General features: G+C 36.3%; 1 protein-coding gene and 1 long non-coding RNA gene across 19 annotated transcripts; both read right to left on the reverse strand.

Moving 5' to 3' along the window:
• Positions 1-1,130: 1,130 nt before the first annotated feature.
• LOC127503440 (zinc finger protein 239-like) lies at positions 1,131-37,250 on the reverse strand. Of its 18 annotated transcripts, none has more exons than XR_007927091.1 (6): positions 29,747-29,811; positions 10,999-12,622; positions 9,031-9,259; positions 4,395-4,416; positions 2,594-2,800; positions 1,131-2,012 (listed from the first exon to the last, which is right to left on the reverse strand). XR_007927091.1 is itself a non-coding variant. In XM_051877264.1 (6 exons), the coding sequence occupies exons 4-5, from the start codon at positions 33,079-33,081 to the stop codon at positions 22,291-22,293; spliced, it is 984 nt and encodes a 327-aa protein (XP_051733224.1). In that variant the 5' UTR covers positions 33,082-33,143; positions 34,323-34,449; positions 34,968-35,096; positions 35,234-35,250; the 3' UTR covers positions 18,873-19,029; positions 22,253-22,290. The 18 variants fall into 18 exon arrangements, 16 of the variants coding, with proteins under 16 accessions (XP_051733219.1, XP_051733212.1, XP_051733220.1 ...); XR_007927090.1 differs by lacking the exons at positions 1,131-2,012; positions 2,594-2,800; positions 4,395-4,416; ... (1 more) ...; positions 10,999-12,622; positions 29,747-29,811 and adding exons at positions 18,873-19,029; positions 19,531-23,216; positions 33,024-33,143; ... (1 more) ...; positions 34,968-35,096; positions 35,234-35,250; XM_051877264.1 differs by lacking the exons at positions 1,131-2,012; positions 2,594-2,800; positions 4,395-4,416; ... (1 more) ...; positions 10,999-12,622; positions 29,747-29,811 and adding exons at positions 18,873-19,029; positions 22,253-23,216; positions 33,024-33,143; ... (1 more) ...; positions 34,968-35,096; positions 35,234-35,250.
• A 4,051-nt stretch (positions 37,251-41,301) lies between these two features.
• LOC127503808 (uncharacterized) lies at positions 41,302-48,032 on the reverse strand. Its single transcript, XR_007927219.1, has 4 exons — positions 47,821-48,032; positions 44,606-44,771; positions 43,478-43,537; positions 41,302-43,191 (listed from the first exon to the last, which is right to left on the reverse strand). It is a non-coding gene; the product is annotated as an uncharacterized LOC127503808 (long non-coding RNA).
• Between the last annotated feature and the right edge of the window lie 5,768 nt (positions 48,033-53,800).

Genomic DNA, 53,800 nt, shown 5'->3' on the forward strand with positions numbered 1-53,800 from the left:
GGTTAATTTGTTATTTTTGTTGGCAAAGTTTAGTATACACAAATGTAAATATGGTGATTATAAACCATTATTTCTAATTTTGCTATCAGAAGTTAAACAAAACCTAAAATCTATTTATAATCTGATAAACAAGAAAGCTGTTAAATGTATTAATGTATGTAAGCATTTCCATGTTTTTATTTAATTTGTTAGCATTTAAAAGCCCTTTCCCAAATGGCACGCTTTGGCTGCGTCCCATGTTTAAGTCATTTTAAGGCATTACATCACGAAAGTGCAGGCTCAGAGGAAGACCATGGGTGGGGTGCATTTTTCTCTGCAAACCAGACAGCTGCACTATATCAATTGGCCTTTTTTTTTTTTTTTTCTTCCAGAAAAAAAAAATTAAATATACTAAATAACAAAATATTCTTGTAAACAATTCGTTTTTCTAATCAGATGAATACAGAAGAGCTGAGGATAAATCTCACCTCTGTGCAATTACAGTCCACTTATAAGGAATATCTAGACTCTAGAGCACTAATAGCGTGAAATATACAAACAGAAATAAGATGGTATATTTCTTAAAGAGCTGAGGCCTGTCCATTCACAGAGTGTCACGAGGGTGAATAAATGAGAGAATGTTCATTTTTGGCTTAAGCATCCCTTTCAATAATGACAACATCCTCCTGTTATACCTGTGGACTTTTGGTTATGTTTGCATTTAGTTCTGTCATGTCTTGTTCTGTTCATTTGCCCTCATTGTGTGTATCCTGATTAGTTAACTATCCTCACCTGTTTCTGTTCTCCCTGATTACGTTCTCCCTCATTAGCTCCCCTATATAATCTCCTTGTTCTGTTCTGTGTTTGTCGGATCTCGTTTAGATGTGAGTTGTGAACCTTCCTGTCGGTATTGGATTAAATATAACCTGTGATTCTGATCTTCTTCGTCTTGTTCTAGTATTTACACACAGCCACCGTAACACCTCCAGGAAATGACATAATGTTGGTGAAAGAACAGCAGCTCAAACTTCAGTATAGTATTAGCAGTGGACATGATGCAGTCTGTGATGTTTGTGCTATTATTTGGTTTGTGTCAAAGTACTAAAAAAAAAAATACACTTGACAATATTGATTTGAGCTGAAATAGTTTTATCTCACTGCTTTTGCTAAAAAATTAGAATACACATTAGAATCAATCAAGCACAATAGAACTGAGTATACAGACAACCAAAAAAGTCAACATTAAAAATCAGATCATAATACTGTTATAATAAAATACTGTTATGATATAAAACCTCTTTGCTCCAAAACATTATAATGAAACAGGAAATTCAGTGAAAGAAAGTTAGAGATGTGCTTCACCTTCAGTGTCTCTCTGTGTGATGTTAAATAATTTAATGAAATGTCCCTTATTTGAGGAATATAACTGATTTTGGCTAATAATGCAATCCTATAAAGCTTCACAGAAGCAAGTGTCAAACATGTTTCAGAAAACACAACTATATACATAACAAGACAAAGGGCACAGTAATCACACTAAAAGAGTGAAAAATGACTTAATGTTTTTTTTTTTGTTTTTTTTTGTCCAGCCAAATCTAATGCAGTACTATGTATTAATATGTATCTAAATCACTCTTTTGAGCATCAAGCTGTCCTAGAATGGAATAAGGCATATGAAAAATCAAAACTCCACTTACAAGAAATGTTTTTTTTGTTTGTTTGTTTTGTTTTTTGTAGTATCTTTTGTAAAACTTTGTATTTTGTTATGAGTTTGTAACTGCTGATCCATCTGGTAATAACTGTGAATGAAATGTCATGCTAGAAAAATTTCAGACTTATTGACAAAACTTATTGACATTGTCTGACAAAGTTATATAACATATCATATATCATATGATATATATTGATCAACTGATGAATCAAATGATCCGCTGTATTCAATCTTCACTGGAAACTTGGAAAATCCTTCAGTGCTTCAATGCAATCATGGTCCGTTCAGGTAGTAGCTGGAGGTTTGTCCCCACTTTTAGACACTGATGAAAAGACAGACAGACAGACAGATTGACTGACTATTTAGGTGCCATACTTTTTTTTCCCCAGAAACATTAGCTGTAAGCAGTGTTGGGGAACATTACGTTTTAAATGTTACATTATAGTGTTACTATTACTTTGCATTCAAATGTGAATATAGCACTGAAAATGTGTTTACACTGTTTTTTTTTTGTTTTTGTTTTTTGACATTATTAGACAGGACAGTGGAGAATTGAAAGCAAAGTGGATCAAGAGAGGGGAAAACCTTTAGATTTAGTAGCAAACAATGGATCTCACGCAGATATTTGCCCAACTCATGCACTGCATAGGGTCTATGTGACAACGCTGTGAGGAAGAGAAGGGTTTTCTATTGTTTATTGTAGGTGTACTTTAAATGTATCTTGGGTTTATTTTCATGAACTCCAGTGTACAGAGAAATTATTTGATAACACTATTCATTATTTTATCACTGGTGGAGGCCCAGTGTGTGTTCTAGCATCAAAACTGAAAGTTAGATTTTAATTATTTCATGATCCTCTGTCATCATGTTCACTGAAATGTGCATCAATAACATAATTCTTACTATTAGGAAGCTCTAAGTCTTTGCTGTCACATCGCACAGGTTTCTGTCCTCGAGTTGTCATCTCTTGTGTCTCTCCTCTATCCAGTTTTTCTCTCTTCTATCAAGTTCTTTCTTTCTTTTGTCCAGTTCCATCTCTCTTCTATCCAGTCCTGCCACCCTCTCCTCAGATGGAGAACTCCTCTCCTCAGATCTGGGTATTTCACGTGACTGTATGTTGCGACATACAATTGTATTATTATGTGCTTTTTTATGCATTGCCTCTCACAGACTGTTTTACATTTACATTCATTGATTCATTAGAAAAGTATTTTTATTTTTTTTTATCCAAGGTGACTTACAGTGAATTCAATACACTTTAATACAATTCAATACAATTCATAGCTTCGGAAACATACTGCTTCATTTTTATTTCTTCTGAATTCTGTGTGTTTTTTCTGTTTATTATTTTCCTCACATTCCTACACAATCTCATGGCAATTTGTAATTATTTTATAATTTGGCGACTTAGTGGCTAATTCGAATGAATTTGTATCTCATTCTTATACGATCTGCTCACGCCCCAGTGACAGTTATGTTTAGGGGTGGTCTTCATGTTTACTTCACGTTTAAATCGCCTCTACAGTTACATTTTCCTATGAGATCAGCATAAGATGCAACATTCCGAAACATGTTTTGTGAAAAAGTCTTGTAGTGTCTTTGCGTCAGATTGTTAAATGATTAGTTAATAGTACTGTCAGTGATCTCTGATACAAGATTTTACCACAAACTATTGCTGTTGTGGGATTACAAATTTAAGAATCTGTTTAAGATCTGCTGATCCTACATCCTGACATAACCTCACATGAAATATTAAGGTGAAGTATATTGTATTTAACATTTTGAGGTAAAGGTAATGACAATTTAAGGAGATCAAGGCAAGCAGCCCAGGTGTCTGTAACATTAACCTTTTGTCTTCATGCACTTCCTAACCATTTGGCAGGACAAGCTCAAGATACAGCGGTGCCTTTGTCTCTATGATAATGTAAAGGTATGGGCTATACTGTCAGACTGATTGGATTAGCACCTATGCATTTGAATGACACCGTTATGTTGATTAGATCATGGCTGGGAAATGTAGGGAATGGGCTGATTCCTGCACTGCATTTGCATGCTTTGTTTAGATTGTCTCCACCTCTACTCTATGTATCCCTCCCCCTTGAATGTATATGAACTACCAAGTACACTGCCTAAGTTAGACTTGGATGACTACAGCGACGCACAACGCGTTTCTCAATAAAGAGTAACTTCTGCTTGAAAGATATCCCAACGTCTCCTGGTCTCTGCTTTGACGAGGAAAAAGTTTCCTACACTGTCCACAAACATGAGCTTTTGTCTACACCGGATGTTTCAAACACTGATTAAAATGGGCTCTATTTGCTTTGTGACGCTGTTCGCATCTGATGTAGATATGGTGTTAGGCTCACATTTTCCATGTTTGAGTATGGCATAACCCAAATGTAACCATCCTTGAAGGATGAATTCAGGTAAATTGAGTTACATTTTGACATTGAAAAGACTGTAAAAAAGTGTCTCAATTTATGTGAATTCAAACTACATAAGTAACTTTAAAAGTTTAATAATATATTTACTCATTTGTAAGTCACATTGGATCAAAGCATCTGCTAAATGAACAAATATAAAAGTAAAGTATCATTTTATTGTTATAAACTGCATGAATGAGAATTTCTTAAGTTCATAAAGCTGATTATGGTAAACTGCATTAAATGTTTAAAATATATTTTTATATTAATAAATGACTCACCTCTGATCCCCCCAATTTTCACCTGCAAGTAAAAATACAGCCATGTCACAATGATTTTTGCCTGACATTACAAGAGTATGATAATTATAACAATAAAAGATTTTCTGCAAAACATTTATCAAAACTTGCATATTTTAGCAGTTCAATATATTCAAATGTTTCATTTGTTTTGCAGATCGCACCCAAATAATATATACATCACAAGTGAACACAAATATCAGAGGTTAAATATGACAACAGTTATATCGATGAGGCATTGTGCTGCTGTAGTTTTTTTTTTTTTTTGTAACTGTCCCTTCTCAATAACTCTTCATGATCTGGCATAATTTTCCTGTGAACAAACTCTGTGAACAAAAATGGTTATTTAGAAAAACTATCGAAACAATGGCCTATAACAAACCCGAAGCAAACGTCACACGTCTTCAAAAGTGACAGTAAAAAGAAAAGTTGATCTTGCCTGTTCTGACGTACACCTGCGGGATCCCGAGCAGCAGCCTGATTCTGTGTAATCTTTATACTATTTTAACTATATACAGTGTAAATGTGTGTGTGTGTGTGTGTGTGTATTGCCTAATAAACCCTCTCTCGGTGCACGACTATCGCCTGGTAGTGGATCCAGATTTCGACTGCCCTCCGCTTGCACGCGCATGACGTCAGTTCAGTGGCGTGCACGGGGGGGACAAAGGGACAAAAATTAAAAAGGCCAGAACAATTTTAAACAATTGGTTACAAAGATACCTTTCTATTTTTTGTAGAGTATTGTTGTCTAAAGCAGAATTTGTGTCAAGGATCATCTACCCTACAGTTGCTTTAACCTCTTCTTCGTATGTTTCTAAATTAATTAATCGTTCCTTGTATCATTTTATTTGGAAGAATAAGACTCATTTTACGAAGAAAAATGATATAATTAAATCCTATGACCTGGGTGATTTAAACATAATTGATTTTGAACAGATGAATAGCTTGTTGAAATTAAAATGGTTTTAATTTCATTGGAGACAATACTCAAAAACTTTGTCAAAAACGAACAAAAAAAAATAAAGCTGGAATTTTGTTAGATTTATTTGATAAATATAATTAAATATAATGTTTTTATTTTATCCCATGTGTTTTAATCTATATTTATTAATATTTGTATTATAAACTTGTAATTTTTTTGTTTATATAACTGAAACATTTACAATTACACACCCACCACAGGTCAGGTGTAGCATGTAAACACAAAATACCTCAGTTACATACATCAGTTTAAATCGATTTGTGTGTGTGTAGTATGGGTTTCTGGGATGTTTAGATAACTAAAATAGTTCACATGTTCACTTTTCTTGAAAATATTTAGCTATTAGATCTATTTATATGCTTCAGTTTGTTTTCATATTCTCCTGACAATGAGAATTTTTTGTGTGTATGACTTTATTTAGGTGTTTTTATGTCATTACATTGTTTGGAGCATAAGAAACAAATTGAATAAAGACATTTAAAAAAAAAAAAAAAAGATATTTTATTCCTATGTTATGCTACATCCTCTGTAGAGGACACCAGGAACCATTTATAAAGAAAATTAAAAGACATGAAAACAAGAATTTTTTTTTATTCACCAATCAATTTTTAGGTTTCAGGCTTTTTTTTATCCAAACTTTGTATAAAGATGATGAGAACGATTTGATATACCATTTTACTTCATACAATATGCACGTAAACATGGCCATCAATGCTATTCCTATTCTATGCAATGCATCTATACACTATCTAATTTGCATATTAATGTGTTCTTAAGGCATCATTTAAAAAAAAAAAAAAAAAAGTGTGCACATCTGACGGGCAACAAAAAGCTCAATGAGTGTGCAAACAGTAAAAAAGAAAAAGTTGGCACATGTTCACTTGTTTATTTCATGTTCACACAAATATGTGACGTTTCAAGCCGTTTGGCTCTTCATCAGACAATTTTCTTTCTTAGGGCAACATGTAATGAAAAAAATATATGATGTAGAAATAGACAGATAATTTCTTTCCCTGTTCACTTGTTGCGTCTCCAAAATGCCTGATACTTTTGTACTGAATAACTTTAGTAATTTTAACAAGAATACATTTCTTACTTGAATGCTGCTGTTAAATGCTCTGCCGAGGAGATGGCAGACTGTGTACGGCTCACTGAGGGCGGAGTCTATGCTAATAGGGCAGAGTCCATCAGCAGTTGTGGGTGGGGCCTAAACATGTGTGACGTCACACAAGCTAGAATCTGTAAACGGCTTGTTCTGAAACACTGCTTATTTATGGGGATTAAAAAAAAAAAAAAAAAAAGGAGTGGGTGGATATTTACCATAGGGTGGTTGTGTACACACTGCTGACACACATTTATGTTCATACACCATGTAAAAATGAATTCATGAATTCATGAATTCTACCTTTTGCCATATCTGAATATTAAACTATTTAATTGAAAGTGATTGATCTGAATGTGAACTTTGTTCACTTAGACAACATTGGGCAATGCAATTTCATATGAGTTCGTAGACCAGATAATTGGTTGAAACTCTTCCCACACGAAGAGCACTGAAAAGGCTTCTCTCCAGTATGGATTCTCTCATGATCTTTCAATGATGATGAATGAGAGAAAGTCTTTCCACAGTGTGAGCACATGTACGGTTTCTCTCCAGTATGAACTCTCTGGTGTGATTTTAAGTCACTGGATCTAGTAAAGTTCTTCCCACAGTCAAAGCACACATGAGGTTTCACACCAAGATGAATATTCTGGTGAATTTTTAAATATTGAAGGAGTGCAAAACTCTTTCCACAATCAGAACACACGTGAGGCTTCTCATCTCCATGACTTTTCATGTGTCTTTTCAGTTGCATTGCCAAAGTAAATTTCTTGTCACACTGATCACAGTTAAATGATCGTTCTCCTGAGTGAAACAGCAGATGAGTTTTGAGACTACATGCCCATGCAAAGCTCTTTCCACACTGATGGCATGTGAAGGGTTTCTCTTTAGTGTGGATTCTCATGTGAATCTTCAAGCCTGGTTTAGATGCGAGTCTCTTTCCACACTGAGAGCAGATATAAGAACATTCGGCTCCTCGTCTTCGAGTCTTTTGCTGTGTGGCGAGAAGATGTGTGCTGTGTTTCTCCTCCACTTCACTTTGTTCCATCAGGTCTAAAATGAACATATTACATTAGACAATTCAAGATTAAAATAAAAGAGTTTAATAGCAGAACTGCACTATTAAATTTTATTTATGTGTGCCCATAAATGCATCTTCCCAAACTCATCTTGTATTTTCATATCTGTTCCTATAGTTCATGTTATTTTACAGCTCCTATAATTTTGTAAACAAGGGTTTGTCAAATTCTTAATGTTCTTTAGCAGTTATTAAATGGGACATCGGATGCAAAATTCACTTTTAAATGGTGCTTGCATATAAATGTGTCTTAGCAGTGTGTGGACACAACCACCCTACAATGATAAAAATCCATTCATTCCTTTTTTTTTAATCCCCAAAAACCTAAACAGTCTGAATTATCAAGCTGTTTTGTTTTTCTGAGCAGTATGATCTCATACGTATTAGCATTGTTTTCACGCTCAGCTAGTTGTACGCTGTCCGCCATTTTCTCTGTGCTCGAGCAGCTGTAGCGACAGCGATGTCTCATAAGCAACTCAGGTGTTTTGTTGTTGGATGTAAGAGTGAACATAACAGTCTCCATGTACTCCTGACATCAGAGCCGCTGAAGATGCAGTGGATTAATTTTATTTCTGAAGGGAATGCACCCCCATATAGCCAAATTCGTTTATGTCTGCGCAAATCATTTTATATCAGACTGCTTTGTACAAAGGGACAAAGGTTTTTGCTAAAAAGTTGTTACTCAAGGATGGATCAGTACCAACTGTTCGTGATCCGGCTTACAGTCTCCAGAGCAATACTGGATACGGCAGAGCACGCACTTTATTACAGTTCATCAGAGTTGATTTACAAATATAAAGTTTACCATTTTATTAAGCCCCCCCTTTGAAAAGGCATAAGGTCCGTATTGTTTACTGTTAGTTGTAACGAGTGTTTTTGTGTAATTCGCTGTGTATGTTGATGATAATGCAAGGGAGAAAGAGAGTTTATGGAAAACTTTAATGCACACTTCTTGTACTGTGTATTATTCAGCTCTTACAGTAAATTTCTGGAGTGAAAACGGACGCTTAATCTTTTGTGTGATGTAAAATAAACTTCATAAAACTCATCAGTATAGTTTTGGCCACAGGGTCCACTACAACAGGCTTGTACTAATAATGGATAAAAGACAACTTAAGTTATTAAAAAACTAAACTATATCTGTTCTATCTCCATGCAGCATATATTCTCTGGCTTCTGGCATTTTAAGTGCGTGAGATTGTCCTGTTTTGTTGCCCGTATGAGCTCTTGAAGCGCCGCTCTCTTCTTAAAAGGAGGTCGGGAGCACCAGCTTATTCAGATTTAAAGGGACACACACAAAAACGGCACGTTTTTGCTCACCCAGAAAATGATCTGTGGGATATTTTGAGCTAAAACTTCACATACACACTCTGGGCACATCAGAGACTTATTTTACATCTCGTAAAAAGGGGCATCCGATGTCCCTTTTAATGAAGAATCAAGAATGGACACTGACCTATTTGTTGCTCTGTATCTTCATCTTTTATTCTGCAGGGTTCTTCCTTAAACTCCATCTTTACAATAGTATGTCAGTAGTTTCTCCTGGAGTAATTCCTCCTGCTTGCTTCTTATTCTCCTGTGGGAAGACGGGAATATTCCCCAGCATTTAAATTCTCATGAACGGCTGTGTGAGCGGCTTCACTGACTGAAGGTGTGAATTGTGGTTAGGTCAATAGCTGTGTGATCTGTGGGTGCAAGCATAACTGGTCATTTAACAGATGCTTAACCTTTTTAGCATACTATAGTGTGCTCATCATTCCTGGGATTCAGTGCCTTTTGTGTCCCTAGTAAATATCATGATCTTACTGCCTTAAAATGTTGAACCATATCCATTTTAAACCTGTCTTAATCATACATAACACCATTTGAGCTCTAAGTATATTGAAGTTGATTTTTAAAAAAGTAATCTGAGACATTTTACAGCATTTTGAACCACCACATATCACTATTTTTCACCATATATCACTAAATGTCCCCAGCCTTGTGTATCCCACTTTCATGATTAATACAACACTTACCATACATGATTTTTCCCTATTTTTTACATTGTTTAGTATATCAGTAATGATTCTATCTAATGTATACATTTATATATTTATTTTAACAATTATAATCAAGGTTTTTAGCTTGTCCCTCAATGTATTGTCCACCCTGTTATTACTGACTATCCTTTTAAATGAAAGTTGGAAAAATTAAAATAAATGACATCATATCATTAAGCAGTCATCACTTCTTTGGAGGGAAAACAACTTGGGAAAGTGAGTGAGATCCTTTATTATCTTAATTGTCTATTTTTACCTTTCAAATTTGATGTGGTAAACTTTAGTATGTCCACCCTGTTAAGGAAAATATTAATTAAGTTAGTAGAAAAATATCATTAAAATTACAGTTTTTTGCTATTCCTTATTTGATAAACATTCCCCCAGATTCACAGAAAAGACTTAAAGTGATAGTTCATCCAAAAATTAAAATTCTGTCATCATTTACTACTCTCCCTCAAGTTGTCCCAAACCTGTATAAATTTCTTTGTTCTGCTGTACACAAAGGAAGATATTTGGAAGAATATATTATTCTCTCTATAGTAGGAAAAAAAAAATACTATGGTAGTCAATGGGGGGCGAGATCTCCCTAAAAGGCATGTTTGAGCTGTTTTAACTGAAAGCAATTTGCACTGTTATATCTTAAAATATATCAGTGCCATTGTTTTGTCTAAAGATGCACACCAATGTTTTTACAATAATTTCGTAAAATCAACAAAAAACAAAACATACTAATAATTCAGTGACAATGAGAATTTACTGGAGTATCAATAATGTAGTACTTTAAAAAGTAAACAAAATGCCTTTTAGGCATTCGTATCTGTCCCTAACAGGGTGGACATTTTTATTCTTCCATTTCATTTATTTTGTTTAATAAGTGGTTAAATGCATCTACCAAAACTCCAGAATCATTTTCAAATGTTTTACATCACCCTATCATGACTACACAAACATTTATTTTAAAAACTGAGTTTGATTTTCTACATTTTATGATGGCCAAAGACGGCACCGAATACCAGGAATGATGACCCTAGTGACTCTGCGCCCTCTAGTGATGGGAACACAAATTTTAGCTACATATACTTCTTATTTAATGATTTGTAGATTAAATAGATAATACTTTAATGAAAACAATCGAATAATTGTCTAGTAAACGGTGTTATTACACATGTTCGGGCTGTTCTCGTTGCATTTACACCGTTCTGACCAGCAGGTATCGCCCGCGTACGGCGTTTTAAGCGCTTTGAAAGAGTGAATCATTTCGCGACGCAAATGGTTCAGTTGATTCGGAGTACAAAAAGCTCCGTTTCTCCCCACCCATCATCACCTCTCTCCAGGTTAATTATAAATGAGTATTAATTGTTAAAACATAAAATATAACTCACGTTAAAGACTCCAGCTGAAGATTTCACCAAGATGTTTTACTTGTTGTGTCTGAGGGAACCGCCATTCGTCTTCATCTATTGTAGGATCACTGCTGGCGGGTTGTGAACTAACCACACAGTCTGCCATCTACTGTGCTGGAGTGAGAAGAGAATTAAGTCTAAAGCCGAGTTCCTTTCTCCCACATTCTAACATTGTTTTAGCACTAACTAAGCAACCATTCTCTCATCATTTCCTCTATTTACATTCAGTTGTTCTACTGACCATGTATAATAAGACTGATTTCACACCTTTATCACTCTGTAATCTCCATCACCCCTCAGAAAGGTTTCACACCCTCCTCCACCATCCTTTTTTATCCTTCCTCATATTTAACTGTATTGTACATCAAGTCTAAAATCAATTACAGTCGTTACTGCTTGTACATTTGCACAAAGATTTTTACTTTTTAACAATAAAACTGAGCATACCTATCAAAAATGCATTTATTGTATTTATAAAAATGTAATGGAAAGATATGTGAGTGTTAGTTAATAGAAATGGGAAGCAGTTGTTTTAAAATATGTGATAAATTATGCTGACTTCTAAATAAATGCTGACACGAATATTTAAATGGACTCACAGCCTGATAAATAAATCATAGCAGATTTAGAGCTTGATTTCTTGATCCATGAAACATTTAAATGATTTAAAATGACAATAAATGTCGCCATCTAGAATCAAATATGTGGGACTGCGAATGTTCACTTCATTAACTTAAACGGAGAGAATTATTCTGATGGCGAAACTACACAATCTGCTTCAAAAGAAGCCAGGCAAAAAGATAATTCATTATTATTTAATTGTTTAGCAACATTTCATTTACCTTATCATTGACCAAAATCCATGTAAAGTAAAAGTTAGTTCATCTCTATACACTTGATAGCAGCTGTAAAACAGGTATTTGCCATGCACAGACATTGAGCATATGGATTTAAATTTGATCTTATATTCTAAATGCTTGTTGATATATGAATTTAAAAACAGGTTTTAATTAAAAAAAATATCACTTGATCAATGCTATGATGTTTAACCCCTTGACTTCAGGTAAACAGGGTAATAATTTATTCATTAAGTCACAGAAGTTTTGTGCCTTTTTATTTCTTATTTTTATTTATCTCCATACAGTGTTGAAATTCCAGCTTCTGCAAAATCGGAATATCAACTTATTTTTTTCTTCTAAGTGACGAATTTGAATGTGAACTTTGCTCACTTAGGCAACTTTGGGCAATGATTTTTCTCATGAGTCCGTAGACTAGATGATCGGCTGAAACATGAAGAGCACTGGTACAGTTTCTCTCCAGTATGAATTCTCTGGTGGGTTTTTTTAAGGCACTGGATTTAGTGAAGGTCTTTTCACAGTCAAAGCACATATAAGGTCTCACACCAGTATGAATACGCTCATGCTCTTTTAAACTCTGCACTATTGGAAAACTCTTTCCACAAAAAGAACAAAAGTGAGGCTTCACATCAGTATGAACTTTAAGGTGTGATCTTAAGCTTGATGGAAAAACAAATGTTTTATCACACTGATCACAGCTGAACGATCTCACTCCAGAGTGAATGTGCAGATGCTCTTTGAGAAACCTTTTGGATGAGAAACTCTTTCCGAGTGTATGTGAACGGTCTTTCTCCAGTGTGACTTCTACTGTGCTCATTTAAGTTTTCTTTCTGAACGAAACACTTTCCACACTGGATGCACGTATAAGGCTTTTCAGTCTGTGAAATAACTGTTTTCATCTTCATCTGTGAAGTGATGAGGTTTTTATAACGTATGCTGTTTGTCTTCATTCACTTCCATCGGGCCTAAAATCAACATAAATTTTAAATTCTCAAAATTCAGATAAAGAAAAATAAGAAAAGAAATATAAGTGAGAATCAATTTAGCAAAAATCAAGTTTTCTACTGAGTCTACTAGTATCTAGTGTAAATGTTATTGTTATTTGTCAGTTTTTATCTTAATGTTCCTCATCAGTCATTAAAGAGAATGAAGGAAAGCGTCTTAAAACAACAAACTAAATGCAAGAAATGCATCTACAATACTTTTTTGTGACCATAAATGCATTTCCCCAAACTCATCTTGTATTTTCATATCTATTCTTATAGTTAATGCTATTTTACAGCTCCTATGATTATGTAAATGAGGGTTTGTAGTCTTAATGTTCAGCAGATCTTAAAGAAGAATCAAGAATAGGCACCAACCTATTTGTTCCTCTGTATCTTCATGTTTTATTCTGCAGGGTTCTTCCTTAAACTCCATCTTTACAATAGTATGTCAGTAGTTTCTCCTGGAGTAATTCCTCCTGCTGGCTTCTTCTTCTCCTGTGGGAAGATGGGAATATTCCCCAGCATTTAAACTCTCATGAACGGCTGTGGGAGCGGCTTCACTGACTGAAGGTGTGAATTGATGTCCGAGAGGTGTTTCAAAGATGGCCGCCGAAGTAAATGACTTGTTATTAATATTATAAAGCGACGAGAATATTTTTGGTGCGCCAAAAAAATAAAAAAAATAATAACGAATTATTTAGTGATGGCCGATTTCAAAACACTGCTTCAGGAAGCTTCGGAGCGTTATGAATCAGCGTATCGAATCAGCGGTTCAGAGCGCCAAAGTCACGTGATTTCAGCAGTTTGGCGGTTCGATACGCGATCCGAATCATGATTCGACACGCTGATTCATAACGCTCCGAATCTTCCTGAAGCAGTGTTTTGAAATCGGCCATCACTAAATAAATCGTTATTTTGCTTTTTTTTGGCACACCAAAAATATTCTCGTCGCTTTATAATATTAATATTGAACCACTGTACTCACATGAACTGATTTAAATATGTTTTTAGTACCTTTATGGATCTTGAGAGAGGAAATGTCATTGCTCCCTATGTAGGCCTCACAGAGCCATCGGATTTAAACAAAAAATATCTTAATTTGTGTTCCGAAGATCAACGAAGGTCTTACGGGTGTAAAACGACACGAGGGTGAGTAATTAATGACAGAATTTTCATTTTTGGGTGAACTAACCCTTTAAATCTACTATGTCATAACTTCTGCCCTTCTGAATGATGAGGTTGTGTTCATTTAATAAGATAATTCATTAAGTTAATTGTTTAGCAAGATTTCATGTTTATCTTATCATTGACCAAAATCCATGTACAGTAAAAGTTAGTTCATCTCTTTACCACTTGATAGCAGCTGTAAAACAGGTATTTGTCACAGACATTGAGCATATGCATTTAAATTTTATCTTATATTGTAAATACAGTGGGGATCGAAAGTTTGGGCACCCCAGGTAAACATTTGTATTAATGTGCATAAAGAAGACAAGAAAAGATGGGATCTCCAAAAGGCATCAAATTACAGATTCGACATTCTTATAATAAGTCAAAAAAAGTTAGATTTTATTTCCATCATTTACACTTTCAAAATAACAGAAAACAAAAAAATGGCGTCTGCAAAAGTTTGGGCACCCTGCAGAGTTTATAGCATGCACCGCCCCCTTTGGAAAGCTGAGACCTGACAGTGTCATGGATTGTTCTCAATCATCGTCTGGAAAGACCAGGTGATGTCAATCTCAAAGGTTTTAAATGCCCAGACTCATCTGACCTTGCCCCAACAATCAGCACCATGTGTTCTTCTAAGCAGTTGTCTAGAAAACTGAAACTGAAAATAGTTGACGCTCACAAAGCAGGAGAAGGCTATAAGAAGATAGCAAAGCGTTTTCAGATGCCAATATCCTCTGTTCGGAATGTAATTAAGAAATGGCAGTCATCAGGAACAGTGGAAGTTAAAGCAAGATCTGGAAGACCGAGAAAAATATCAGACAGAACAGCTCGCAGGATTGTGAGAAAAGCAAGTCAAAACCCACGTTTGACTGCACGATCCCTCCAGAAAGATCTGGCAGACACTGGAGTTGTGGTACACTATTCCACTATAAAGAGATACTTGTACAAATATGGTCTTCATGGAAGAGTCATCAGAAGAAAACCTCTTCTACGTCCTCACCACAAAAATCAGCGTTTGAAGTTTGCAAATGAACATATAGACAAGCCTGATGCATTTTGGAAACAAGTTCTGTGGACCGATGAGGTTAAAATAGAACTTTTTGGCCGGAATGAGCAAAGGTACGTTTGGAGAAGAAAGGGCACAGAATTCAATGAAAAGAACCTCTGTCCAACTGTTAAGCATGGGGGTGGATCAATCATGCTTTGGGGTTGTATTGCAGCCAGTGGCACAGAAGAAAAAAATGGATTCAATAAAATTTCAGCAAATTTTGGACGCTAACTTGACGCCATCTGGCTTCTACAAATGGACAATGATCCTAAACACACCTCAAAATCCACAGTGGATTACATCAAGAGGCGTAAACTGAAGGTTTTGCCATGGCCTTCACAATCTCCTGACCTCAACATAATTGAAAATCTATGGATAGACCTTAAAAGAGCAGTGCGTGACAGACAGCCCAGAAATCTCAAAGAACTGGAAGACTTTTGTAAGGAAGAACGGGCGAAGATACCTCAAACAAGAATTGAAAGGCTCTTGGCTGGCTACAAAAAGCGTTTACAAGCTGTGATACTTGCCAAAGGGGGCAGTACAAGGTATTAACTCCGCAGGGTGCCCAAACTTTTGCAGACGCCATTTTTTTGTTTTCTGTTATTTTGAAAGTGTAAATGATGGAAATAAAATCTAACTTTTTTTGACATATTATAAAAATGTCTAATCTGTAATTTGATGCCTTTTGGAGATTTTTCCATCTTTTCTTGGCTTCTTTATGCACATTAATACAAATTTTTACCTGGGGTGCCCAAACTTTCGATCCCCACTGTACCTGTTAATACATGAATTTAAAAACCTCTGGTGCAGTTTTAGTTTAAAAAATGCTATGATTTTTAACCCCTTGATTTCAGGTAAATTCATTCATTAAGTCACAGAAGTTTTGTTCCTTTTTATTTCTTATTTTTATTTCTCTCTGTACAGATAAATTCGGAGTGATTCACTCTGTTGAAATTCCAAATCAGAATATCAAATTGTTTACTTGAAAGTGACGGATCTGAATGTGAACTTTGCTCACTTAGACACCTTTGGACAATGCTTTTTCTCATGAATCCGTAGATTAAATGATCGTCTGAAACTCTTCCCACATGAAGAGCACATGTACGGTTTCTCTCCAGTATGAACTCTCTCATGATATTTCAATGTTCCTAACCGAGTAAAACTCTTTCCACAGTGTGAGCACTGGTGCGGTTTCTCTCCAGTATGAATTCTCTCATGAGCTTTCATGTCTCCCGACTGAGAGAAACTCTTTTCACAGTGTGAGCACTTGTACGGTTTCTCTCCAGTATGAATTTTCTCATGATCTTTCAAGGTTCTTGACCGAGTGAAACTCTTTCCACAGTGTGAGCACTTATACGGTTTCTCTCCAGTATGAATTCTCTCGTGAGCTTTCATGTCTCCTGACTGAGTGAAACTCTTTCCACAGTGTGAGCACTTGTACGGTTTCTCTCCAGTATGAACTCTCTGGTGTTTTTTTAAGATTTCGGATGAAATAAAGCTCTTCCCACAGTCAATGCACACATGAGTTTTCACACCAGTATGAATAAGCTCATGGTGTTTTAAAGTCTGCAATAGTAAAAAACTCTTTCCACAAACAGAACACACGTGAGGCTTCACATCTGCATGACTTTTCATGTGTCTTTTCAGGTGCTCTGCCACAATAAATGTCTTGTCACACTGATCACAGCCAAATGATCTTTCTCCTGAGTGAATCATCAGATGTTTTTTGAGACTTTCTGCCCATATGAAGCTCTTTCCACACTGATGGCATGTGAAGGGTTTCTCTTCATTGTGGATCCTCATGTGTTTCTTTAAGCTTGATTTAGATGCGAGTCTGGTTCCACACTGAGAGCAGGTGTAAGAACATTTCCCTCCTCTTCTTTGAGTGTTTTGTTGAGGTTTCTGAAACTGATGGTGTTTCTCCTCCACTTCACTTTGTTCCATCAGGTCTAAAACGAACATATTACGTTGAAATAAAAGTAATCCCTAGTTTTATTAATGTTAGAATTATGTTATTAATGAAGAATCATAAATGGATACTGACCGATTTGTTGCTCTGTATCTTCATCTTTTATTCCGCAGGGTTCTTCCTTAAACTCCATCTTTACAGTAGTATGTCTGTAGTTTCTCCTGGAGTAATTCCTCCTGCTTGCTGCTTCTCCTGTGGGAAGATGGGAATATTCCCCAGTATTTAAACAGGTCATTAGCTGTGTGATGTGTGGGTACAAGTATAACTGGTCATTTAACAGATGCTTAAACTTTTTAGCATACTAAAAACCATACATTGTTTACAGTTTCGCCTGACACAACTGACAGACAACATGTTAAACTGTATTGTGTCATTCCTGGGATTCAGTGCCTTTTGTGTCCCTTGTAGATCATGATCTTACTGCCTTATAATGTTGAACAATATCAATTTTAAACTTGTTTTACTCATAAATAACACCGTTTGAACTCAAAGCATTGAAGTTGATTTAAAATTTTACAGCATTTTGAAATATATGACCTTTTTTTTTTTTTTACATTTTTGGGTATATCAGTAAAGATTTTAACGTATATGTTTAATTATTAAATGTATGTTAACAATTATAATCAAAATTTTAGCTCGTCTCTCAATTTATTGTCCACATTGTTATTATTGACTACTTTCCCTTTAAATGAGAGTTGGAAAATTTAAATTAAATGACATCATATCATAAAGCAGTCATCACTTCTCTGGAGGGAAAACAACTTTCAAATTTGATGTGGTCAACTTTAGTATGTCCACCATGTTAAGGGAAATATTAAAAAAGTTCATATTTTAATAATATTTTAAAAAATAGATTTAAAGAGATTTTAAGGCAACTCTTCGATACATTTTAATTTTTGTTCTCATCTCTAGTAGAGCTAATGCAAGAACTGGAAATCCATTTATCCTTAAACTTCTTCGTTTTCATGGAGAACGCGGCTCATGATTGCTTAGTAACGGCAGACTTTACGGGAGCGCGCTTTTGAAAAGAGAAGAATACGGCGCAGCCGGCGTTTTCCACGCGTTTTTAGACGCGATATGTGAACGGCCCCGAAAGAGTGAATCATTTCGCGAAGCATTTGATTCAGTTGATTCGGAGTTTCGAAAAGCTCAGTTTATCCCATCATCACCACCTCTCTCCAGGCTACACTGCACACAACAGTTAATTATAAATGAGTATTAACTGTTACAACATAAACTAACTCACGTTATAGACTCCAGCTTTATTTGTTGTGTCTGAGGGAGCACCATTCGTCTTCATCTGTTGTAGGATTACTGTCGGGTTGTGAACTAACCACACAGTCTGCCATCTACTGTGCTGGAGTGAGAAGATAAAAGGCTGGGATCTTTTATCCCACATTCTAACATTATAGCACTAAAATAAGCAACAATTATATATATATATATATATATATATATATATATAAATAAATCAGACCTCTCCAACTCAAAATATTCTAGTGATAGTCACATCTACATTTTTCAATTGGCCTAATTGAAATTGTGTGAATTGAATTTTATAAATTGTGGCAACAGTCTGTTAACATTGGCTCAACATATTATTTCTGATTAATCAATGTTAACGGACTGTTGCCACAATTGATTAAATTCACACAAATTCAATTAGGCCCATTGAAATATTTAGATGTGACCAGTCACTAGAAAAAAATGTTATTGGTTCAATTGCATATTTTTAATTTGTTGTAGCAATTGTTTATATATCATTGTCCCAAAAGAAAAAAAAGTAAAATGCATCAAAATACAGAACACAGACAACTGAGTTTACATTTTATCATCACTTTATTAAATCAATTCCAACTGGATCGATATTTGGTGAAAATACCTTGTTTCAAACAAGGATGAACAGAATATATTCCAAGTCTTATGCATGTCTTGATGTGGTGAAGAAAACTTTCAAAAATGGCACTGGTTAAAAACCTGGAAATAAAAAGAAAGTAAAATAACATTAATAGAAAAGTTCCCCTGTTTAGTGACCGAACAGAAGGTACACTTTATATGTTGAGGATGAAACTTAATCAATATAGATTTTGCTTTATCGTTTATTTCGTGGTATGTAAATATACCCAGCTTTCAGGACTGCTGACAGTTACTGATGCGAGCTATAAACAGTTAATGGAGGAATAAGAAAAACATGTGCTTGATGTGTTTGAGGCAACAAAGTGGCCGACGGCAAACTCACTCACTGTGTTCAGCGGTCACATGGCGGATGTGAATTACATTAAAAAGTCGATTTAAAAGTACACATATATGACACAAGGAAAATAAAACTATAAGCTGCCATCAGACAATTATAGGGTAACGTTAGTAGGGATACTAACCGGGAAAACACGAACATAAAAGAATTACTTGCGATTCTACAAAATGCCTATTAATTTAGGCCTATGTCAGGTCATGAAGCAAAGCCAACACACCACTCACCATAGCGTCTCGACACTTGGGACAATTAATATCTGTCTTCTAAGTTGAGAATGATTGTGTCGGCCTTCAAGTACCCCTGAAATCAAAATTTAAGTTTACAATTTTTTTTTTTAAAGTTTTACATGTTAAGTCAATGCAAAGACACGACATCCGGCAGCGCGAATGACGCGATTCGCGCAAATGATGCGGCGCGAATAGAGCGTTTCGGGCATTTAACGCGCGTAATGTGTGATTCGCGTGAGTTGAAAAATCTGAACTTTGGCGAAAATTCGCGCCACTTTAACCAATCAGGAGCTTGCTCTAGTAGTGACGTGATTACGACGTAGCGAGAGGAGGCAGAAATCCGAAACAACAATGGAGGACAAAATCATCGTCGCTGTATGATACATCTTCATACTTTTATAGAAACAGGAATAAAAAGGATCTTGCTTGGACGAAAGTGAGTGAGGAGGTCGGATTAATCTGGTAAGTTGTAAAAAACGCTCTTTACTCAATTTGAGCTATATATATAATATATATATATATATACACACACACACACACACACACACACACACATATTGAGACTACAAGCTAGCTAAAGCTGGCAAATTGAGCTTATTCGCCATATTTTACAACTACTTTCCCGCTGATGAGTTGATGTGTTTATTCAGAGGAAGTGTGCAGAAGCGACGCTGGAGCCGCCTGGCAGAAGCCCCTCTCATGACGCGAATTCACGTCTGTTGTGAAGTGAATTTCACACGCGAATGAAGCGGGTAAACTCAAAATGTTCAAGCATCCAACTATGTGCGAATAGCGCGATTTGTTCACGCACGTCGTGTCTGGTGTAAACGCCCAATTAGTCTCTCACTTCCGCTAAAATGGAGCACGGATTTTCATCACACCACATCGCACTTCAGCTTCTTGTCAGATCTTCTGTCCAATCAAATGCTCTCTAGAATCTGAAGTCCCGCCCCCTTCTGCACTATAAACAGACGCTGAAGCAAATCGGTCATTTGTTCATTTTACTAGTTTCTACATGGTGAATGGCACATAGTGCACTATAGAGAATATGGAATGATTCAGACAGTGTAAATAATATGCTTTCTATTGACGCAAATTGTCCGTTTAAGCGTTAATGTCCAGAGCACAGAATAAATCATATCCGCGGACCGCGAATCGGCTCAGACTACAAAAGGTATTGAATTCTGCACAGAATGCTGTATTTTAAAGCGATTTGAGGGCATAGGAGGAAACATGGTTAGTGATTAGAAGGAAACAGAGGTTTTACCGAGTTTAATGGCTCTGGCCGAGCTGTGGTATAAATGAAACGCTATTAGCTATTTTAAAAAAGGGACGGAGCTGTTCGATATGTCCCACACTGTCTTCCTGTTTCAGTTGAAATTACGTTAACACATTGAATAATGCTGCGCGTTCCAAGACACTTCAGCGGGCCTTTCAGTATCACCGGCTGATTACGCACCGCTCTCAAGACTCCCGCGCATCCGCATTTGAATTCTCTATACTAACGGTTTTCCTCATGCACATTTGCATACAGTTAGGGGTGTTCGATTCCAGGATTTTTAGTCGACTCCAACTCCAGACTCCCACTGTAGGAGTCGATGGAATCGACTCCTCGACTCCATTTACTTTACATCAAAACAGGGTCATAAATAAGGCAAGATGGCAGTCCTTACACACTTAATTAGTTTATCTTTCCCCAACGCGAAGCCTTAAAATCCCCTCATTAAAACAACACACGTTTAGCGAGACTGTCCAAATTAGTCCAATTTAGCAATGACTTGATGAGTATCAATGTTGCTACCTAGCTAATTGCAGATACCTAATTTTACAGAGAGAAAAGTCACGAAACACATCTGTGGTCAAATATTATGTCAGAATTAAATAAACGATAAAGAAGGGATTCTTTAATGAATTCATCTCATTATAATGGTCTGGTGATGGCGCTAAACACACATGATCATTGTCTTAAAAGTGCTTGGACAGGAGAGTTAAAGATAATAAAATTAATACAATACATACAAAAAATGCATACAATGTACACTTATTGATGTGTTTATTGTTGATGTGAGTTTTTTTTATTATGTAATGATTATGAACACGGTTAACCATGGAAAATCAAATCTATATTTATCGCATTATAAGCTACCATCAATACTAAAGCTGGCACGGGGATATGTATAATTACAAACTAAAGTCACTATGACTGTTTCTATTTCTAAAGTAAGCATGTAGGATAAATGTATGTGACAAAGTTTCTGCGACAGCTCTCTAACGCGATTCGTCAGTGTCCGAATTCCTCGCTTCATTTCGTTCACTTCTTACTTTATATAGACTATGGATTCGAGAATCAGTAAACAAGTGAGCGGTTTCGGACACAGCAACAGAGTCGACACCGAGAGTCAATTCCTGTGCTGGAGTCGACCCCGACTCTGGGGCTATTCAGAGTCGAGGAATCGACTCTTTTGGAGTCGACTCCCCTTCACTACTCTTACTTCGACTTGACAGATTGACTGAACAATTTAATATGTTAGGTGAACATAAATTTTCAACATTTGATCAATGTAACGATAACCCCTTGATTTCAGGTAAACAAGTAAATTTATTAATTAAATAAGTTTCTGTGTGACTTCAATGCAAAAAAAGTCTTCAATTTTTTTTCAATGCTCCAACCTCTAAACAACTTGACAAAAAAAAAAAATCGGAATATTAAACTATTTACTTGAAGGTGATGGATCTGAATGTGAACTTTGCTCACACTTAGACCTGTGAGCAATGCTTTTTCTCATGAATCCGTAGATTAGATGATCGTCTGAAACTCTTCCCACATGAAGAGCACTGGTGCGGTTTCTCTCCAGTATGAATTCTCTCATGATCTTTCAAGGTTCCTGACACAGAGAAACTCTTCCCACATTGTGAGCACATGTACGGTTTCTCTCCAGTATGAACTCTCTCATGATATTTCAATGTTCCTAACCGAGTAAAACTCTTTCCACAGTGTGAGCACTTGTACTGTTTCTCTCCAGTATGATTTTTTTCATGATCTTTCAAGGCTCCTGGCCGAGTGAAACTCTTTCCACAGTGTGAGCACTTGTGCGGCTTCTCTCCAGTATGAATTCTCTCGTGAGCTTTCATGTCTCCTGATTGAGAGAAACTTTGTCCACAGTGTGAGCACTTGTACGGTTTCTCTCCAGTATGAACTCTCTGGTGTTTTTTTAAGATTTCAGATGAAATAAAGCTCTTCCCACAGTCAATGCACACATGAGTTTTCACACCAGTATGAATAAGCTCATGATGTTTTAAAGTCTGCAGTACTGAAAAACTCTTTCCACAAACAGAACACACATGAGGCTTCACAGCTGCATGACTTTTCATGTGCCTTTTCAGGTGATCTTCCAAAATAAATTTCTTATCACACTGATCACAGCCAAATGATCTTTCTCCTGAGTGTAACAGCAGATGACTTTTGAGACTTTTTGCCCATGTGAAGCTCTTTCCACACTGATGGCATGTGAAGGGTTTCTCTTTATTGTGGATCCTCATGTGGTTCTTCAAGCTTGATTTAGATGCGAGTCTGTTTCCACACTGAGAGCAGGTGTAAGAACATTTCTCTCCACTTCTTTCAGTGTTTTGAGGTTTTTGAAACTGATGGAGTTTCTCCTCCACTTCACTTTGTTCCATCAGGTCTAAAACGAACATATTACGTTAGACCATTCAAGATTGAAATAAAAGTAATCCCTAGTTTTATATCAGTTATTAATGAAGAATCAAGAATGGATACTGACCTATTTGTTGCTCTATATCTTCATCTTTTACTCTCCAGGGTTCTTCCTCAAACTCCATCGTTACAATAGTATATCAGTAGTTTCTCCTGGAATAATTCCTTCTTCTTGCTTCTTCTCCTGTGGGAAGATGGGAATATTCCCCAGTATTTTAACAGGTCAATAGCTGTGGCATGTGTGGGTGCAAGTAACTGGTCATTTAACAGATGCTTAAACTTTTTAGCATACTAAAAACCATACCTTGTTTACGGTTTCGCCTGACACAACTGACAGACAACATACAGTTAAACTGCATTGTGTCATTCCTGGGATTCAGTGCCTTTTGTGTCCCGTAGATCATGATCTTACTGCCTTAAAATGTTGAACAATATCAATTTTAAACCTGTCTTAGTCATAAATAACACCATTTGAACTCAAAGCATATTGAAGTTGATTAAAAAAATAATTTGAGACATTTTACAGCATTTTGAAATATATTACAATTTTTCCAGGCCTGCCTATCCCAATTTCATTATAAATACAACACTTACTATACTATACTTTTTTTTTTTTTTTTTGACATTTGTGGGTATATCAGTAATGATTCTAATGGTCATGTTTAATTATTACATTTATTTGAACAATAATAAAAGTTTTTAGCTTGCCTTTCAATTTATTGTTCACATTGTTATTATTGACTACTTTCCCTTTAAATGAAAGTTGGAAAAATTAAATTAAATGACATTATATCATAGAGCAGTCAAGTGAGTGAGATCCTCTGTTATTCTAATGGTCTTTTTATTTACTTATATATATATGGTGCGTGGAGTAGAGCGAGCGTTTTCAGTTCTTGCACGTGAGCGTGAAGTTTAAACTTACATTGGAACGAATTTAAGGGTTAGTTCACCCCAAAATGAACATTTTGTCATTAATTACTCGCCCACATGTCGTTCTAAACCCGTAAGACCTTCGTTCATCTTCGGAACATGAATGAAGATCTTGTAAAATTAAGCATGGTCCAAGGCAATCGAATCGTACAGAAAAACTTTTTTAAAAAGCCTTTATTTCATCATGGCTAAATATTAAAACAGGTGACAAGTCCACAGTCTGCACACCTACACGTTGCGGCTGATTTTGCCTTCGTCAGGTGAATGAAGATCTTTTTGATGAACAAATGCTGTCAGATTTCCTTCCATGGACTGCCTTTGTAACTTTGTATGCTTCAAAAACTTCATAAAGAGATCGGAAAACTAATCCATATGAATCGAGCGGTTTAGTCCAGATTTTCTGAAGAGAATCGATCACTTGTTATGATGAACAGATTTAATTTAGGCTTTCACTCGCATGTAAACGTTGATCGGCGAACATATGCAGAAGCTCAACCTAACCTGAATAACGCACAAGAACAAACCTCTTTCGAAAGCTCAAATGTGCTGCGTAACCAATGAGGTTCATTTTCGTGTGTTACGTAGCACGTTTGAGCTTCCGGAAGAGGTTTTTAATGTTACATTATTAGCTCGGAAAATATGCTAATTTGACTAGAAACATCAGGTAAAGCATGCTTCCAGTTATGAGTATGGCGTGAAATGTGGTTTGTGAATGCATGGATGCTTTATATTTTACATTAATGGTTAATTTTGTTAAATTAAAGGAATTTTCTGAGTGCAAGTCGAAACTTCTTTTGGGCAATATTATGCCACAAATATTGTCTATTGAGCTAAAGTTAAACTGAACCTGGAATGATAATTTGTGAAACCAGATGAGACACTTTGTAATGGGTATGTATGATGGATTTTGAGCTGTACTATTTTTATTGCAGATTCTCTGGGATCCCCAGTTTAAGGCATCAGGACATCAGATGTTGGCCTGGACAGATGTACCAACAGTACACCACACTGACCTCTGCTTTTGCAAGGATGGCTGATTACAACCATGTTCTGTGAGGGTATTATTATAGCAAAACTGATCAACTGTGACAGTGGGTTTTGTGGTTTTAAAGAATAGTCACACATCAGTAAACTTAAAGTCACAGAGAAAAGTTTTTTTTAGAAGTTGCAAACTGATTTCTCTCTTTCTTTCTCACAAACAACACAACAGTTACACCTTTTCAAATTCTTATCTGGTGGTGCACAAGTCCTATTCTACAAATCACAAATTAAGAAATTCATATGCTCACATTTAAGCTGCGGTCACACTGAGCATGCAAAATTTCTTCTGACACTGCAACAGTCGTGATATGACGTCACGCTCTGCAGCGTCTTTTTAAATACATTCATTCAACATTTAACAAATAGTATATTCAAAATGTAAATATATTTGCATTTGGAAGTCAATGGAATGAAAAGCGTAGTGTGACCGCACCTTTATTCTGCAGTTGCGGCATACCTGTATCAAAAGTGTGAAGTCATGGACAAATTTTATTTGTGAACTGATATGCGAGATCTCACATGACATAGCAGTATGTGAGATCCCACTCACACACTTGTGCTCTATCCAGTGATAAACATGTCCTTGTCATTATAAATCAATCAGTAATCAACACCACCCCGAAACTGCCTTGCACGGTAGAATTAGTTTTAGCAAGAAATGAAAAGTAACTAATTATTTATTATAAAAACTACTATTTTACAATCAATATTTAAGACTATGTTAGAGAGGGGTAGAAGTCATTTTTTATGGATGATAGATGTATATAAAAACATTATAGATGTTTTTCATTACAAACTTTATTTGAATGATCTACAAAAATTTGAGCCTATGAGTTTCTTAATGATTTGTAGAATAGGATTAGTACACATGCAATGAAAAAAATTGTGTTGTGTTTGTGAGAAAGAAAAAAACTATTTTAAACTGCATTTTCTTAATGACTTTACTGAAAAATTCTCTAAACCTTCCACTGTCACAGGTGTTCAGTTTTGCTACAATAATACTAGATATGCATAATTTGCATTAATATATAAACAGGTGATATTTAATTGTTAACAAGGGTTTGGCTGGACCCTGCTGACCCAATCAGTATTTCTCTTCCAATGGTCATACTTTCATTTTCCAGTTTCTCTAGTATTGCATCCTTTTCATGGGCATTTAATAATGACTTTTCAGTGCGAGTTAAACCTCTTTTTTGGCCCATCATGTGTTTTTTAATTTTTTTAAGTAACTTAAAAATAGTTTTGTCTATGGTATTGAAATTGTGGGTTTGTCACCTTTTTCACCCAAGGAGTTTACATTCCTGATAATACAAGAGCGAGGAACTTACATTTTAATTGCAAAGGAAAACCAATTAATCTGTTATATTCTTCTGTCCTTTATTTTCTTTATAAATCATCTACTCACCCATATGTCTTTATTTTTGTGGAACACAAAAGGACAGAGTCACAGTCTCAGTCACCATTAGAAAAGAAACTGATAGTGAATTGTGACTGTCAGTCTCTTGATGCTCTGCCTTAAATCTCCTTTTGTGCTCCAATAAAAATAACATGTTTGGTACAAAAGAACATCACCAGTTTTGTTCTTGAGTAAATATTGCTTTTAGTTTGTAATTTGTTTAGATTAGCCTGTAATATACTTACATACCTCTTTGTGTGTATTTGAATGTAAATGCATTTTCTATTAGTCATATTGAAGGTTTGTGCTTATTCTGTAGAGTTGTTTCACTCATATCAACATCGTTTCAGCATAAGGTAAGCAAACAATCTGCGTAGATTTTCTGTTAGTTTGGATAGGCGTGTCTAGTTTTTGACGCCTTAAAAATTGTAGGTTTATTCTATGTCAGTGTGGTATCTGGGTGTAGCCCGAGAGGTTCAGCATAAATAAATAAATAAAGGTCTTAGAAAGCCCATGCAGACCAGCTTTGCATCGTCCACACAGCATTCGCGATCAGATGCCGACGTCTCGGCGACATTTTCCCAATTAGCAAACGCTCTCTGAGCTACATCTTGGCCCGACATACGTGTGCAATCTGGGATAAATATATATAATGGAGCTAATGCAATGGCTGGAAATCCATTTATCCTTTGCTTAGCAACGGCAGACTTCACGGGAGCGCGCTTTTGAAAAGAGGAGAAACGGCGCAGCCGGCGTTTTCCACGCGTTTTTAGACGCGACATGTGAACGAAATGAGTGAATCATTTCGCGAAGCAAAATCATCATCACCACCTCTCTCCAGGCTACACTGCACACAACAGTTAATTATAAATGAGTACGAACTGTTACAACATAAACTAACTCACGTTATAGACTCCAGCTTTATTTGTTGTGTCTGAGGGAGCACCATTCGTCTTCATCTGTTGTAGGAACTAACCACACAGTCTGCCATCTACTGTGCTGGAGGGAGAAGATAAAAGGCTGGGTTCTTTTATCCCACATTCTAACATTATAACACTAAAATAAGCAACAATTCTCACATTATTTCCCCCATTTACATTCAATTGTTCCACTGACCATGTATAACAAGACTGATTTCACACATCTCTCTGTAATCTTCATCACCCCTAACTAAAAAAATAAAATAAATCAGACCTCTCCAACTCAAAATATTCTAGTGATAGTCACATCTACATTTTTCAATTGGCCTAATTGAAATTGTGTGAATTGAATTTTATAAATTGTGGCAACAGTCTGTTAACATTGGCTCAACATATTATTTCTGATTAATCAATGTTAACGGACTGTTGCCACAATTGATTAAATTCAATTCACACAAATTCAATTAGGCCCATTGAAATATTAAGATGTGACCAGTCACTACAAAAAAATGTTATTGGGCCAGTTGCATATTTTTAATTTGTTGTAGCAATTGCTTATATCATTGTCCCAAAAGAAAAGAAAAAAAATGCATCAAAATACAGAACACAGACAACAGAGTTTACATTTTATCATCACTTTATTAAATCAATTCCAACTGGATCGATATTTGGTGAAAATACCTTGTTTCAAACAAGGATGAACAGAATATTCTAAGTCTTATGCATGTCTTGATGAAGAAAACTTTCAAAAACAGCACTGGTTAAAAAGAAAGTAAAATAACATTAATAGAAAAGTTCCCCTGTTTAGTGACCGAACAGAAGGTACACTTTATATATTGAGGATGAAACTTAATATAGATTTTGCTTTATCGTTTATTTCGTGGTATGTAAATATACCCAGCTTTCAGGACTGCTGACAGTTACTGATGCGAGCTATAAACAGTTAATGGAGGAATAAGAAAAACATGTGCTCGATGTGTTTGAAGCAACAAGTCCTCAAAGTGTTGCCAATTTAGGGATTTTGTCACTAGATTTAGTGACTTCCCCACCCCTATTGAGACTTTTTTCAAAAGTTTAGGGACAAATTTAGCAACTTCTTGGACAAATAGGGTGACAACACGTCCCGCTTTGCGTTGTACCGCACAGCATTTTCACCCCTTATCCCACACGTCGCATATTGAGAAAATGTCTCGCATTTTCATCAGTCTGTTGGTTTTTATTTATCATATTAGGAAAACGTGCATGCATTCTTTTGCCTTTTTAAGAAAGCATTTTATTTCTTGTTTTTGCTGCGTGGTTTTTCACCTATATTTAACACCGCTTCAAAAAAAAGTAACATCCCGTCTTACACAAATACAACAGCCGTTTTTTAAATCCTATCCAATGGTTGAAAAGAAAGGAGTAAACACGGTCATTAGTAGGTTGTGACGGCTGTCAATCGAAATGTGGAGCGGAGTTTGAATTGGTCAGGACTGTTTCAGAAACAGTTATCTGCATGATGCCTGCTGCCTTTAGGGTCAGTGATGTTGAATTTAAATTACATAAATTACGTAAATTACGTAAAATAAAGACATGTTATGTTACATTGTGATGTAATGGTGTTTTCTGGAAGGGAATATGGAATATGCCCAATTAAGGTGTTTAGTTTGGTTTGTTTAATTTAAACATTTCCCTTCATAAATTATAGCATTTTACACACATAAACACTTTTTCTGAACTGTTCCTTTGTCAAACAATCAAATTTCACTGCTAATTGCAAATGAAGTCACTCTGTTGAAAATTCAGCTTTTGTCAAATCTGAGTATCAAATTACCTGTAGGTGACGGATCTGAATGTGAACTTTGCTCATTTAGACACCTTTTGAGCAATGCTTTTTCTCATGAGTCTGTAGATTAGATGATCAGCTGAAACTCTTTCCACAGTGTGAGCACTTGTACGGTTTCTCTCCAGTATGAACTCTCTGGTGTGTTTTTAAGTTGCCGGATGTAGTGAAGCTCTTCCCACAGTCAAATAAGGTCTCACACCAGTATGAATACTCTCATGCTCTTTTAAAAGTGGCAGTATTGGAAAAACTCTTTCCACAAAAAGAACAAAAGTGAGGCTTCACACCAACTTTAATCTTAAACTTGATGAAAAAACAAATGTTTTATCACACAGATCACAGCTGAATGATCTCACTCCAGAGTGAATGTGCAATGATCTTTGAGAAACCTTTTGGATGAGAAACTCTTTCCACACTGAGAGCATGTAAACGGTTTTTCTCCAGTGTGAATTCTCATGTGTCTCTTAAGTTTTGATTTACGTGTGTAACACTTTTCACACTCGGAGCAGGTGAAAGAACCTTTGACTCCACTTCTTTGAACTTGTTTTTGTGTGAAACTCTTTTCAGTCTGTGAAATAACTGTGTTTCATCTTCATCTGTGAGGTAAAAGTCTCTTCATCACCTCTGTTGGGTCTAAATCAACATATTAAATTCTCAAAATTCAATAAAAGAAAAATGAGAACAAAAGAAATATAAGCCTCAATTTAGCAAAAATTAAGTTTTCTGTTGAGTCTAATAGTATCTAGTGTATATATTATTTTTTATATATCAGTTTTCATCTTAATGTAAAGAGAATAAAGGAAAACACCAACCTATTTGTTTCTCTGTATCTTCATCTTTTATTCTGCAGGGTTCTTCCTTAATCTCCATCTTTACAATAGTATGTCAGTAGTTTAACCTGGAGTAATTCCTCCTGCTTGCTTCTTCTTCTCCTGTGGGAAAATGGGAATATTCCCCAACATTTAAACTCTCATGAACGGCTGTGTGAGCGGCTTCACTGACTGAAGGTGTGAATTGTGGTCGCTGTTGATCATTTAACAGATGATCATCACACTTACAATCACTCTGAGTTATTCAGGTGTTTTGATCAAATAGTTGTTTAGAACAATTCCCTGATTACTAAAATTTACACAAATGACGCAATTCAAAAGTTCACATTGATTCTTAATACTGTCATTCTCTGGATTATCAGTGACTGTTTTAATGTTTTGTGATAGTTATTCATGAGGCCCTTGTTTGTCCTGAGCAGTTAAACTGCCCACTGTTCTTCAGAAAAATACTAAAAAACGTTTTTAAGTTACTAACATTTGGCAGATTCTGCAAGGAATATGTAAGCTTATGAACAAAACTGTAGGTGATTTTTGCTCTTACATGAGATACGCCAGGCTAGCGAGTCAGAGCATCTAGACACAGGAGCAGCTTCTTCTTCCCACAGGTTAAATGCCTTTCTTAGTGCAAAACTACTAGTGTTTAGTGCAATGTTATGACATATTCTGTTTCTTTATACTTTTCATATTGTTATTCTTTTGTTTTATTATTATGGCCTTGTTGTAGTATTCATGTGTGCACTGGAAGCTTCATTATTCTACAAACTTCAAATTGAAAAACAGTCCACTTTTTAGTTTTAAATATTTATGATTTATTACTGCAGAGTTAATAACTATTAATAAAGTGTAGAGACCCTTACGCTGAACTAAATATGTTATTACTATGTCACTTAACAAGTAAAAGTTTAGTTCTGTATTTTATTGTAACAAATTATACAGAAGATGTAAGTGACCATAAATACAAAAAAAACCCCTTAATATTATTATTAATAATAATAATAATAATAATAGTGCATCACCATCACATGATATGGATGGAGATGTGAGTACCCCTCATTGGTTTCATACAGATTACATAATCAGAGAATAATTTAAAACTTCCTATACACATATTTCTTATTGTTACTGAGGCAGTCTATAGAGTTTCAGTTCATTTTTATGACGTGCTGTTCACGGAGACTAAAATTTCCATTGACTCACAAATGCTCATATGGGTCATGTAGTCTAAGCATTAGGCAGACAACCAGACAATGAAGATGAATACAAAATAAACTTTAAGAAAATGAAAGCAAACCATAACCAAACTCAGGACATGCGTTAATGACAACCAACAAACAGAAATGAAAATAATACTCAGGCAGAAAAAGTTAATTAATGATAAACAAAACAGAATGACTATTCATATCAGTAACCATGACATCCCATAAGTGGCAGGAAACTAGATAAGGGAAAGTAATGAATACAATAAAAGTTCACGAAAATGAAACCGAAAGCAAAAGTAACTGAAAATGAGACAATATGCACAATTAATGTGATTAAATTAATTTGTTAAAATAAAACAATTCCCTTAGTAAATTACAGAATTTTACAGCAACACACTCTGAACTGTTACTTTGTCCTTTGTCAAACGATCAAACTTCACTGCTAATTTTAGCAAATGACACTCTTAAAAGAAGCCACTCTGTTGAAATTCCAGCTTTTGCCAAATCTGAACATCAGATTATTTACTTGTAAGTGACAGAACTCAATGTGAACTTTGCTCACTTAGACACCTTTGGACAATGCTTTTTCTCATGAGTCCGTAGATGAGATGATTGGCTGAAACTCTTCCCACATGAAGAGCACTGGTACGGTTTCTCTCCAGAATGAACTCTCTCATGCTTTTTCAAGGTTCCTGACTGAGCGAAACTCTGTCCACATTGTGAGCACTGGTGCGGCTTCTCTCCAGTATGAATTCTCTCATGACCTTTCAGGTGTCCTAACTGAGCAAAACTCTGTCCACAGTGTGAGCACTTGTACGGTTTCTCTCCAGTGTGAATTCTCTGGTGTGATTTTAAGTCGCTGGATGTAGTGAAGCTCTTCCCACAGTCAAAGCACACATAAGGTCTCAGACCAGTATGAATGCGCTCGTGCTTTTTTAATTGTTCCAATAGTAAAAAACTCTTTCCACAAACAGAACACACGTGAGGCTTCACATCTGCATGAATTTTCATGTGTATTTTCAGATGCTCTTCCAAAATAAATGTCTTGTCACACTGATCACAGCCAAATGATCTTTTTCCTGAGTGAAACAGCAGATGATTTTTGAGACTTTTTGCCCATGTGAAGCTCTTTCCACACTGATGGCATGTGAAGGGTTTCTCTTCATTGTGGATCCTCATGTGTCTCTTCAAGTTTGATTTAGATGTGAGTCTCTTTCCACACTGAGAGCAGATGTGAGAACATTTCTCTCCTCTTCTTTGAGTGTTTTGTTGAGGTTTCTGAAACTGATGGAGTTTCTCCTCCACTTCACTTTGTTCCATCAGGTCTAAAATGAACATACTACATTAGACAATTCAAGACTGAAATAAAAGTAATCCCTGTTTATTAACAGAAAGCGACCATGCTCAGGTATTTCATTTATGGTTATTTATCAGGTCCTAAAAGTACTTTGTCATTATAATGTGTCATCAAATCTTGGCAACTACTTTATAACCACAAATGCATTTTTCCTAACTCATCTTGTATTTTCATATCTGTTCCTATAGTTGTTATTTTACAGCACATATAATTTTGTAAATGAGGGTTTGGGTCTTAATGTTCAGCAGTAATTAATGAAGTATCAAGAACAGACACCAACCGATTAGTTCCTCTGTATCTTCATCTTTTATTCTGCAGGGTTCTTCCTTAAACTCCATCTTTACAATAGTATGTCAGTAGTTTCTCCTGGAGTTATTCCTCCAGTTTGCTGCTTCTTCTCCTGTGGGAAGATGGGAATATACTCTCCAGCATTTAAACTCTCATGAACGGCTGTGGGAGCGGCTTCACTGACTGAAGGTGTGAAATTGTGGTCGCTGTTGATCATTTAGCAGATGATCATCACACTTACAATCACTCAAAATGATGCAGTTTTTTTTCTCAAATAGTCTTAGAAACAATTCCCTGATTATTGAATTTATACAAATGACCCAATTCAAAAGTTCACATTGATTCTTAATACTGTCCTTACTTGGATTATCAATGACTGTTTTTATGTTTTGTGATAGTTATTCTTATATACTTGTATACTTATAAACTTGTTTGTCCTGCCCACTGTTCTTCAGAAAAATACTAAAAACAAAATGACAATTTATGATTCCTCTTTTTTTAAGTTAGTAACATTTTGCAGATTCTGCAAGGGATATGTAAACTTATGACCAAAACTGTAGCTATATTCTGACTTGCTCTGTTTCTTCGTGAAGCTTTCAGTGCACACATGGATACAACATTTACCAAAAAAATCCTTGTGTGATAAATCACTGTCACGGTCTGTGGATTTGTCTGGATTTTAGTTTGTTTTTAGTAGGTAATAAAGACTATTTTCACTTGACTCCTTCATGGTGCACTCATCTACCACGCACAACGAAATAGTCTTTATTACCTACTAAAAACAAACTAAAATCCAGAAGATAACGCATCCACATACAAGTAACGCAAATCAATACAGGACAAAGAACTAACTCAAACTGAGGGCTTATAATATGTACACAAACTAAGGAGCTAATTAACAAGACACAGTTAAACTAGAAAACTATGAAACCGAAGACAGGAAAAACAAGAAAAATTATCAAAAACAAACTGAAAATGTGACAATCACACCATTCTACAAACTTCAAATTGAAAAACAGTAAACTTTTTAGATTAAAATAACATGTACTGCAGAGTTAAATAACATGTAGAAACCCTTACACTGAACTAAATTAAGTCACTCAACAAATACATGTTTCGTTCTGTCTTTTATTAATGTAACAAATTATACAGAAGATGTAAGTGACCATAAATACAGAAAAGACTTAATATAATATTATTATTAATAATAATATTAGTACATCACCATTATTGCATGATATGGATGGAAACGTGAGCACTTGAAGAGAAGAGAATGAAGTAAAACACCAACCTGTTTGTTCCTCTGTATCTTCATCTTTCATTCTGCAGGGTTCTTCCTCAAACTCCATCTTTACAATAATATATCAGTAGTTTCTCCTGGAGTAATTCCTCCTGTTTGTTAGGAAAAGTTTCTTCACCTATGGGAAGACATGAATATTCAACAGTATTATAACAGGTCAATAGCTGTGGGAGGTGTGGTCTTTGAAGTGTGGATGCAATGATAACTGATCATTAACACATGCTTAATATTTTGATCATACTAGCCTAGCCTAAACGTTGTTTACACTTTCGCCTGACACAGCGCCGTGACTGTCTGCTGACAGACAATATACAGTTTCTTCTAGTGATGGGAACACAAATTCTAGCTACATATACTTAATATTTAATGATAGATCATGAAAACATTTGCGATTGGATTGTAAACAGCGTCATTATTACACATGTTCTGGCTGTTCTCGTTGCATTTACACCGTTCTGACCAGCAGGTGTCGCCAGTGTGCGGCGTTTCGAGCGCTTCGAAAGAGTGAATCATTTCGCGGTTAATTTGATTCGGAGAGTACAAAAAGCTCCGTTTTTTTCCATCCATCTCCACCCCTCTCCAGGCTACAACAGATATAAATAAGTATGAATTGTTACAACATAAAAACTAACTCACGTTATAGACTCCAGCTGAAGATTTCACCAACATGTTATTTGTTGTGTCTGAGGGAGCACCATTCGTCTTCATCTATTGTAGGATTACTGTCGGGTTGTGAACTAACTACACAGTCTGCCATCTACTGTGCTGGAGTGAGAAGAGAATTAAGTCTGAGTTCCTTTATACCACATTATAACACTAAAATAAGCAACAATTCTCTCATCATTTCCCCTATTTACATTCAATTGTTCTACTGACCATGTATAATAAGACTGATTTCACACCTTCATCACTCTGTAATCTCCATCACCCCTCAGAAAGGTTTCACACCCTCCTCCACCATCCTTCCTCATATTTAACTGTAGCTTCATTTAACCGCATTGTACACAGAGTCTAAAGTCAATTACAGTTGTTATTGCTTGTACATTTGCACAAAGCTTTTTACTTCTTACAATAATACGGAGAATACATTCATTTATAAAAATGTATTGGAAATATATATTTAAAATATATGAGTGTTAGTTAATAGAAATGGCCATGGGAAGCAGATATACTAGAGTGGGGTTGGTTGGCACATCATGGCATGTCAATTAAAAACAATTAATAATTCATACAGCTGATCTGAATGCTGACTACTAAATAAATGCTGACACAAAGATTTAGCCTGATAAATAACAGCAGATTTAGAGCTGTTTCTTGATCCATGAACCATTTACATGACTGATGTTGACAACAAATCTAGAATCAAATATGCGGTACTGCTAATGTTCATTTCATTAACTTCATATAGAAACACAGAGATTTATTCTGATGATGAAACTACACAATCTGCTTCAAAAGAAGAATCAATGCAATAAGATAATTTATTTCTCTGCAGCATTGCCACATGCATTTCCTCTTCTCTTTAATGTAAAAAATATTACTACACACTTGATACGTTATGTTTTTGTTGCCTTGATTTCAGGTAAATTCATTCATTAAATTAGTCACATAAGTTTTGTTCCTTTTTATTTCTGAAAGTCTCAAAATGTACAAGTTTTCAAGTGATTTCAATACAAGAACAGAACCTCTAAACAGCTTGACCAAAAAAAAAAAAAACGTGATAAAGATTTTTCGTGAAATGGATGATGATTTCATGGACAAATTAATGTGATTCTCTTCTAAATAAAAATAAAAAAATCCCCTCATAATCTGTAGCATTTACAGCAACACACTAGTTTTCTGAACTGTTGCATTTGTCAAACTTCACTACTAATTTTAGCAAATGAGACTCTTAAATGAAACCATTCTGTTGAAATTCCAGCTTTTGCCAAATCTGAAACTTATTTACTTGAAAGTGATAGATCTGATTGTTAACGTTGCTCACTTTGGACAATGATTTTTCTTATGAGACCATAGACCAGATGATCAGCTGAAACTGTTTCCACATGAAGAGCACATGTACGGTTTCTCTCCAGTATGAACTCTCTCATGATATTTCAATGTTCCTAACCGAGTAAAACTCTTCCCACAGTCAAAGCACACCAGTATAAATAAGCTCATGCTTTTTTAAATACTCCAGTATTGAAAAACTCTTTCCACAAACAGAACACACGTGAGGCTTCACATCTGCATGAATTTTCATGTGTATTTTCAGGTGCTCTTCCAAAATAAATGTCTTATCACACTGACCACAGCCAAATGATCTTTCTCCTGAGTGAATCATCAGATGAATTTGGAGACTTTCTGCCCATGTGAAGCTCTTTCCACACTGATGGCATGTGAAGGGTTTCTCTTCATTGTGGATCCTCATGTGTCTCTTCAAGTTTGATTTAGATGTGAGTCTCTTTCCACACTGAGAGCAGGTGTAAGAACATTTCCCTCCTCTTCTTTGAGTGTTTTGTTGAGGTTTCTGAAACTGATGGAGTTTCTCCTCCACTTCGCTTTGTTCCATCAGGTCTAAAACGAACATATTACATATTAGACAATTCAAGACTGAAATAAAAGTAGTTTAATAGCAGAAGGCAACCATGCTCTTATCCACTACTTTATGACCGCAGATGCATTTTTCCAAACTCATCTTAAAATAACATCGCATACAAATATAAAAATACAAAAAATGCATCTACAATACAACATCTGTGTGAATATAAATGCATTTTCCCAAACTCATCTTGTATTTTCATATCTGTTCCTATAGTTAATGTTATTTTACTGCTCCTATGATTTTGTAAATGAGGATTTGTAGTCTTAATGTTCAGCAGTAATTAATGAAGATTCAAGAACAGACACCAACCTGTTTGTTCCTCTGTATCTTCATCTTTTATTCTGCAGGGTTCTTCCTCAAACTCCATCTTTACAATAGTCAGTAGTTTCTCCTGGAGTAATTCCTCCTGCTTGCTTCTTCTTCTCCTGTGGGAAGATGGGAATATTCCCCAGCATCTAAACTCTCATGAACGGCTGTGGGAGCGGCTTCACTGACTGAAGGTGTGAATTGTGGTCGCTGTTGCTCATTTAGCAGATGATCATCACACTTACAATCACTCTCAATTATTCAGGTGTTTTTCTCAAATAGTCATTTAGAAACGATTCCCTCATTACTGAGTTTACACAAACCAACCAATTATGTTTTGTGATAGTTATTCATGAGGACCTTGTTTGTCCTGAGCAGTTGTTCTTCAGAAAATACTAAAAAAACAAAAAAAACAAAATGACAATTTATGATTCCTCTTTTTTAAGTTATTAACATTTTAAAGATTCGGCAAGGGATTTGTAAACTTATGACCAAAACTGAACCAAATAAATTTATCTTGGTCTCATCAGACCACAGGACATGGTTCCAGTAATCCATGTCCTTAGTCTGCTTGTCTTCAGCAAACTGTTTGTGGGCTTTCTTGTGCATCATCTTTAGAAGAGGCTTCCTTCTGGGATGACAGCCATGCAGACCAATTTGATACAGTGTGCGGCGTATGGTCTGAGCATTGACAGGCTGACCCCCCACCCCTTCAACCTCTGCAGCAATGCTGGCAGCACTCATACGTCTATTTCCCAAGCACAACCTCTGGATATGACGCTGAGCACGTGCACTCAACTTCTATACCATTTTATTCTGGTTGTCGTCGCCATCAAGGTCAGGCTGCGATGTCACTTGATTGAACTGGTCTGAATTCCCAAGATTGAGCGATGTATTACGCTTTCAATGTTTTATTAAACAAATAAAGCATTGCAACATTGTACTTCACCTGCAAGCCTCCTGTGAGTGAGCGAGGGGGATTCAGACGAGTACCGTGATGTCAGCAGCTCTGATTGGCTGAAGGCAGTGAGCAACAAACTCTGATTGGTCACAGACGAGGTTGAAGAGACATTTGAATTTCGATAAACCGCTTAACTTCTGCTGGTGTGTTGTTTAATATAGATGTGTGTGTACGATTGTAACATGATTCTTTTCTGCCAGTGTAAACTTATTAAACATATTTACACATATTTGCAAATTGTAGGCTACACTGCATGTATTTAAAAATGGGCTTTTAACACATCAGTCATACATTTTAACACTTTCTGAAAGAAATATGCACAAGTATTCCAAGCATGAATAATTAAACTTAAAAAATATACTCAAATTTAACAATACAACTTCACAATATTAAATAATGTATTTTTTAAATATACTTTCAGTGCATTGTTACAATTACTTTTTTGAGCATACTGTTTAAAATATATTTTAAAGTAATGTTCAAATAAGTGCACTAAAACGTGTACAGAATACACAGAACGTTCATTTTAAGTATATTTTTTAAGATATATTTTTAGAAAATATAGTGGATTACAATTATTTTAAAGTATGTTAAAAGTTGTATTGTGAAAATATGATGCTAATATACTTGTTATATATTAAAAGATGGTACACTTTTTATTAGTATATTTGCAATTTTGAAAAGGGAATATATTTGAAATACAATAAAGTATACTTTTTTTTTTCACCAGGGATGGCATGTGAAGGGTTTCTCTTCATTGTGGATCCTCATATGATTCAAGTTTGATTTAGATGCTAGTCTGTTTCCACACTGAGAGCAGGCGTGAGAACATTTCTCTCCTCTTCTTTGAGTGTTTTGTTGAGGTTTCTGAAACTGATGGAGTTTCTCCTCCACTTCACTTTGTTCCATCAGGTCTAAAACGAACATAAAAACTCTGTATTTTTCATATATTTTACCTTTATTCTATACCATTGTTTCCATTGTCATTTGAACGGTCGGTTTGACTTCCTGATTCTACGATACCATTCCCTCCAAAATACGCAATGGGCTCAGATTAGTTAGCTGGCTCAGTGTATTGTGATTCGCTGAAGTGTCCGGAAACGCCACGCCCCTTACCATTACGAGCAATAGTTGCATGCTTTCGGTGGAAATGTAAATAATGGCATCAGTATTGCCATATCATTTTGAGCCAGAATCAGACCCAGATAGCAGTAATGAAGAGGGTCAAGCAGAACCTCTGCAAGCACGGCTTTTAAAGGACGTTTCTGAATGGTAATATTTCCTTTTGTACTTGTGTCAAAGTGTTTAGATATGCTGTCACTTGTAAATGTTACTGCTGTTTATGTTAGCTTTCAATATACAGTTTTATGCTGATTAAAGCTTTACTGTAGCCGAATACAGTAGTAGCATTTTTGTAAAGGTATTATAGCATGAACAACTGTTTGTCTATGAACATAGAAGTTTGTTGGTTTGTTGGAGAAGTATGCAATAGAATTCAGCTAGTGAAGCCAAACCGTGTTGGTCTTTGTTTACGTCCTTGATGCAACCAAAACATAGCAACATAATACATTTAAAAGACATGTACAAACAATAAAACGTACTTACAGTTAGGGGCCCATAAACAGCAGCTTCTGCTTTTAAAGTGGGAACTGCTTCATCTTTCAGTAATGCAAATCCAAAGTGCATCCATCCACATCCATCATAAACGTATTTCACACAGCTCCGGGGGGTTAATAAAGTCCTTCTGAAGCGAAGCGATGCATTTGTGTAAGAAAAATATCCATATTTAACAAGTTATAAAGTAAAATATCTAGCTTCTGCCACACCGCCTTCAGTATTCAACTTACGGAAAAAGCTTTTTTACGCTTTTATCGTAATTTAAATATGGAAGGCATAGGACGTAGTGTAAGCGCTTTGAACTGCGAGAGTTTTACACTTTCTTTGTAAGCTGAATACGGAAGCTAGATATTTTACTTTATAACTTGTTAAATATGGATATGTTTCATACACAAATGCATCGCTTAGAAGGCCTTTATTAACCCTCCAGAGCCGTATGGAGTACGTTTGATGGGTGGAGGCACTTTCTTGAGCTTCATACTCGTAACCCCTGTTCACTGCCATTATACAGCTTAGATACTTCATGATATTTATTAATATAACTCCAATTGTGTTCATCAGAAAGAAGAAAGTCATATACATCTAGGATGGCTTAGGTTGAGTAAATCTTGGGGTAATTTTCATTTTAAAGTGAACTACTCATTTCATGTTAAAGAATTTGTGAAATCTTTTTTTTTAAATGGATTCATTGAATGTAGTTTGTAACGGTGTATTTTAAATAGAATTCTTACTGTCAGGTGGTTCTAATCGGATGCAGTTGCGTCTTACAGGTTTCCATCCTTCACCAACAGGAGATTCACCAGTCATTATCAATTCCTGATGTTCATTTTCCATACCTTGTGCTGGTCTCTCTTCAGATAAGCTGTGTTCAGGAAAATACATGATGCAGTGCAGGATTCAAACCTCTTTAATGTGCGTAGTGAACATGAAATTACATTTTTCCACTATTACAGTAATTGGAGTTATTCATGTAATGTGACATATTTACTTGTCGAACTGTCATTTATGGCTCATTAAAGTGACATGTAATAGCTTAAGTCTTTAATAGTCAAAATTGACTAGTGCTAGAATGATGCAAACACTTTATGTTGATCAGTTCCTGTAGCTCAAAAAGTAAAGATGACTTGCAAGGCCAAGGTCATAATTTCGATTCTCAGGGTAAGGCATGATCTGATAAACGTATAGCTTAAGAAAAAAAAAACTTTATTTAATGCAACCAATTTAGTTAAACATCAGTTTCCATTAAAGGTGCAATGTGTAAAATTTGGGAGGATCTATTAACAGAAATGCAATATACATAACTATGTTTTCAGTGGTGTATAAAGACCTTACATAATGAACTGTTAAGTTTTTATTACCTTAGAATGAGCCATTTCTTTCTAATACACCGCAGGTCCCCCCTACATCCTCCATTATGTGCCGACATGTTTCTACAGCAGCCCTTAATAGACAAACACTCTATGCAGCTTGCATCGTCACTACATTGAATACACACAAAGTAGTAGTAGTAGTAGTAGTCGTCTGGTTTATTAGAAGCAGAGACCGTTCTTTGTTAGAAGTAATGAAAAATGAAGTCAATGGCAACTGTCTGGTTACCAACATTCTTCAAAAATATCTTCTTTTGTGTTCAACAGAAGAAACTTGTACAGGTTTGGAACAACATGAGGGTGAGTAAATGATGACAGAATTTTCATTTTTTGGTGAACTATCCCCTTAAGTATCTGTAAGGATATTGCCATATTGATTTATGAGGCAGGCAAAAATCAATATGGCAGTGATCATAGAGGTTTGCAGTCTAACTTGCTATGCTTTAGGTGTTGGTGATGACAGATTTTTGGCTGTTGTCCAGTTGAGTGTTGGCAGCAATTCATGCTATATGAAGTCCACTGTAGTTCCTGAAGTAATGCATGCTCCCTTCGTGATCTGGTGGATGCAGGCCACTGCCAATAGTCAATGTTTAGCTACACATTGAGTGGAACATCTTGCTAGACTGAAGCTGACAGCATTAAATCAAAATAAGCCATCAATGGTTAAGTAAAAATGCATCCATATAATATATTGTAGGCCTATATATTCAATAATGCACTCAACATTAAGCTATATAGTACTCCTCTCTCAAATTCATTTTTTTCTAGTCAGTTAACATGCTATTGCAAATGGATATCTTACCTAATGTAATTGTAACATTTGGTGTCAAGCAGTTTTTGTTATTCCGTGGTTGAAAAATGAATTGTGTGATTACAAAAGATGATACATTTCAGTACTGTAAAATGTGTTTTGGGGCTGCCGGAGCAACGGGGGGCGAGCTGGCTTTTGACCTGGCACTTTTCAAACTAGTGGGGCAGTGCCCAGCACACGCAATAAAGGGCTGAACAGCACTTTGCCGCTTAATTGTGTGTCAGTATGGCTAACTAGATGTGCATTTATTGCATGGATGGAGCAAGAAATTAGAGAACATTATTATTTTATAGTGTTCTATACTGTGATAGGCTATGTCGATTAGCATTGCTTTATAAATATAACATTAAAAATTAAGATTCTTATGAAAATACCCCAGATGGCTTGAAAAGCACATAAACCATACATTGTCAAAATCATGTGTTTATTTCCTGTTGTTTCATCAGTCAAAACGATTCTATCTGCTTTATATTGAGCTGTGAAAGCTGGATGCCTTTATCCATATAATGGATTTCTTGTAATCTCACAAAGTATTATTATTTCTGAGTCTTGGACTTTCTTGTGTGAGGGCGCCTCCGGCTACCTGTATGAATGAAACACATACTACATGAGAGTTTTTAGCGCTCCATTATGCTCACATCACCCCGTTTTGGGTAAAAATAAATTCTCTATAAAGAAACATAGAGTTTTAACCCTTTGGATTAAAAGCCCTGAGGAACTTTGTTTTGTAATTAGCGTACAGGAGTTTTTTGTCGTTTGAGGTGACTTTGTTGTAAAGCGTTAAGAATCACAAAATAATAATCCCCACTATACACCCCAAAATCATAAAATTTTGCTCCACCACTCTTAAAGTTGTGGTGCCACCCTTTTAGCACCCTCTTATGTTCAGTTACAATTTCACATTGTACTGTAACTTGATGTGAATTGATGAAGAGCAGCACAGCTCTAAATCAGTCCTGAACAGTAGAGAGGAGAATGGTCATGCAGGCAGGCAGGCAATCAAATCTGAATCGTGAGATGAGAATCAATGTCAGACAGACAGGATGGTCAGGCGAGGGGCAAACAGAGCCAACAGGGAAATCCCAACTCATGATCAGAATCAGGCAGGTGTTCACATTCAAACTCCAGCACCAGTAACAGTCCAAATGGTCAGCAGCAACAGAATTGTCCAAGATCAGCGGATTCTAGAGGGGAACCGGAAACTGGACCGCAAACTGGGCAAAGAAAAAATATGTGAGATGAAAACAAAACAAAACCAAAAAATAACAAAACTAGACAAGAAAAAACGTACAGGTGAACAACAAGAAACACAGAACACACTGGCAGAGAACAAAGAGACAGGAAGCACAGATACAGCAGAGAAATCAAGCAATAAGGGGAGACAGGTAAGCGCAAAAGAGCGGAAGTGCTGATTGCGAAACACGAACAGCTGTGTGCGAACACACATGGAAAAGACAGAAACAAAAACAAAGAAAGAAGAAAACAGAAGGAAGATCAAACCCTGACAGTCGTTACAGTTGATGTTAGCTTGGTCCATTTTAATGAAGCAGCCACCGCGATCTGTCATTAAAGAGCATCAAATATTGTTTGAATTGCACAATAAAACTGACATAAAGATGATACTTTATCAAAAATGGCAAAAAAATCAAAACAGGGGAAATGTAAGTTTCCTGCCTTTTTCGGAGTGACTATTTACACTAAGTGCAAATAGCGTCCCTTGTTGGCAAATGCTATTTACACTAGCTCCGCCCACTAATGTCTGGTTGGGCCACTCAAGTTTTAAAAAAGATGCACAGAGTTCAACATTTTCAGTGGTGCAGCAGTAGTGAGTGAGGCTCACAAACCTGGCTTTTAACGCGATCGACGCAAGTTCGAATCTGCCTTTTGCAGAGCTCGCATTTATTTTAAATAAAAATGAAAATAATGTTCTAAAAGTGGAAATAAACTGCGAACGAGTGTTTAATAATATTAAAAGTGTTTATTGGGTACGGTTAGGGGAAGGTGTAGGGAGGGTTTTTATTCTCCCAATAAGGCAGCATCTATTTAATAATTTAATAAATATAATAATTTACACTATGATATTATTGCATCCTGTTAATGTACAAAAATACTGAGGTCCAAATAGTATCTGTAATATAATGTATAGATAGCATATAATTACTATTTACTCTTATTGCAAAGAACTGATACATGGTGTAAATAGAATCTATCACTATTTTCACCTAGTGTAAATAGCATATCGCTAAGAAAATGCTGCTATGGTCACTTAGTGTAAATAGAATATATTGCTATTTTCACTTTTTTTTGCTCCATCAAATGATGGTACAGGTCACACAGGCTCTACCATCACCTTGGTTATCAGTTTCTTACAGTTTTTAACATGCATCAAGGACACATCTTCTGTTTTTCCCCATATTTTTTATAGAGATTTAAGTATAATTTCACCTTTTAACACTGAGCAATTGCAGTGCCATTTTATTAGGCAAAGGGATTTGCTTATGATTTTATTTTTTAAATAATTATTTTTGTCGTTTTTGCTTTTACTGAGATTATGAAATTATAATTATTTCATGATCCTCTGTCATCATATGCATCAATCAAAACATGAATCAATACCATAATTCTTACCTTTAGGCGTCTCTGATTCTTGGATGTGTTGCACAGGATTCATTGCTTCAGCCCTCATCTCTTCCACTGCCCTTTTTTCCAGTTCCAGCTCCTTTTTATCCAGTGCCACCTCCCTTTTGTCCAGTTCCACCGCTCTTCTTTCCAGTTCTCCCTCTGTCTCAACTGACTGTATGATGTGACATTAAGATTGTATTAATTCATTGGGAAAGGCATGCTTTTATCCACTGTAAATGAAGAGCGAATTCAGCGTATACATTTCATCCATTCACAGGAACACTGCAGCCAAAGACACAGTGTAAAGTTTCAGCAACTGCATTTAAATACAGGAGTGAACCCCCTAAATTCAGAGATCGCCATAAATACATGTGTGTTTCAGACATCTATCGATTTGATACCTTCGTCTGTGCACAAAATGCCAAATAGCAGCCATTTCTATACGAATTTCTGATCAGGTTACACTGCAGCCTATGATGAACACCAAATCACGTTGTTATGATACCAAAATTACAGAAATTTCACAATTCTCAACACCAGTTTTGATACCACAGCAAAAATGAATACTAGGCTAACTAAAGTAAAAATTTCTCAAGCAATTATTTAAGACAAGTCACTATAATAAAATAAGAACAACAATAAAAAAGACAATCAATAGGACAAATAAATACAATACAACAAAGATATAAATGAAATAAAGAGTGCTGAGTTTTTCAGCTAAGTCTACAAAACAGAAGTAAGAAATCAAATGTAAAATAAATCACTGCATACACTCTTAAAAGTAATTCAGGTGACTTGTTATCACAACTTAAACACATGCATGGTTGCAAGTTAAAAATTCTAATTTATTATTTTAATTAAACCTTTTAAGTTGCGAACATTATTTTTTTTATGTCGTTTTTTTCTGTTGACATAATAATGTTGATCATTACATCAACTTAATATCGTCTGTAATTTAAACTCAAATTTCTGCGTTAATTGATTTTTTTAAATTACGTTGTAGAAACTGAAAATCATCTTGACAACTTCGGAAATTAGACAGTGCCCAGCATGCTTTGCATAGGACTGGATAAGGAGAATAAATGTTGAAATTAAGTGTTATTTTATTTGTTTTGTTTTTTTCAGTGAAAGTAAAGACCTGTTAGTGTTTAATGTTGTTATGCTTGACATTTAAAAGAGTTTTTGTAATGTTGAAGTTTTTGTGGTTACCATTGTGCTGAAGAGTAGATACATGAGGGTAACACTTCATTGACTCAATAAACAATGACTGAGCTATATCTTGTTCATTAAATATCCATGCCAAATACGTTACATTTAGCATGTGTTATGACAGCTGTGGATTTTAACAGAAATAGATAAGATTAATTGGTTCCAGAGCTACAACTCTGGTAGTTGGAGCTACTTACCCCGGTGTTTACAGACAAGGCTTAAAGGGTTTGTTCACACAAAAATGAAAATTCTGTCATTTATTACTCACCCTCATGTCGTTCCACACCCGTAAGTCCTATATTCATCTTCGAAACACAAATTAAGATCTTTTTGATGAAATCCGATGGCTCAGTGAGGCCTCTATTGACAGCAAGATAATTAACACTTTCAATTGCCCAGAAAGGTACTAAAGACATATTTAAAACAGTTCATGTGACTACAGTGGTTCAATCTTAATGTTATGAAGCGAAAAGAATACTTTTTGTGCGCCAGAAAAAATAATGACTTTATTCAACAATATCTAGTGATGGGCGATTTCAAAACACTGCTTCATTAAGCTTTACGAATCTTTTGTTTTGAATTAGTGGTTCAGAGCATGTATCAAACTGCCAAAGTCACGTGATTTCAGTAAATGAGGCTTCGTTACGTCATAAGAATTTTCAGTTTTGGGTGAACTAACCGTTTAAGCTAGTCCCAGACTAAAATGCATGTTTGAGCTGTTTTAACTGAAAGCTTTAACTTGCACTGATATATCTTACAATATGTCAGTGCCATTGTTTTGACTCAAGATACATGTCAGAAATGTTTTTTTCTAGGGCACATTTATAAAAGCTACTTAAATGTCCTAATTGAACCTAATGTGGCACTAGGCCTAATGTGTATATTTTAAAAACTTTACCATTTTAGGAACACCCATTCATGACAACTCAACAGATCAACAATAAAGTATGTGAACTTGAACACATTTTATTTTATATTATTTGATTATTTCTAAAAAAAAAAAAAAAAAAAAACTCCTTCAGAAGTGTACATTAAGTTTTCACTCTGCAAACAAACTCTTTTTTTTTTTAAATGTCATAAATTATAGGCCTACATGACAGACTAGGATTATTTTTAAGTGTTATATATATATATAACGTTATATAATATAATAATTACCTGCCTGCCAGTCTCTGATAATCATTATAACAGATTATCCAAATTAAAAATCAATATCATACATACCATATCGGCTTCAGTGAGGTCTGGAGTAACAGTAATTGATCGATTGTTACTCTTTTGTCCTTCAGCAACACGGACTCGGCTATCACCGGCAAGCTAGTCAGACAGTCCACAGTTCGCTATATTCATCATTAGTTGCTGGACAGACCCTCTGATAACTTCCACCCATACAGCTCTATTTACTGCCTCTTGCTGTGTCTGTGTGTTCAGTGCGCATGCTCAGAGCAGGATTGAGCGCGAACGTTAGATTACTGCAGGGTGTGGCCAACCAGTGCAAGTGTGTAATTGCCCAAGTAAAAAAAATATCCTAAAAAATCGCTAATTTTATTTAAATATAGCCAAAATACCTCATTGTCGCAAAACATTAATAAAAGTTGCAGCAACAAAAAATTGGTGACAAAATCCCCAAAATGGCAACACTGCACTCCAGCTTTGGAAACACATCTTCAAATTCTGTCAAATGTTCAAATTCTGTTCTGTTTTTTTTTTTCTTCCTCACTTGGCATGTTTTAACTGTTCTGAAACACTCCAATTATTTTTGTAAAAGTGTTTTGCCTTTGTTAATTTTTATTGTGTACGTTTTTTAAATAATTTGTCTGTGATGATATCTGACATTTTTACACAGAGCATCTGGTAAATGAACAAATGTAGCTAGGCGAAATTTCAAGTAACGGTAATAGGTTATATCAAAACAACAATTGCATTATAATAATGTGAATTACTTAAGTTCATAAACTGCATAATTATGTTAGCTGTGTCAAACGTTTAAATTAAAAATATATATGACTTACACTTTCTGCTCCCCCCATTTTCTTCCGGAAGTTGTTTCAGCCAAATCTGTTACAAAATATATATAAAATAAATTTATTCCTGTTTGCGCACAGCTTCCCTGTCAAACAAATATATTTACTGAATAAAAAAAGATCAAAATATCAGGGTGGGAGGTGAGACTTTGTCGAGTTCCGATGCCCTCCCTCCTCGTCTCGCGCAGTGCAGCACACATCAGCACACAAACAGGCAGCAGCCCCTCCCTACTATGGCAATCCGTTTTGACCTTTATTCATTCTCAGGATATGAATTCTTGATATGAGGAATTACATTTCCACTAGTAACAATGTTAATTCTTGATAACAACAATTCTATTTTCACTATAGTTAAAATGCTATTTTTTATATGAGGAATTACATTTCCACTATAAAAACTTCTTGATATCTGTAATTGTATTTTCACTAGTTAAATGTCACCATAGGCTGCCATTCAAATTCAATTATCAAGAATTGATTTCTTACTAGTTGAAATTCTAATTTCACATATTAGAAATACAATTCTTACCTGTAAAAATCATAATTTTTGATATCACTAGTGCAAATATCTATTCTTGATATCAACAATTGAATATTATTTTTTTTTTACATCAATAATTTGATTGTCACTAGTGACACTGTTAGTTTCTGATAACATGAATGTGATTGTTACTAGTAAGAAAGCCATTTTAGATATCTGAAATTATATTGATATCAGAAATACATTTTCAGATATCAAAAATGAATATTTTTACTAGTAGCAATTCAATTGTTGACATCAAGAAGTGACGCTTCAACTAGTGCCAAATTCTTGATATCAAAAATTCACACTTTTACTAGTAACAATGTAATTATTGATATCAAAAATGATGATTTTTACTAGTAAGAATTGTATTTCTGATATGTGAAATTGGAATTGCAACTAGTAAGAAATCAATTCTTGATATCAACAATTGAATTTGAATGGCAGCCTATGGTGACATTTCACTAGTGAAAATACAATTACAGATATCAAGAATTCTAGTTTTTACTAGTGGAAATGTAATTCCTGATATCAAGAAATGAATTGTTGATATCAAGAATTCATACCCTGAGAATGAATAAAAGTCCAAACGGCTTGCCATACCCAGCTCCTATCCCATATGTGTTTTTCTTGGCTTGTGTGCTGATGATTGGTGATGAACATAAGACTAGCTACCAGTGGCTCGACTTTACAGCTAATTAGCCAAAAGACAAATATAGTTAACTTGTGTCTTGATAACATTCATGACTTATAAGCTACTAGCTAATGTAATAAGTTAGCTAAAGTTTAGCTAAAAAATCATGGCCACACAGGCTAATGTAGCTACTGTACTTGAATACAGTAAAATTTGTCTAATAACATCATCTCAATCGCTACATTGACGTTAACTAATTAAAATGCTCTAATTTGCATACATTTGACAATGCACTGCAAGTAATAGGACAAAATTGGCATAGACAAGGACCCTCAAAAATTCAAATCATATCTTTCAGCTTGCAGTTGCATTTGAATAATTAATGATTCTGCAATGCTTCTCAATAACAGGGGCTAAAAATAGCATGGTATGTTGATCTATTTTATATACCTTATTTTTTCAATCAGTCTCGAATTGCATTCGATAATGACTTTATAAGAATTGTAATTAAAGCCACGGAACCAGCGGCGCTGCGGTGTTGTATCGAAATCTGTAACACCCAACCTACACTAAACACTAACACTAAACTTCCTTTTGTTTTGTGTCCAAACCATAATGACTGTTATTTACCGATTAAACAACAACAGTGAATTCACCAACTGTCCTTGAGCTTTAAGAGCTTCAAAACATTCAGTTTCTTACAATAAATACAGAAACATAAAATACTGTAGAAAGTAAGCACTTAACTCTTGTTTTAATATGACGTAAACTCGCTTATGAAAGTGAAAGACAGCATAAGAATGTTTTGTCATGTGTTGTCATGGATGTCTTATATAAACACACTCTGTTTCATACTGTTTTGTTTTTTTTGTACTGTATAGTTGCAGTAAATAGTGTTGAGGTTCATTGTAAAGTCATACAAATATTTGTACAGTACAGTACACGCTTTAAATCATGAGAATATTTTAGACAAGGTTTCATATTTTACAATGATGTGTGCAAGATCACGATATGATTAATCATCAAGGATTTTAAAAGATGTCATCTGCTGCTACACTGACTGATCTACAAAAGCAATCACTGGACCAGTACTCTTTCAAAAAGGTCATCTTTGTACCTTATTTACCCATCAAGGATCCTTTGCTTTGGCAATCAGCCCACTACTTGACCGGCATACCGGGAAAAGCACAGTGCTCCCGATGGCCAGAGGGGGTTCATCATTTGTATTGGCAGTAAAAATGACCCAGCAGCTCAGTTACAGAAAAACTACCCAGCAACGGGTAAAAATATTAAAGTGCTCCTGTTATGGATTTTTCAAAATTTCCTTTCATGTAGTGTGTAACATAGCTCTAAGTGAATGAAAACATCCTGCAAAGTTTTAAATCTGAAAGTGCACCGTATATAAAGTTATTGTCTCTCAAAAGAGTTGACTCAGAGTCAATTAAACGAGTCGTTTGTAAAACGAATCCCAAGCTGTTTCATTGTGACAGCAGCTTGTAGGTCTCTGGCTAGCCAGCTAACAGCAAGATGTGTTCGCTCGCAATTGTCTAGAAATCTGACAAATGTTGTTTTTTGAGTTATGATAAAGAATAGAGCAATACGTTGGTGCACATCTGCAGTGCTTTATCAATACGTTTCTGCGTTGGGCTAACGCATATACCATGACTGTTTTTGTGTTTACCACCGAGCTGTGGGCTAGGTTCGCTAACATAAACACAAAACAACTTATTTCCTCTCTGAGTCTTTATGTTTAGAATAGAATGGAGCACCATTATTATTATAATACAATGTAAGTGATGCAAGCACTGTATACTGTATGTGTTAACCAGCAGAAGTCATCTGACCAATCACCGCAGATTAGCGTCACACAAACAAGGGGTTCAGCCAAATGAATCGTTGAGCGAATTGTTTGGGAGTCGTTGAGCAAATAAGGTAAAAATAAATGCATATTATAAGACAATTGTCAGGGTTGCTTGCGCAGGAACACACGACGAAGAATGTGACAGAGTCCGTGACATTACACACCCTCCGAGTAGGCGCAACCTCGCACCGTAACAAAGAGGGAGGGAGGGTGTTGGGAGACGAGGATGTGGTGGAGGGCTGGAGAGAAGGGGAGGTGACGGGATGGCAGCAGCAGGCAGATTTGACCGTGGAGATGTATGCAGGTGGTGGTTCTGGAGGCGGACAGCCAACCTAGAGGGGGCGGAACATAAAAGTCCAGGGTGGTGCAGGTGGCGTGATCCAAAGGATGGCCTTGAACAGGGAAAGGCTGATGGTACCCCAGTGCACAACCAGGGCTGCGCTCCACAACGGCATCGCTGGAGGGAGGAGCCATGGTGGAAGACAGCTGGATGACGTCATGGCGATGGCAGAAGGCAATGTCGACGTGGGATGTGGAGCCCACTTCGTAGCCAGAGAGCCGATGATGTGACGGGACACTGATGACCTCAACGACCACGACGGAGCTGCAGCGACGACCCCCCGAGGTGGAAGCAGGGATCTGGAGGGCTGAGGTTGAGCTGGAGTGACTGAGGCCGGAGGTGGAGCCTGAGGGAGGGCGGAGCTAGCCGCAGCCGAAGGGGTGGAGGGACGGAGGGCAGCGAACGGCCCGTAAGTCCATGGCGTGGGTAGGGCGAAGTCGACGTACCGAGGGAGTCCAGCGAGGCCAAATGCCCGATGGTCACTGCTGACATCGAGGGTGGAAGGAGCGCAGGCGTGGGAGTCAGGGCGTCGGGTCAAAGTGGAGTGGAGCATGCAGAGGTCGGAGGCGGAGCCACGGGTTCCAGAAGCCCAGGAAGAAGTGACTCCCAGCAGTCCAGCGGTGTAACCGCGCCACTGAGAAGAGGCAGAGGTGGAACAGAGGGGCTGATGGGAGACAAGGTAGCAGAACTGGTTGGGGACTGAAGAGGATCTTGAAGGGTAGTACATAAGTCCACATGAAATGAAACAGTCTCACAGTCATTTTGGAGAGGTGGTTGGAGAGGGAGGATGGGTGGGGACAGACAATTAGGGACATGATTGACAGATTCCGAAGACAATAGTTCAAAAAGTTCAATTTCTCCAAAATGACAGTAGTCCAGTGTAGCATCCAAAAACTCACTCTCAGTGGCGGGAGGGGCTCACTTCCATGCCCTCGATGTCCACTAGAACTCCCTCAGCGAAGGATGTTGCAGCCGGCTCGCACACCTGGTCAGACACGTGTTGCTCAGGCTCCATCGCGTTGTTCAGCAAGGTCGCTCCAAAAGGCGCTGGCTCAAACGTCGCGGCGGAGTCGCTCACGTGGCCTGCGGTGGGCTCATGCTACCGATCCTCGTCGTCTGGGTGGTTTTGGTTGTGCACTGGGTTGTGAGTGGGGCTGGCGTCATCGTCGACAGGTCTGACGGTGAGCGCCGATCCACAGTACGCCAGCACCCACTCCACGAATGTGGCAAAGCTCCCTCGAGGTCCCTTCCCGGATAACTGCACTCTTGTGGAGGTGTTGAGTCCGGCGATCAGGAACGAGCACAGGGCGTCATCCGGGAAGGTGGTCAGAGGTAGGTCGAGGGAGCGATTTCCCTGTTCAAGGCGCATGAGGTGAACGGGTGCAAAGTCCATAGTGCCAACAGGGGTAAGAACAGAACGGAAAACAAAACACTGAACACGGGAACAGAAAAGAAACTCTTTTAAGCGCAACGCTTATAGTCACTTCTTGTTTGGTCCGGTCTTCTGTCAGGGTTGCTTGCGCAGGAACACACGACAGATACACAATAAGTCTTTACTTGAGAAATCCAACAGGTACAGGCAGAGATGCAACACAACTCAGGAATGACGTTTAGGAACCGTGGACAAATGGTTGGGGACTCCCAAAACAAAAATAGGAACCTTTCAAATGCCATAATAGGGGCACTTAAAATAACTCTGAACCCAGCATGTAGGTTAAAATATATATATATATATATTTTTTTTTTAGACTGTGGGCAAGCTCAGCTCACCCCTGCCCATGCCTAAAGCTGGCCCCACTTGTACCGAGAGAGTTTGATAGGCATTGAATTAACACGCATATATAACTTACACTGTGTATAGAGCCATCTGGTTAAAACACTATAAACAGAATCAGGCTGCTGCTCGGGATTCTGGTCTGCGTCAACAGGCAAGAACAGCATTTACTTTCATTTTCACTTTAGAAGAGGCAATTTCTTTCTGGTTTATGTGCTTGTATTTAACAATAAGTTTTCTATTTGTGTTGATTTTTTTCCAGGTTTTGGGAGAGGATTTGCTGTGGTCTGAAGATGTTCACTGGACACTATAAGAAAAAAGACCATTTTAGTGGCAATATCTAAAAGGGGCGTCTAATGCTATTTTATACAATCTTACTTATTTACACTGTTAAAGAGTTGGATTCTCTTGCTAAACATGGTCAAAGTTTAAAAAAACAAACAAACAAACAAAAAAAACCCGATTTGGACGTATGACAGAGTATTTCTGTGCCAAATTCACTCCTTTAGAGTTCATACAAGTTTCGGAAAGTTTTTTTTCAAGTATGGCCCTGTATTCCTTCTGACTTTTGAATCATTCAACTTTTTTCCTTACCTGATTCTCTTTTTCTTTTGAATAATTGATTGACGAGACGATGCAGGCAGTGATCATAGAGGTTTGCAGTCTAACTTGCTATGATTGAGGTGTTGGCGATGACAGATTTTTGGCTGTTGTCCAGTTGAGTGTTGGAAGCAATTCATGCTATATGAAGTCCACCTTAGTTCCTGAAGTGATGCATGCTTCCCTTCGTTATCTGGTGGATGCAGGCCACTGCCAATAGTCAATGTTTAGCTACA

Source organism: Ctenopharyngodon idella, chromosome 21 (genome assembly GCF_019924925.1).
Source record: "Ctenopharyngodon idella isolate HZGC_01 chromosome 21, HZGC01, whole genome shotgun sequence".
In the NCBI taxonomy this organism is placed as follows: domain Eukaryota; kingdom Metazoa; phylum Chordata; class Actinopteri; order Cypriniformes; family Xenocyprididae; genus Ctenopharyngodon; species Ctenopharyngodon idella.

Excerpts from the sequence above, each read along its gene's own strand:
- LOC127503440 (XM_051877261.1), bottom strand. The coding sequence starts at position 33,081 with ATGGAGTTTAAGGAAGAACCCTGCAGAATAAAAGATGAAGATACAGAG. Across the intron at positions 17,033-33,023 it reads AGATACAGAGGAACTAATCG|ACCTGATGGAACAAAGTGAA; the intron begins GTTGGTGTCTGT and ends TGTTCGTTTTAG.